The following is a 72,089-nucleotide window of genomic DNA, read 5'->3' as shown; positions in this document are numbered from 1 at the left end:
ACATAGCTCGAACTTCTGATCACTTTGAAGTATCCCGATTCAAGGTACCGTCAGCCGGTCTCATACAGCTGCAATTCCTGTAAGCGGTACTGGTCGAGTTATTGGAAGATTTGACTTTGTAACTGCAACAGCAAATGTGTTTCCAACACGATGGCGTCCCCTGCATTCTGCACGTGGCTTCCGCGAACAGCTCTCAATGAGACATACAGTGGAAGGTGCATAGGACTAGTTGGACCAACTCCTTGGCCAACACGTTTGTCAGAGTTAACTCCTCTCGACTTTCTCTTGTCTAGCCATACGAACGGGCTTGTGCATGAGAGTATTGTGCACTCAGAAGAAAATCTCCTTGCACAAGTTCTCACGGCTGCAGAAATCATTCAATGCACATAAGGTTTTGTCAGCCGTGTGTATGTGAAGGTGTGGTGTGCGTACTGCAAGACCTTCGGTATACCCACCCTCAGATTACTTGACTCGTCACTAACGAAGTAGGCGAGTGTCAGCAATATGTCTCGTGATCTTATCGTGGCGTGTTATTCTTCTGCCGTTAGGTCAGACGATAGAAATGCCACTTGCACGCTTAGAGTAGCACATTGACGGCGAGCAACTTTAAACAGAACTTGATTAATTTTCACACACATTTGTGAAAATAATAACAAGCGTAAACATTACTTAACTTGATTCTGGATGCTATTTACAATTTACAATCTGAAGTTCCTTTGGTCTTGGTACGTTAATCTTATTCTCACATGTCTCTGATACTTGACAAAGTTTCTATACATTTTTCTTCGTGGCTATGTACAGGAATATGATAATCTTATTAGGCGCAGACTGGAACTTGACTATAGACTGGTACAGACAAATGCAGACTAGTACAGACTGGTGCAGACAAATGCAGACTGACTAATCGGAGGTCTGTACACTCGTTATAATACCTTGCGCATTCAGGTATCACTGCGCGATCGTGATCCGCGAGGAGAAAAGGTTGTATGTTAGCAGCAATCTCATTGGCTGTGTTACATACTAAAACGCGGATCGGCGGAAGAAGAATTTGGTCCGTCTCTAAGGCAGCGCCATCTCGTAATGCGGAGATGGATGAGCGCTGCGCTGCACCTGCGTTGTTGTGCTTAGTGGGGCGCGCTCTAGTGGAAAAGTTGTGTATTCACTGACTACGCGGAACTGTGTACACAACAGAAGGCATGCGTCTCAGATACACCTTGTGCAACGAACACGAGGGTCAGCACATGGAGCACCGCCTCTGGAGCTCACGGGTGTCAGTTGTCTCCACTGTCCGCGTACCGTGATTCATGGAATTTAAAAGTGATCCAACCTTGAAACTCACTTTACACCCAAACGGTACATTTCCAGATATGCATTTCTTACCAAAAATTATCTATAAGAGAAACTGTGAAACTCCCTGTGTTCTTTATTAACTGCATCTTGTGGCCCAGCACCACCAGGAGGCCGCGACTAACAGTGGTCATGATGTTTCGTCTCATCAGTGTTTGATGTACAACTCCTGTATAATTACGTAAACTTTTATACTTGCGTATTATGATGTCTGTGAGGAAGGAAAATCTCCTATACAGAAGTCAACATAAATACAGCGAATAGAAATCTTGGGAGAGTCAACCCGCTCTCTTCAAGCATGTGATCTGGAGCTGTGTAGATACGCTTTCCATAACACCTTTCCGTTTGAGCTACACCAAAGGACGTTTCAAACACTTCGACAACCTTACACGGGATTTCTTGCCTAGATGCAAGAAAGCAAACACACAAAGCACATACAGCACATTTCTTAGGGTTACGTATCTCAGTGGAAAAAAATGGAACTCTTATAGAATAGGCGTATCACGTTGAAGTTTATGTCACATACTAAAGTCTATGGTCCCTTGGTGGTATACTAAAAGATACTTGTTGATCTAGAATCACGAAATGTGGCAAGAAGGAAGGTTTCACAGTACAAATAACGAAAAAAATCAGAAAATTGTTAATTTATAATGTATGAGAAAATCAAAGTATTTCCTTTCTCATTCTTTGTACGATTACAAATTTGAAGCATTCTCGAAAGTCTTGGGGTTCCCGGGATCGATATCTTGCCAGTATCAATGTCGACAACAGGCACAAATCGTCGAGGGTCTCTATTCCCGGAATGGATGAACTGTCTGTATACGTAATTACGTTTGTTAATGAAGTTTGTACGGAAACCTCAGAGCGGAAGTCCTACTCGCAACTGGTTTTTTTTATGGAACGGCTATGAGAGTGTAACGTTACGTGCATGTAATCAAGCTAATCGGCCGCCTAGAATTGCTACGACTTAAGATTAATTTGATGTACAGCCGAAGCTATCGGGCCCAGGGCTAAGGGTGGACCGCAACGGACGCTCGAGGCCAGCCGGGGATGAGACAAGGAGTACGTGATCAGAAACTGGGAAATCTCGGTATAGGAAATTTGGGCGACGTGTTCATTGCTTAAGAGAGCCGGATACGCTCCCGGCAGTGGCGTACTTTGAGGCAAGCTGCAAGAAGGTGTCTTACAGCTCTCTGAGAGTCTACAGTAATTTACTCTCAAATATTAAAGCAAATCTCAATACATTTGATATGTCCAAAAAATTAGGTGCATCCAGTGACATAACAATATTTCAGTATCGTTAATATTTCACAGAAGTTAATATTTCACAGTCAATAAACATTTACACAATGACCGTCTCAATTAACAATTTTTAATTGTTATTAAAATTCTTCTGGGTATTATGCCGCGTCATTGCTGAAAACTAGCAACAATAATAAACTAAAACCGACGTTTCGGCCGAATTGCACCGGCCTTCCTCAGGGCACGACTGGTTTTGCATGGGGATATGTGCTTCTGTTTATTACAGACTATCGATGGAGGCTATTCGTGGGTGTCCTTGTCGTCCACTATTGGTAGCCGTCCGCCAATCAGCGTTCGGCTTCTGGTCGGCAAGTTTTCCTCCTGGTGTGCGCGGAAGTGGACTGACAGTTGCTCTACAGCTGTTTGTGCAGATACGCCCGTGTCCCGTGTGGCTTCTGCCCCGCGACCGCTCGCGGCCCGTTAGACTCGGATGGCCGGCAGCCAGGACGCCGGGAGTTTGTAGCCATCTTCTCTGTTGATGTTGTCAGGCTGCTTATTAAATTCGATCGACTCCCGTATTTTCCGTTCTCGCATCCACGATTCTTTCGCCAGTACTCGGACTTCCTGGAACCTGATAGGTGTTGCGCAGTCACGGTGGTGTTCCGCTATGGCCGATTTATCATGCTGCTGTAATCGTACATAGCGTTCGTGTTCTGCTGCTCGTAAGCTGACGGGTCTCCCTGTTTCTCCCTGTTCCGCACTCACACTGTAGTTCGTAAACACCTGCACTTTGCTGAGTACATCCTTGGTGGAACCTATTATTTCGTGCATCCTGTGACTGCTTCGAAGCTGTGAAGCCTCGTCGGCGGAGGACGTTGCCTAGCCGTTCACTGACGCCTTTTACATATGGTAAGTGTACCAGTGGAAGCTTCTCTTCTTTGACTTCCTCTCGTGTTCTGCTCCCTTTGGTTTTAGCTACCTTTCTTATGATGCAGAAGCCACACGGGACACGGGCGTATCTGCACAAACAGCTGTAGAGCAACTGTCAGTCCACTTCCGCGCACACCATGAGGAAAACGTGCCGACCAGAAGCCGAACGCTGATTGGCGGACGGCTACCAATCGTGAACGACAAGGACACCCACGAATAGCCTCTTTCCTTCCATCTTCCCTTACGTCATGACTAGCCAGTTATATTGGAGGGCCAATCAAAAAATTAACAACAGTCACGTCAGACATCCATAGTCTGTAATAAACAGAAGCACCTATCCCCATGCAAAACCAGTTGCGCCCTGAGGAAGGCCGGTGCAATTCGGCCGAAACGTCGGTTTTAGTTTATTATTGTTTGGAAGGTAGGAGACGAGATACTGGCAGAAATAAAGCTGTGAGCACCGGGCGTGAGTCGTGCTTCGGTAGCTCGGATGGTAGAGCACTTGCCCGCGAAAGGCAAAGGTCCCGAGTGCGAGTCTCGGTCGGGCACACAGTTTTAATCTGCCAGGAAGTTTCATATCAGCGCACACTCCGCTGCAGAGTGAAAATCTCATTCTCGAAACATCCCCCAGGCTGTGGCTAAGCCATGTCTCCGCAATATCCTTTCTTTCAGGAGTGCTAGTTCTGCAAGGTTCGCAGGACAGCTTCTGTAAAGTTTGGAAGGTAGGAGACGAGATACTGGCAGAAGTAAAGCTGTGAGGACCGGGCGTGAGTCGTGCTTCGGTAGCTCAGATGGTAGAGCACTTGCCCGCGAAAGGCAAAGGTCCCGAGTTCGAGTCTCTGTCGGGCACACAGTTTTAATCTGCCAGGAAGTTTCAGTGTTGTTCGTTTTTAGCAATGACGCGGCGTAATAACCAGAAGAATTTTAATCACTATGACACCGGCCGCGGAAGCCTACGATTTATATCAATTTTTAATTGATTCATTGGATTATATTGGTAGATGGCGTAACTAATGAGGAGATACTGGACAGAACTGGGGAGCTAAGAAATTTGTGGCACAACATCACTAGAGGAAAGGATCCGTTGGTAGGACACATTCTGAGACACCAAGGGATCACCAGATTAGTACTGGAGGAAAGTCTTGGCGGCGTAAATCGTAGAGCGAGACCAAGATATGAATACAGTAAGCAGATTCAGAAGGATGTACATTGCACTGGTTACTTGGAGAAGAAGAGGCTGGCACAGGACAGAGTAGCATGGAGAGTTGCATGAGACCAGTCTTCGGACTAAGGACCACAACAACAACAACAACAACAATTGATTCATGCGATTCCAGCAAACAATACCCCAGATAATAGCATTGCACTATAGCTATCATCTCTGCAAGTTACACAACTGTATCTACTTTATTTCTTCATTTATCACATTTTTATAGCAAACAAATATTTGTCAGAACATCATTCTCCGACCATTACACAGCAAATGAAAACAGCATGAGTACCACGTATTTTGTCATACTTGTGATTTGGTTAGTGAACAACTTACTATTTTGCCAGTAACTTTGTACCAATTTTAAAGTTGTCAATCACATGTGTTAGTGGACACCACAATTGAAAAGAGAACCAAAAACGCTTCTGCCAAGAAGGCGCAAACAGCTGTTTAAGCAATATTTAACGACAATCGGTTGTTATTTATAGTGAGCACAGTTGCACAAGAATGTTGGATTATTTATTTATGAAGAAAGTATTACTTACATTTATTGTAAATGATCTCGGTGTAACAGAATATTTATGTCATTTCTGTTTAAGTGTTGTTGTGATATGTTAGCTTAATATGCGAAGTGGTCAACTTGAATCAAATCACGTCTGTAGAAACTTAGGACAGTGTATTGTGGTGGGGACGGCCTTCAGCCATTGGAGCAGCAGACAGTAGTGGAAAACTGGAGGACTTTTCGAGTGAAGAGCTCAAGAGAGCTGTTCTGGACACTGTTAGTCGAGTGCTGGAAGAAGGCAGACCTGGTCATGGTGACGTGCGTGATTCAGTCGTATAGATGATTGATTCTGGGCCGTGAATGGTCGCTGCGTTTAACCTTCGAGGGCACGTTATATTTCGGCAGGCGTGAACGAGCACCAGAGTAGGACTCTTAACTTATTCCGCTTGTGTTGAGGAACTGAGGATACAAAGAGTATGAGTAACTATTCTTTGTACCGCGTGTGTCAATTTGTGAATCATCACGTTGAACTCTGAAATGTTTTTAGCCGATGAATTGTTATCACAAGTTGGACTTACTTTTACCGTAGCTTTGATGACTATTTAGTTTGGAGATTTTGCTATCAATTTCTTAATGCTATTAACGTAACTGCATTTCATAAGGTATTTCCTGACTGTATTTTAATTGAACATCGTAGAACCACTTCCCGTTAATGCGAGATGTCCTTCCTTATTCAACATAATTCTCTGTCGTCTACGTCAGTTACAGACACTAGAATAGAAACGTTTCCATTAAATTATTCATTTTTCTTTTTCAAATCTGGTTTCGCAGGACAGAGCGGATCTGGCTGTCGTAAGGGGGCCAGATCGGTTGCTGCTAGTTGCACAAACATACAAACTTTATTTTGCTAAAGAACTTCAACACACATTCCCTTAAAAGAATTCAGAAACAATAAGGCTGAAGGCCAGAACACAAGTTACTAAAATTGCCTTAAGGAATACACATGGCTGAAGGCCATAGTTACAAAATAGAAAAAACTGAGGGCTTAAGATCTGGATTACAAGAACTCCAGTAAGGAAATTGTAAAAGGTTTTAAACAAATGACCTTTCAAATTTTAATTTAAAACGGCTGAAGGCCTTATCTTAAAATATTTCATGCAGAAGTTCAGCTGAAGGCCACATACTGAACATCAAAACAAACTAAATTAATACACAGCTGAAGGCCTCGCACAGTACTTGAGACTAAAAGAAAATCACAATCAAAAACAACAGAACAGTGGCGCTCAGAAGTGTTCCAAGGGTCGGCCTGTGGAGGAAACTCTAAAAGAAGTGTAGGTGAGACAGGCAGCCAAGCGTAATACTAAATAATCGGATGGCAACACGACCTAGGTATGGCTGAAGAACCAACCAACAACCTAATAAATTCCCTTCCACCCGACAAACGGCACGACAACCGAAAATATCAGTGAGGACGAAGATACCAGCAGCACTACGTCTTGACAATTGAAGTCTAAATACAGTCAAGGCACAATAACCACTCGAAAACAAAAATATGAACAACACCGAGGCTGTCGAACTAGACGCCGTGCCGGACAGCTTCAACACGGCAAGGAAAACGCACTGCCGGACAACAACGCCAATGACCAGGGCAGGTAACCGGAACGTTAACGGCCACAGGGCAGAAGACACCGCTGGTGCACTTCACTAATAAATCACTTCAATAGTTAAACACCATACAGGAAGATAGCTGCAAAATTTTGCCGACTCCAGCACACCACACGTTGCTGTTTGCGGGAACGGCCCAGGAAGCAACAACCGACAATGAATGAAGAGATGTTACAGCAGTTGAGGTTTCATAACAGGTTAACTTATTACTCAACTCCAGTATCCATGTTGGGTGGGCGACTAACTTTGCAGCTCTCGCAGCTAGTGCCTCACAAATCCGACAACACGAGTACGACGCCAACAGCCCTGGCCTGACCTTGCGCCATGGAGACTTCCTCGCTGCTCTGTCGCTACTGGCTGACTGCCTACTCCAGAACAAAGACAGCACTCATATCTGCTCAGTGCAAATCGCAGAAGCTACACACAGTTCCTTGTAAACACCCCAAACTCTGACAATCCTAAAACCAATCACTGTGGAACAACAAGGAGAAATCACAAGTCGATACATACAGTGTTTCCATAAGCAGTCGGCGACCAAATGTCGTCCGATGAGACGACCGACCGAACGAGCAACCAAGGTCGTCCCCACTAACGTTATGTGTGTCGGCAACGGTCGGGAGAATCATGGTTGTCCAGAGCTCACTGCAGCTCCATCCTGACTCCCTTGATGTCCGTTCGGAACTCGCAGACACGGCGACCCGGGCACACTGGCTTGGAACCAACCATGCGAAGGGAACACTTGCCCTTGGGCACCCGACATCTGTGCACGAGGAAGGAACTGACCCGTGTCTGGCAAGATGACCAACTGACGAGGCCCAGAAATGGTCAAAAGACCAAATACAGATCGCCCGATGAGACAACCGACCGAACAACAAACCAGCGGTCGTTCCTTCTGCAGTCTCCTTCCGTCGGACAGTGCATGTGTGTCGCCAGCGGTCGGCGAGTACTGGCTGTCAGCAGTTCACTGGCGCTGCTTCCCCACTGAACCCTCCGACACACGTCGACCCGGAAATACTAACGGTCGCTCTAAACATAATACGACCGTGCTCTTATGTACATCTACATCTACATCCATACTCCGCAATCCACCTGACGGTGTTTGGCGGAGGGTACTTGAGTACCTCTATCGGTTCTCCCTTCTGTTGCAGTCTCGTATTGTTCGTGGAAAGAAGGATTGTCGGTATGCCTCTGTGTGAGCTCTAATCTCTCTGATTTTATCCTCATGGTCTCTTCGCAAGATATACGTACGAGGGAGCAATATACTGATTGACTCCTCGGTGAAGGTATGTTCTCGAACCTTCAACAAAAGCCGTACCGAGCTGCTGAGCGTCTCTCCTGCAGGGTCTTCCACTGGAGTTCATCTATCATCTCCGTAACGCTTTCGCGATTACTAAATGATCCTGTAACGAAGCGCGCTGCTCTCCGTTGGATCTTCTCTATCTCAACCCTATCTGGTACGCATCCCACACTGCTGAGCAGTATTCAAGCAGTGGGCGAAGAAGCGTACTGTAACCTACTTCCTTTGTTTTCGGATTGCATTTCCTTAGGATTCTTCCAATGAATCTCAGTCTGGCATCTGCTTTACCGACGATCAACTTTATATGGTCATTACATTTTAAGTCACTCCTAATGCGTACTCCCAGATAATTTATGGAATTAACTGCTTCCAGCTGCTGACCTGCTATTTTGTAGCTAAATGATAAGGGATCTTTCTTTCTATGCATTCGCAGCACATTACACTTGTCTACATTGAGATTCAATTGCCATTCCCTGCACCATGCGTCAATTCGTTGCAGATCCTCCTGCATTTCAGTACAATTTTCCATTGTTACAACCTCTCGATGTACCACAGCATCATCCGCAAAAAGCCTCAGTGAACTTCCGATGTCATCCACAAGGTCATTTATGTATATTGTGAATAGCAACGGTCCTACGACACTCCCATGCGGCACACCTGAAATCACTCTTACTTCGGAAGACTTGTCTCTATGGAGAATGACATGCTGCGTTCTGTTATCTAGGAACTCTTCAATCTAATCACACAATTCGTCTGATAGTCCATATGCTCTTACTTCGTTCATTAAACGACTGTAGAGAACTGTATCGAACGCCTTGCGGAAGTCAAGAAACACGGCATCTATCTGGGAACCCGTGTCTATGGCCCTCTGAGTCTGGTGGACGAATAGCGCGAGGTGGGTTTCACGCGATCGTCTTTTTCGAAACCCATGCTGATTCCTAAAGAGTAGATTTCTAGTCGCCAGAAACTCGAACATAATACGCTTTTCAAAATTCTACAACTGATCGACGTTAGAGATATAGGTCTATAGTTCTCCACATCTGTTGGACGTCCCTTCTTGAAAACGGGGATGACCTGTGCTCTTTTCCAATTTTTTGGAACGCTACGCTCTTAAACATACCTACGGTATACTGCTGCAAGAAGGGGGGAGGGGGGGGGGCAAGTACCTTCGCTTACTCTGTCTAAAATCTAACTGGTATCTCTTCAGGTCCAGCGGCCTTTCCTCTTTTGAGCGTGAGACAGCCGCAAGTGAGACACTCGCTCGGGCCCATCCATGCAGAGCGAGTACTAGCCTACCAGCCATGCGACATCCCTGCACCAGGAAGGAACCGACCTAAGTCACGCAAGAGGACCAATTCAGTTACCATTGCTAGCTCAACAGGTAAAAGAAGCGAGATACATGCTTGAAGCCAACCAGGCAGAGGGAACACATGCCGATAGCCACCCCTACATCAGGCACTGAAGAAGGATCCAAGCTAAGCCTCACAAGATGAACAAAGAAATATTCGATGTTGACAACGAAAAGAGCTACCAGAATTTAACGAAATAACGTGATGTGTTGGGACTAATGCATTAATTGTGCCTGCACCCTATCTAACTCACTGCCGCTACAATGACTGCCTTCCGAAACACCAGTGGTGTCCTTAAGGTCCCTTTTAGTCTTGAATCAAACTCGATGGCTGCATCTGTCTCAGCCATCACCTCCGGCGCAACGTCAACTGGGTGAAGAACCATAGCACGCAAGCGGGCCGCAATGTCTGGGACACTGCCCTGGACACTGCCCTCAATAGGCTGGCGCCTTATCGCGAACTCATAAACAAGGTGGTGCTTCGTCAACAGGCCGAGCCCCGGGATCTGCCTGACCGCCATTTAAATAAGGCACCTGAAACAACCAGCAACCAGAACAATATGGTGCAACACTAACAGAAATAAAATTCAAACTAACAGTAACAGGAATGGCAATGTCAAAAACGCAACCACTCTCTGCTACCAGTTGAAATCTGGTTTCGCAGGACACAGCGGATCAGGTTGTGGAAAGGCTCCCAAATCAGTTTCTGCGAGTTGCACAAACATACAAACTTTATTTTGATAAAACACTTCATCACACATGCCCTTAAAAGAATTCAGAAACAATAAGGCTGAAGGTCAGAACACAAGTTATTAAAATTGCCTTAAGGAATACACCTAGCTGAAGGCTTTAGTTAAAAAACGGAAAAAACTAAGGACTTAACGCCTGGTTAACGAGAACTTCAGTAAGAAAATTTTAAAAGGTTTTAAACAAATGACCTATCAAATTCTAATTTAAGATGGCTGAAGGCCTTATCTTACAATATTTCACATAAGGTCCGGCTGTAGGCCATATAATGAACCATACTCAATGGCTTCGTCAGTCTCAGCCACCACCTCCGGCGCGACGTCTACCAGGTGGAGAACGATAGCACGCAAGCGGGCCACTAAGGTCGGAACACCGTCCTCAATAGGCTGGCGCCTTATCGCGAACTTATGAACAAGGTGGTCCTTCCCGAACAGGCCGATCCCCCGGCACTTCAAATGATTTTTCAAATTTTAATTTAACACTGCTGAAGGCCTTATCTTGAAATATTGCATGTAGAAGTTCGGCTGAAGGCCACATACTGAACATTAAAACAAACTAAATTAATACATGACTGAAGGCCTCGCACAGTACTTGAAACTAAAAGAAAATCGCAGTCCAAAAACAATGGAACAGTGGTGCTCAGAAGTGTTCCAAGGGGCGGCCTGGGGAGGAAACTCTAACAAAAGTCTAGGTGAGACAGGCAGCCAAGCGTAATACTAAATAATCGGATGGCAACACGACCTAGGTATGGCTGAAGAACAAGCCAACAACCTAATCAATTCCCTTCCACCCGACAAACGGCACGACAACTGAAAATATCAGTGGGGACGAAGATACTGGCAACACTACGTCTTCACAATTCGCGTCTAAATACAGTCAAGGCACAGTAACCACTCAAACAAACCACGGCGATGTGTCGCTACCTGGCGGTTGAGAACCGCTTCTGTAGACAATGGCACACTGCTTGGCGCCGTGTTGCTTGGCTTTTGGAAGGTTTTCGGTACGGTTCCGCGCCGTCACTGAATAAAAAACGAACTTTCCGTACATCGGATCAGCTTTGCTGTAGTGTTTAGGACTGCCTGTCAAACAGAACTGAACACGTCGTTCTGTCTCCTTCTTAACCTTAATTAAATGTAACTTTGAATGTACCCAATTGTGAGTCTTATTGGGGGCCGGAGCGGGGGGGGGGGGGGGGAGGGGAGGGGGAGCCGACGGTTTCAGTATATGCGTAAATGATCTGGTGGTAGATAAATTCGGAAGCCCCATAAGGCAGTTCGTGGATGATGCTACTGATTATAGAAGAAATGCAATCCTAGATTGCTGTAGCCACCTGCCGATAATAGGCACTTGCTATGGTGTGTAGCAGCTTGTTGTTGTTTGACGTGGTCTTCAGTTCAAAGACTGATTCTACAGCAAACTATTTCCTTCTGAATCTCTTCACTATATCCCTCTCTTCGTCTCCTTCTTCAATTTTTACTCCCCATGCTTCAGCCCAGTACTAAACTGATGGTCGCAGGTTACCTCGTAATGTGTCCTACGAACCGGTCTCTTGTTCTTGTCAGATAGAGCGACAAATTTCTCCTCCCCAATTATATTCAGTACCTCTTCATTAGTTCCGTGGTCTATCCATCTAATCTTCAGCATTCTTCTGTAGCACCACATTTCTGAAACTTCTATTCTCTTCTTGTCTAATCTGTTTATCATCCATGTTTCACTTCCATACATGGCTACACTCCATACTAATATTTTCAGAAAAGGCTTCCTGACACTTAATTCGGTACTCGATGTTAACAAATTTATCTTCTTCAGAAACGCTTTTTTATCTTTCATATCTACCCATTTCTCTACTATTGTATTCCCTTCCTCTTTTCTTGTCATACATTCCCTAATGCTCCTTCTGAAAGTCTCTACAACCTCTAGTCCTTTCAGTTTATCCCGACCCCATCTCCTTAAATTGCTATCCTTCTGCAGTTTCTTTAGTTTTAATCTACAGCTCATAACCAACAAATTGTGGTCAGAGTTCACATATGCCTCTGGAAATGTTTTACAATTTAAAATCTGGTTCCTAAATCTGTCTTACCATTATATAATGTATCTGAAATCGTCCACTGTGTCCACGCCTTATGTTCTGTGTAAAATTCTACCAGGCGGCTTCTTCTTTCATTCCTTTCCCCCATTCCATATTCACCTGCTACTTTTCCTTCTCTTCCTTTTCCTACTGTCGAATTCCAGTCCCCAATGACTATTAAATTTTCTTGTCCCTTAACTATCTGAATAATTTACTTTATTTCCTTATACATTTCTTCAATTTCTTCCTCATCTGCGGATCTAGTTGTCATAAAAACTTGTATTACTGTGGTAGGCATGGGCTTAGTGCCTATCTTGGATACAATAATGCGTTCACTATACTGTTCATAGTAGCTTATCCGAGTTCCTATTTCTCTATTCATTATTAAACCTACTCCTGCATTACCCCTATTCGATTTTGTATTTATAACCCTGTATTCGCCAGACGAGAAGTCCTGTTCTTCCAGTCACCGAACTTCACTAATTCACACTATGACTAATTTTAACCTATCCAATTCCCTTCTAAATTTTCTGACCTACCTGCCTGATTAATGAATCTGACATTCCACGCTCCGATACGTTGAAAGCCAGTTTTGTTTCTCCTGACAACGACGTCCTCCTGAGTTGTTCCCTCCCGGAGATCCGAATGGGTGACTATTTTACCTCCGAAATGCATTTACCCAAGAGGATGCCCTCGGGAAGAATTACGGCTGTATTTTCCCCTTGCTTTCAGCTGTTCGAAGTACCAGAACAGTAAAGCCGTTTTTTTTTGGTGATACATGGCCAGGTCAGGCAATCATCCAGACTGCTTCTCCTCCAACTACTGAAAGGGCTGCTGCCCCTCTTCAGGAACCAGACGTTTGTCTGACATCTTAGCAGGTACTTCTCCATTATGGCTGCACCTACGGTATGGCTATCTGTATCGCTGAGGCACGCAAGCCTCCCCACCAACGTCAAGGTACAGGATTTTGGGGAAAAAAAAGGATTTGATAATACTGTGGCCATTTCAAGGTAAATTCTGTCATTCGTGTAAAGAGTCCGGATATCCAGCTTAACAGGAGCGTATCGAAAACCCAAAAGCTCACCTTAACGCCAAAATCCTATAAAGTACATGTTGTATTGTAGGTATAATTAATACACAATGCAGTGGCCCGGATATCTCATAACATATGCTCCTACTCATGTATCTACAACTTACAACTTTGTAAGCGATCATAATTTGCTGCACGTAGTTTCTCAGTCGAAAATAAGAACTAACTTTTTGTGTCATGTTAATATTTGTAGGCATTCTTCTTCAGTTGCTACTTCAGTTATACGTATCATGTAGATAAGAAAAATTCCGTCGTGTGCAACTAAATGGTTAGGTTTTTTTTCTAACAAGACGTGTTAATACTAGGGATCATCAGCTGTCTGTAATATAAAGAAAATGTTTATTTATTCCAATTTTCTTAGGATGTTTATAGTGTTTCCTAATAGAACATTTTAGCTATCTAACAATTCACAAATAAAAGGTCGTGAATAATCAATTACTTTCGTTTTTCTTTCTTTTAACGTATCTGTTGGTTCTTCTGTACAAGCTAGATGCACTCACTGTCCAACCTTCCAGTTGATAGTGGGCTGCACTTATAGGTTTCATTACACATAACCTTTCCTGTTGCTCACTGCACATGACCTTGCCCACCTGTGCAGGATTTGAAACGACCCACTATTCTTATTATTTGTTTTTTACTCTTGACTCCGGAGAGTCATGTCGCGTCTACTGACTTTGCTACAACATTGAGCGACAACGACAGTGCGAACTATACAAGTGAACAGTCCAGCAAAGTGTCATTTAATCAATATTGATGATTAATTTTAGTGAAATTGTTACTGATACAAGAATTAATTTAACGATTTTTAATTTTGAAGAAAGTTAAGCTTATTCTAAAATCTGTCCAAATAACAGCAATGGCTATCGTGTCGTGCAGTGGAATACTACAGACCTAACAAATGATGTATAAAGACATAATTTTCCATATAGTACAGGTCACTGACGACGCCTAACGAAACATGTCTGGGTAGACACGAAATAAATATTAAGTTGGAAAAGACGGAATTTTGTGTGTAATGTTTCTTTATAATGGCCAAGCGGTTGAAATTACAGTTAGGCATGAAATACAGAGCTTTTCACAAATGACAATACAGTCTTGACGGAGGAGAAATTAATTCATACAATAAGCTGAATGCTGCTGTTGAAATGTGACCTTACTGACGGGGCTAGTGCCTTTACTCGCTTAGTAGAAGTAGCTCGTTACTGGAAACGAGAGTACCTGACCTTTCGTATGTGATATTATCTCACAATGCCTAAAACCGTAAACAAAACAAAAAAGAACTGCACCCTATTATCTGTGTGTCAGATCTAGTGTGCTGTTATTAACAAAATTATGGCAGTATATGGTACAGTCGGTCTGTGAGTGACTGCTACGGTAAAAGTTGAAATATTACGAAAATATTCTGTGTTATTTCCAGAAGCTATAAGGGAAAGGCGGACTTTCCAAATGTCATACTAACTGAACTAATCGGCGGAACAAAATCAATGTTCCGGTTTTTTCAGCTCCAAGCATTATATTTCGTAAAGGAAAGAGAAAGCTGCGTTGACTGATATCAGTCAGCATCAGCTGCCCTTGGAATAATGAAATACTGTGAATGGATGGAAAACTACCAGAGTTACATTTGCGCAAGCGACTGTTTCATCTGGTCACGAAAAGATGATCTTATCGCTCGCTTTTCGCGTGACTGCACGCATGCTAGGGTCCCAGAAGTCCCTGCTTTTGTCGGCAGCATATACTACCGCTCATTTCAATGCACCTGATAACTGACATCTAATTCCCTGTAGATATCACATAATACCAAGCCTAAGGATGAGTAACCAAAGCAATAGTACAACATTGGATAACATCTCTGAAGTTTTCGTCTGTTTTCATCTACACGCAATATTTTCCGGAAGAGTGTTATTACAGACAAAATAGTTTCCTGAACTGAAATGTCCGTTTACCTGTGTGTCAAATGAATGCTCGTACCATACTGCCCTGTTGTGTTCTGATGTTCATAATGTACTTCAAACAGTGATACGATAAATACATTATATTTCATAAAGTAGAGAGAAAGCTGCGTTGAGTGATATCACTCAGTATCGGCTGCCTGTGGAATAATGAAATACATAATGTCCTTACAACTGACAGTGCGCACATAGTTATTATGGCTTCAAGAGTAGAGGTACAGGTAGACAAATGTGCTGCGATTGTAGCACTCAGTTACCTATGCCGCAAATTGTGAAACGATGTGACGTGTCTATGGGGGGGGGGGGGGGGGTTCAATATACCCTTCACCGCCAGAAGACAACAGGCAGCAATAAGGACCTACCATGGCAAAGCAAACCTAGTAAAATAGCTAAAATTCATTAGAATTGTTAGTAAGCGAAATAGGTTCAAAACAGGCATACGAATTCTGGCAGAACTGATAAAAATGAACAAGAGAAATATTTAGGTTTCAACAATAAAAAGGAAACTAATTGACGCCCGCTTTGAAATACCTGTAGCATTTAAGAAACCCCTTCTGAAGCCTTTAAATAAAAAGAAGGCATTCCAATGGGCTAGGAAACAGAAAGTGGACACATGATGAGTGGAAGAAAGTGTTATTCATAGATGACACAAAATTAGAAATTTTTGGTACCACGAGGACGACGTTTGTTCGTCGGTCTAAAGGAGAAAAGGTGGTCCAGTTGTGCATCCTACTTACAGTCAAATACTGTGGGGATTCTACTATGGTTTCGGCGTGCTTTGCAGGAGATAGATTGCTGGCATTGTGAAAATAGATGTGTGTATGGACAAGAAGCACTACCACCGCATTCTTCAGTTTTATAGGAAACCATATGGATTCCTCTTAATAGGCAAGAGTTCACATTACAAGATAACGACCCAGGACTTCGGCTGGCATTCTGTAAGAAGTACATTGCATCAAATAAAAAAAAAAAACAGAAGATGCTGAAAGTTATAGTGTAGCCACCCTAAAGACCTGGTTGTAATGCTATTGAAGTAGTAGACAGACGTCTCCAGGAAGTTGTTATAATAAGCGAAGAGCATTTCTGGTTGTAACTAAGGATGTGTTGAGTCGTATAGACACAATATCTATAAAAACGTTTTGAAGCATGCCTCGAGTTTGTGAGGCAGTCATTAAATCCAAGGGATGATACTTTGATGAAATTAAAATTTAATTACTTTAATGATCTTGCAATGAAAGTTCTTCTGTTCGTGTTTGCTTTACCAACAGATTTGTTTTAGGAAGGGGTCCGTCTTGAGCAAAGCACAATTTAGCTGAAGTTACGGCATCAATTTTCTTATTATTAAAAAGGGAAAATGCTCTTTACTATCTCTACACACATAAATTTGATTTTCAAACGGTATTTACGAATTTCAAAAACAGACTTAGTTTTGTGATGTTTGAAATTTTCCCGGCGTACCGATTGTTTCATAAAAACACGGGAGAACTGCCGTAAGTCAGTAACATCTTGCCACGTTATTTCGGCACAAAGTCTTTTGGCCATCTTCAGGTAAGTACAATTGTAGAAGTACTGGCGAATACGCGCTGAGCTCTGCAGATATTAAAACGTTATTTGAGCATACTCTCTCTTCTACATATTTTACATTCAACAATGAATTTTATGAACAATCTGACGGTGTCGCCATGGGGGGTCCTTTGTCTCCCCTGGTGGCAAATCTTTTTATGGGAGATATTGAAGAGAGAGCTCTCAACTCTGCCACTTTTAAACCGACAGTGTTTTGGCGTTACGTGGATGACACCTTCATAGTATGGCCTCATGCCGTGGACCGTCTCCAGGAATTTTTACATTATATGAATTCCATACATGAAAATATTAAGTTCACTATGGAAACTGAAAAAGATGGTTGTTTGCCATTTTTAGATGTTCTGGTACGGCGCAAGAATGATGGCACACTTGGTCATTCGGTGTATAGGAAACCGACCTACCGGCCGCGGTGGTCTAGCGGTTCTAGGCGCGCAGTCCGGAACCGCGCGACTGTTACGGTCGCAGGTTCGAATCCTGCCTCGGGCATGGATCTGTGTGATGTCCTTAGGTTAGTTAGCTTTAAGTAGTTCGAAGTTCTAGGGGCCTGATGACCACAGATGTTAAGTCCCATAGTCCTCAGAACCATTTGAACCATTTTTGGAAACCGACCCATACAGATTTGTATCTGCAAGCTACCAGTTGCCACCATCCGGCACAAACAATGGGTGTCCTTAAAACTCAAAGGCTCAATCGTAGGCCGTGAGGAAGTCTCACTCTGCAGCACGGGAATCAGTGTCCAAGTTGTGTATCAATTTCGATAAAGTCAAAAATTTAATCTCTTAAAATAGAGCATAAATGACCGTGGTGCAGCCTTTAGGATAAAAAGTTCCCTACGAGTGGTGACACACCAAATAATGTCCCGAGGCATGAAGCAGGGAGAAGTTAAAACAACCAGAGAATTGAACGACCCTTCGAATTCATGAAATTATAATTTTCTGTAAAAGATTTTCCTAGCTACGTTTCAGTTCACATCATCTTCTTGTATGAGATGAAACGTTATCATAATTCATAATATTAGATTCGGTATTCAATACGGCAGCTTACAACAATACCGCTCATTACAATTCCACTGCTGTCCCACTCCCCGAAATTCTAAAGCAAAAGTAAGTCCATTGTATAAGTAATGTTCCACAGTCCATCCACTGAGTTTTTGTAGCACAATTCAGAGATAATCTGTCTGTCGCAGTCGTAAGGAGTCTTTGAACCACATATCACTATTGCTCGATCACATTGCGATGTGAAACTTGATGTGTGCACGGTAATGTAAGATGTTAGAACTAAGATATTTATGACATCCAACGCGCCCCCCTCCCCTCCACCATGAACCATGGACCTTGCCGTTGGTGGGGAGGCTTGCGTGCCTCAGCGATACAGACGGCCGTACCGTACGTGCAACCACAACGGAGGGGTATCTTTTGAGAGGCCAGATAAACGTGTGATTCCTGAAGAGGGGCAGCAGCCTTTTCAGTTGTTGCAGGAGCAACAGTCTGGATGATTGACTGGTCTGGCTTGGAACTATAACCAAAATGGCCTTGCTGTTCTGGTACTGCGAACGGCTGAAAGCAAGGTGAAACTACAGCCATAATTTTTCCCGAGGGCATGCAGCTTTACTGTATGATTAAATGATGATGGCGTCCTCTTGGGTAAAATATTCCGGAGGTAAAATAGTCCCCCATTCGGATCTCCGGGCGGGGACTACTCAATAGGACATCGTTATCAGGAGAAAGAAAACTGGCGCTCTACGGATCGGAGCGTGGAATGTCAGATCCCTTAATCGTGCAGGCAGGTTAGGAAATTTAAAAATGGAAATGGATATAGTGGGAATTACTGAAGTTCTGTGGCAGGAGGAACAAGACTTTTGGTCAGGACAATACAGGGTTATGAATGCTAAATCAAATAGGGGTAATGCAGGAGTAGGTTTAATAATCAATAAAAAAAATAGGAGTACGGGTAAGCTATTACAAACAGCGCTAGTGAACGCATTATTGTGGCCAACATAGACACGAAGCCCACGCCTACTACAGTAGTACAAGTATATATGCCAACTAGTTCTGCAGATGATGAAGAAACTGATGAAATGTATGATGAGATAACAGAAATTACTCAGGTAGTGAAGGGAGACGAAAATTCAATAGTCATGGGTGACTGGAATTCGAGAGTAAGAAGTGGGAGAGAAGGAAACATAGTAGGTGGATATGGATTGGGGCTAAGAAATGAAAGAGGAAGCCATCTGGTAGAATTTTGCGCTGAGCATAAATTAATCATAGCTAACACTTGGTTCAGGAATCATGAAAGTAGTTTGTATACATGGAAGAACCCTGGAGATACTAGAAGATATCAGATAGATTATATAATGGTAAGACAGAGATTTAGGAACCAGGTTTTAAATTGTAAGACATTTCCAGGGGCAGATGTCGACTCTGACCTCAATCTATTGGTTATGAACTGTAGATTAAAACTGAAGAAACTAAAAAAGGTGGGAATCTAAGGAGATGGGACCTGGATAAACTGAAAGAACCAGAGGTTGTACAGGGTTTCAGGGGGAGCATTATGGAACAATTGACAGGAATGGGGGAAAGAAATACAGTAGAAGAAGAATGGGTAGCTTTGAGGGATGAATTAGTGAAGGCAGCAGAGAATCGATCAGGTAAAAAGACAAGAGCTAGTAGAAACCCTTGGTTAACAGAAGAAATATTGAATTTAATTGATGAAAGGAGAAAATATAAAAATGCAGTAAATGAAGCAGGCAAAAAGGAATACAAACGTCTCAAAAATGAGATCGACAGGAAGTGCAAACTGGCTAAGCAGGGTTGGCTAGAGGATAAAGGTAAGGATGTAGAGGCTTATATTACTAGGGGTAAGATAGATGCTGCCTACAGGAAAACTAAAGCGACCTTTGGAGAAAAGAGAACCACTTGTATGAATATCAAGAGCTCAGATTGAAACACAGTACTAAGCAAGGAAGGGAAAGCAGAAAGGTGGAAGGAGTATATAGAGGGTCTATACAAGGGCGATGTACTTGAAGACAATATTATGGAAAGGGAAGAGGATGTAGATGAAGATGAAATGGGCGATATGATACTGCGTGAAGAGTGTGATAGAGCACTGAAAGACCTGAGTCGAAACAAGGCCCCCGGAGTAAACACTATTCCATTAGAACTACTGATAGCCTTGGGAGAGCCAGTCCTGGCAAAACTCTACCATCTGGTGAGCAAGATGTATGTGACAGGCGTAATGCCCTCAGACTTCAAGAAGAATATGATAATTCTAATCCCAAAGAAAGCAGGTGGTGACAGATGTGAAAATTACCGAACTATTAGTTTAATAAGTCACAGTTGCAAAATACTAACACAAATTCCTTACAGACGAATGGAAAAACTGGTAGAAGCCGTCCTCGCGGAAGATCAGTTTGGATTCCGTAGAAATGTTGGAACACGAGACGCAATACTGACCATACGGCTTATCTTAGAAGAAAGACTAAGGATAGGCAGACCTACGTTTCTAGAATCTGTAGACTTAGAGAAAGCTTTTGACAATGTTGATTGGAATATTCTCTTTCAAATTCTGAAGGTCGCAGGGGTAAAATACAGGGAGCGTAAGGCTATTTACAATTTGTACAGAAACCATATGGCAGTTATAATAGTCGACGGACATGAAAGGGAAGCAGTGGTTGGGAAGGGAGTGAGACAGGGTTGTAGCCTACCCCCGATGTTATTCAATCTGTATATTGAGCAAGCAGTAAAGGATACAAAAGAAAAGTTCGGAGTAGGTGTTAAGATCCATGGAGAAGAAATAAAAACTTTGAGGTTCGCCGACGACATTGTAATTCTGTCAGAGACAGTTAAGGACTTGGAAGAGCAGTTGAACGGAATGGACAGTGTCTTGAAAGGAGGATATAAGATGAACATCAACAAAAGCAAAACGAGGATAATGGAATGTAGTCGAATTAAGTCGGGTGATGCTGAGGGAATTGGATTAGGAAATGAGACACTTAAAGTAGTAAAGGAGTTTTGCTATTTGGGGAGAAAAATAACTGATGATGGTCGAAGTAGAGAGGATATAAAATGTAGACTGGCAATGGCAAGGAAAGGATTTCTGAAGAAGAAAAATCTGTTAACATCGAGTATAGATTTAAATGTCAGGAAGTCATTTCTGAAAGTATTTGTATGGAGTTTAGCCATGTATGGAAGTGAATCGTGGACGATGAATATTTTAGACAAGAAGAGAAAAGAAGCTTTCGAAATGTGGTGCTACAGAAGAATGCTGAAGACTAGATAGGTAGATCAGATAACTAATGAGGAGGTATTGAATAGAATTGGGGAGGAGTTTGTGGCACAACTTTACTAGAAGAAGGGATCTGTTGGTAGGACATGTTCTGAGACATCGAGGGATCACCAATTTAGTATTGGAGGGCAGCGTGGAGGTTAAAAATCGAAGAGGGAGACCAAGAGATGAATACACTAAGCAGATTCAGAAGGATGTAGGCTGCAGTAGATACTGGGAGATGAAGAAGCTTGCACAGGATACAGTAGCATGGAGAGCTGCTCAAACCAGTCTCAGGACTGAAGACCACAACAACAACAACAACAATGAGATCCAATGTCTTTTGTTTTGATTGATGAATTTGTTCTCAAGCATATCCACAAATGCACTATCACAGAAGCGCATGCTGTGTTGGAAGGTGAATAAATGATATTACCGTTAGAATAGCCTGATGCATTTCCTGCTATTCTGTATGGTAGGGATGCTGATGAATCCGAGGGTAAAGAAGTGGACCTTCTTTGGTCAGAGATATTGGGAATACAGTTTTGTAACTTTGTGTTATCGTGTAATCACTTCATGGAAATCATCAGGTGATCGACACGGCTGCTAAAACTAACTAATGATGAATTAGCGCTCGTGTCAGTTTTCTATGTCTGCACAGATTACAAAGCTTAGTCCACAGAGATTCACAGCAGACTGTCAAAACATGAACATTCCTTGTCCATGTATTCTTCCCGTCCAAATGTAGATGTCGGGTCAGTCATTTCATGACTTTGAAACTCAAGTAATATGGGCAGAAGTACTGGATGGCTGCCGATAAATTCCAAATATGTGCTAAATGCTTCCCCATGTCCTGATAAAGATGAAACTTGTGATGGTGGTGAATGTCTTAGTGGTTTTGTAATTAAGAAACTTGTACGTCCATATCGAAATAAAGGAAGAACTTCTTCACATCACTATCTCTAGCGCGATATCTGAAAAGAAACCGGACCAGCTCGCTTCTTACAGTGAACAAAATTAGAAGCGAAGTGTATGTGTGTATGGAGAAAGCTCGCGAGAACCTATGCAGAACTGCAGCTTTCGAAAACGGCGATATGATCCTCACAGCCTGTAAAGGAATCCGAGGAATGGTTGTAATGATTTTCTGTTCCTTGCATCCAGATTTACACACTGAAACTGACACGCACTCGAAGTTTGACGGCGACAAGTTTCGGTGAAACTACATTTGAAGATATTGAATAGATGGATCGCAAGTACTCAATGAAAAATGGTGGAAGAATGTGGCCTGTTCATATTTTTGTAATACTCTATACCTTGTTTGGGTAATGTACAGAGACGAAACAAATAACAAAATGAGATTTCTTTTTTTAACTCACAGTGAAACTGGCCAAAGATTATACAGAAACAAGACTAGTCTACAAGAAATGTTTTGTTACAGCTCCACATGTCTGCGCAGGTTACAAAGCTTAGTCCAAAAACAACGATTATCTGTAGCAATCTAAAAGGAACATGTAACTTACCATTAGACAGACTGGAGAGACTACATTTAACTTTAGATAATCTGTATTAAAATACAGACCTCTGTTGCTCCGAAGATTATGGTAACATTTTCTCCACGAATTATTCTCCGGTGCCAACCTCTTCATCTCGGCGTAGCACTCGCAACCAACGTCCTCAATTATTTGCTAGATGTATTCCAGTATCTGTATTCCCCTATAGTTTTTACCCTGTATAGCTCCCTCTAGTGCCACGTAAGTCATTCCCTGCTGTCTTAACAGATGTCCTATCACATGTACCTTCTCCCTGTCAGTTTTTTCAACATAATCATTGCCTTTCCAATTCTGCGCAGAACCTCCATATTCTTTACCTTATCACTTCAACATAACTTTCAACATTCGTCTGTAGCACCAAATCTCAAATGGTTCGATTCTCGTCTGTTCCGGTTTTCCCACAGCCCATGTTTCACTACCGTACAATGCTGTCTGTACTCCAAACGTACATTCTTGGAAATTTGTTCCTCGCGTTAAGGCCTATGTTTGATACTAGTAGACTTCTCTTGGCCAGGAATGCCCTTTTTACCAGTGCTTTTCTGCTTTTGATGTCTTCCTTAACTTCCTTCATCTGCTTCGTGACCATGAATCCTGATGTTAAGTTTCTAGCTGTTCTCATTTCTACTACTTCTCAGTACTTCCGTCTTTCTTCGATTTACTCTCAATCCATATTCTCCACTCGGTAGTCAATTCATTCCATTCAGCAGACCGTGTAAGTCTTCTTCACTTTCACTCATAGCAATGTCATCAGCGAATCGTATCATTGATATCCTTTCACCTTGAATTTTAATTCCAATCCTGAAATTTTCTTTTATTTCCATTATTGCTTCTTCGATGTACAGATAGAACAGTAGGGGTGAAAGACTACATCCCTATTGTACACCTTTTTTAGTCCGAGCACTTCGTTCTTGGTCGTCCACTCTTATTATTCCCTTTTGGGTCTTGTCCATATTGTATATTACCCGTCTCTCCCTGTAGATTAGCCCTATTTTTCTCAGATTTTCGAACATCTTGCATCATTTTATAATGTCGAACGATTTTTCCAGGTCGACAAATCATATGAATGTGTCTGGATTTTTCTTTAGTCTTGCTTCCATTATCAACCACGTCATAACTGCCTCTCCGATACCTTCACCTTTCCTAAAACCAATCTGAGCGTCATCTAGCACATCCTCAATTTTCTTTTCCATTCTTCTGTATAGTATTCCTCTAATCAATTTGGATGCAAGAGCTCTTAAGCTGATTGTGCGATAATTCTCGCACTTGTCAGCTCTAGCAGTTTCTGGAATTGTGTAGATGCTATTTTTCCGAAAGTCAGACGGTATGTGTCACCAGTCTCATACAGTCTACACACCAACGTGAATAGCCGTTGTATTGCTACTTTCCCCAACGATTTTAGAAATTCGGATGGAATGTTATCAACCCCTCTGCCTTATTTGAGCTTAATTCCTCCAAAGCTCTATTATATTCTGATTCTAATATTGTATTCCCAATCTCTTCTAAATCGACTCCTGTTTCTTCTTCTATCACCTCAGACAAATCTTTCCCTCATAGAGGCCTTCAGTGTAGTCCTTCCACCAATCTGCTCTCTTCTCTGCATTTAGCAGTGAAATTCCCGATGCGCTTTTAATGTTACGACCCTTAGTTTTAATTCCACAGAAGGGTATTTTGATTTCCGTATATGCTGAGTCAGTCCTTCCGACAATCATTTGTTTTTAGATTTCTTCACATTTTTAATGCAGCATTTCGTCTTAGCTTTCCTGCATTTCCTATTTATTTCATTCCTCAGCGACTTGTATTTCTATATTCCTGAATATCTCTAAACATAATTGTACTTCCTTTTTTCATCGATAAGCTGAAGTATTTCCTCTGTTAGCCATGGTTTCTTGGCAGTTACTTTCTTTGCACCTATGTTTCTCTGTTCAACTTCTGTGATTGCACGTTTTAGGGACGTCCATACCCCTTCAAGTGTACTGCCTACTGAGCTATTCCTTATTCCTGTATCTATAACCTTAGAGAACTTCAAGCGTATCTTATCATTTTTAGTATCCCACATCTTTGCGTATAGATCCTTCCTGACTAATCTCTTAAACTTCAGTCTACTCTTCATCACTGCTAAACTGTGATCTGAGTCTGTATCTGCTTCTGGGTACACCTTACAATCCAGTACCTGATTTAGGAATATCTATCTGACCATGATGTAATCTGGCTGAAATCTTCCCGTATCACCCGGCCTTTTCCAAGTATACCTTCTACTCTTGTGATTCTTGAACAGAGTATTTGCTATTACTAGCTGAGATTTATTGCAGAACTCAATCTTCGTCCTATCTCATTCGCCCACATTCTCCTGTAGCCTTGTCCGCAGCTCGTGGTCGTGCGGTAGCGTTCTCGCTTCCCACGCCCGGGTTCCCGGGTTCGATTCCCCGCGGGGTCAGGGATTTTCTCTGCCTCGTGATGATTGGGTGTTGTGTGCTGTCCTTAGGTTAGTTAGGTTTAAGTAGTTCTGAGTTCTAGGGGACTGATGACCATAGATGTTAAGTCCCATAGTGCTCAGAGCCATTTCAACCATTTGAATCTCCTGTAACCTCTTCTTTTACTCCTTCATCCACAACCGCATTCCAGTCCCCCCATGACTATTAGATTTTCGTATCCCTTTCCGCACTGTATTGGTATACTTTTTCACCTTCAGCTTGCGATGTCGGCATGAATACCTGAACGATCGTTGTCGGTGTTGGTTTGGTGTCGATCCTGAAAAAAACAACCCTGTCACTGAACTGTTCACAGTAACACACTCTCTGCACTATTTTCCTATTCATAACGAATCTTACACCCGTTATACCACTTTCTGCTGCCGTTGATATTATTCTGTACTCATCTGACCAGAAAGCCTTGTTTTATTTCCATTTTACTTCACTGATCCCTGCTATATTTAGGTTGAGACTTTGTATTTCTCTTTTCAGATTTTCTAGTTTCGCTGCCAAGTTCAAGCTTCTGACATTCAACGTTGTCCCTTCGTTAGTTATTCCATCTTTTTCTCATCCTCAACTCCCTTTGACAGTCTCCTCCCGAATATCCGAATGGGGAAATGTTCCGGAATCCTTTGCCAATGGAGAGATCATCGTAACACTTTTTAAAATACAGACCACATTTCCTGTGGATGGACGTTGTCTGTCTTTAATCTAGTGGTTTCCATTGTCTTTTGCATATTCATGCCGTTGATCATTGCTGATTCTTCTGCATTTAGGTGCGTTTCATATCTCAAGGACAAAAGGGTGCCCTTCACCTCTGTCCGCTCTTCTGCCCTCTTTGACAAGGCCGTTGTCGGAATGAGGGTGACTTCTTATGCCGGAAGCTTTCGGCCACCATTGCTGATTATTAATAAGAATTTAAGCGGCAACGGGTTTCGAACCCGGAGTGAGGACGTTTTGTTCACTAATCGACGACGCTATGTCTAGACAACAGGTGGTAGCGTTGTGACTGTTACATGTTGATTGCTACTTCTAGAAAGCATCATTTTGTTTCTAAAACTTTTTGACTTGGCTGTAGTTCTATAAAAAGACAGGATTTTGTTGTGATATTACGAACACTGCGTTTTTAAGTTAATCTGAATAAAAAAAATACGAAAATATCCTTTGTTTAAAGTTAAAACAAAAAACAGATCATTGCAGCCACTATTTTCTATAGAAATACTCATCCCCTAAAATAAAAAATACTCACACCGAGCTGTAAACTTTTCGCCTATAGATAGAACATTTTTGTCCCGACGGCGGTTCTAGGGCGTTCGCAAGATATGGTGGTTCTAGCGTTAAGGCATTTGATTGTTGCGTCACCACTTAAACAGCCAGATATTAACTGCATGATTTAATTAAAAGAGGCTCAAAGAGAGTATTTTTTTTACAGAATAAAAACAAGTCTGAAATTTAATATTCCAATTATTACTGACAAAACGATACATCTAATGCAACTTTCTGTCATCCGAATTGTGTTGATGGCAGAACAAGGTGAAGAAACAATATATTGTCGCATATTTTTCAGAGAGAACAATTATGAGGACAAAGACTGTTATAAAATCAATGATTTAAAGATATGGGTTTCTTCAAAACTTTGTTTTTACATAGTGCAAGAGCCCCCACTCATACTGAACCTTCAGAAATATCTGAGTTTAGCCCGTGAGTCTGTAGATGTTGGTATAAGGAACGTACAGTATAACTGGCCACACTTTCCCACCCGAGTTTTGCGATAATTAAGCCAGTACGTTCTTGAACTGACTTTGTTAGCGGCGACGTAGGAATTTTTCCTACCTGTTATGTCGAGATGTTCTCGCAGTTTTACGTCCCCCTGCAGAGTCTTAGCAGCGCCGTCGGATTCTGAAAGTGCAATGCTACTGTCGATGTGTTACATAATGAAGCGGATGAAGCTTTGTGCAAATAACGTTTACACGGGCTGCCATTGTGGTGCGTTTATCTAAGAAACACCGTAAAATGAACCTGTTCACACTGATTATAAGCTATCTAGTAACGGTACGAGAGCATGGTCTACCGCTTGACTAGATCGAAAGCCATCCTGCCGACTAGGGCGCAGAATCTGTAGCTTGAGCATACAATCGTTGTGGTTCGTATAAGATCGTATTTTTTCCGTTGTTTATTAATGTCAACGTTTCCTGACACTGTAAAATTACTGAAAGATAATATTTATGACATGTAGATTCCTCCTAACGTCTGAGTGGCAAAAGGCAACTTTTGTTAGAAGCCGTGCGGGATTAGCCGAGCGGTCAAAGGCGCTGCAGTCATGGACTGTGCGGCTGATCCCACGTAGGTTCGAGTCCTCCCTCGGGCATGGGTGTGTGTGTTCGTCAAAAATGGCTCTGAGCACTATGGGACTCAACATCTCAGGTCATCAGTCCACTAGACTTAGAACTACTTAAACCTGAGGACATCACACACATCCATGCCCGAGGCAGGGTTCGAACCTGCGGCCGTAGCAGCAGAGCGGTTCCGGACTGGAGCGCCTAGAACCACGCGGCCGGCTATGTGTTTGTCCTTAGGATAATTTAGGTTAAGTAGTGTGTAAGCTTAGGGACTGATGACCTCAGTAGTTAAGTCCCATAAGATTTCGCACACGTTTGAACATTTTATTGTTAGAAAATATTTATTCATAACAATTACTCGATTTCTGCATCGGCATCTCATCCCACTGTCTCTGAAAGCGCCAGATGGCCAACCGTTTCTGCCAGCCAGTATGGGCACCTATCGCTCTCTCCTTACTCCGTACGTATTGCACCGCTCAACATTCACCTCACATACATGAAGTAATAAAATTGGAAATAATGTAAACTGCTCTCTTATCAGCAAATAAGGGGTTCCTTGACACTTACTGGCAGGTTATAAATGTGTACTAGACCGAAACATGAACTCGGGACCTTTGCCTTTTGTGGCCAAGTGCTCTACAGACATTGTTTTTTTAAATCACATTTTCTTCTATACTGTTCGGTGTATATGTTTGGAGTGAACATCCCATGACAGCCGATGAAGTTCAGTGTTGAAGCGTTCACTCAGTTTTCTTTATTTTTTTTATTACAGAGGGCAACTAACCCTCTGACCAAACACGCTGAGCTACCGTGCCGGCAATGAGGCAATGTACTGAGCTAACCAGGCACGATTCATGATACTTCCTCACAGCTTTGCTTCCACCAGTACCTTGTCTCCATCATTCCTAACTTCACGGAAGTTCTTCTGCAAGACCAGTGAGCAGAACACTTGCCTGCAAGTGGTAAGGTCCCGAGTTCGAGTCTCGGTCTGGCACACATATTTAATCTGGCAGGAAATTTCAGAAAAGCGCACATTCCGCTGCAGAGTGAAAATTTCGTTCTGGAAGGGGTACCTTACAATATGTACAAGCAAAGTAAATAGTTTTTAACTGTCCAAAAGCAGAAGCGACATAATCTCGCAAAAATTTTAACTGAAATTGTAATAGTAACTCTTACATGGCAGTCTACAGGCAGGAATATCATTTCACATAGTTCACATCGAGTGCTCTGTGGATTTTTAACGAGGCACAAGAGTTCACGTGTGTGTCTTCATCAAAACATATGTCACCACTGACCGAGATCGACAGTCTGGGAACAAAAAATTTTTGTAATCATGGACTAGAGTACTACGAACAAATTTTACACTAGATACAGTCGCTAGCATTTCGTTATTTACATTCGCGCTACCATGGTGACTCTGTGCGGGATGGGAGGAATTTCGTAATTACCGTACCCTGGTAGTTGCTCTGTTTCAAGCTGAGAGAAGGTGTTACCGACATTTTTTCTTGTCCTCCATTCGTAATTTGTTAAAGTTCTTGTAGTGGTTGGTTAGTCCTTATTCATTCCCTTATTCACTCGTAGGCGTCGCTGTTAAACGTGATGTGGTCGATTGGTAACCCTGGACCACACTGACATATTTCAGTGACTTTCCTGTCGAATCTGTGCAGATGAACTGCATATGGGATATTCTTCATGAAGTAATGTGCCGTGCCCTGAAGGGTTTATACGGCATTCGTGAATTCACGGGAATAGTTGATGGACTATTCGGTGCGTTTCATTGTTGTTCCAGTCGTCCAGCAATCTACCCGCTTTCCAATTCAAAGGTTGAGACTTAGTTATTGTCCTTCGGTCTAATATTTATTGAACTTTTGTCCAATCTCCTTTCCATAAACAGCAGAACGCTGCACGAAATTCGAGAAAGACCAGTGAAGCATCGGTTGGCATGTTAAAGGCCTGTAAGTCTGAGGGACACATCGCTCTGTGCACATATTCATATTTTCCTGTTACATGCGCACTGAAGTCTCTCCTTTCAGGAGCATACTGCGAAACTTCTGATGGACGTGAAAATGGCATTGTTGCAGGTCCTCAACGTATGCAATAGTGTTGCTTTCTTTACGTGCGACTGTCTGTGTTGTGCGATGTTACCCTTTTCGCCCAGTTGGACTCCAAGGTACCGTGTGACTGTTTCTCTGGTGATGAACATTTCTTTTTTTTTAATTTAACCATAGGATTTCCACGTAATGGAAGTTGACCTTTCAGGAGTATGTAGTACATTCATGTTCAGATAAAATAGAACGCCTTGAACGGCTAGAGATAGGACGTTCAAATTCGGAGGACATGTACAGTCGTGGACAAAACGAGCGAGACACCTCGCCTTTTCGTTATGCTGATCCGCACAGCTTTAAAGTCTGCTACACAGCATAACAGGCAAGGCGACGAAGTGCTACCAACATACTATGCACAGGCGTGAAACTGAAAAACTATCTTAACTTTGTCAGACTGTTAGCAATCATGTGTAACACTATATTAATGCTGATCAGTGTGTTAAACACAACACGTAAATGTGAGATATAAATGAAAGAAGAAACGCTAATTAGTGTGAACTGTACTAATAAAAATGAATTTCAGCTTATCGAGATAACATAACTGTTTTAGTAAGACAAAGTACCCCAGATGGTTACGAATTAGCAAAATATTATGCGCATTCGGCCGCAAAACGGTCTGTGTCAACGTTCAGACCAGTCATACTGGATTACCGTTGCTGACCTACCATGAAAGTTTGCAAATTTAGCAATGCGTGAAGATTCATAACGAAATTCAGTTAAAATCATTCATTGCCACAGTTAAGTCAATTCATTTATTGACAGAAGAGGAAAAAGTAGGCACTAACAAGTATGAAATTCTACAAGATTTTCATATTTACATCCACAGGGCGCCGGTATATAATAAAGGTATCAATAAAACGTATTTGGGAGTGGGGGGGGGGGGGGGGGGGGCACGAGAATTTCTTACAATTGCTTTACTAATAGTCTATCTGCCTCCATCGAGATTAGAACCGAAAACAAACCAGACCTCCCTTGCAGTAGCAAACACCTTTCACTACACTAGCAGACAACCCAGGCAAACAGACCTCTATTATTACCCCACTCATGAATAAGCCGGCAATTTCTCTCTGAAAATTGGAAAATGATCTGCAGTTCCTGTTGCATAGAGCTTTCTGGAGTCAAAAACATGAATTTTCTACCTTTATGTCACCGCTTATGTGACAATCATTCGGGATGTTTGTCGAAATAACAAAATACTGTTATTAGCTAATAAATTTAGTAGGATAATTCTGCACCAGCCCAGGAAATAAACGGCTACATATCTCCAAACGTATTCTACAATGTTTCGAATTCTCCATTAGACTCGCCACAGCCAGAAAACTTTTATTAGCCGAAGTGTTTCTTAAGGTAGCTAGCAATGGGAATGCTCGCACTTCTAAAACGCGGTGGCATTAATACTGGGATCTGAATTACCAGGTGTATAGGCAAATGGATTTTATTTGCATTCCTGTAAACGTGATTTGGATCAAAAGAGTAGCTACGATTAATATGCTGATGTATCGACTGCAACTAGGACCTATCGAATAAAGTGTAGAGGGAATTATTTATGTGGCCCTCATCTTCAGTAACTGTTGCAGCTATTTTCGTTGTTAGGATTTCGTCACCTAAATCGGTAAAAATGGAACCCTACTAGTCTCACTTTCTTGACCGTCATGTGTCTACCCAAGCCTTAAAGCCCATTTACCTCGAGTACAGGTAGACGTAATAAGCGGAAATGTATTGCACTTCCTGCGGTGTACGGTCCCTTGGTGGTGTAATGATTCAAATGGCTCTGAGCACTATGGGACTTAACACCTGAGGTCATCAGTCCCCTAGAACTTAGGACTACTTAAACCTAACTAACCTAAGGCCATCACACACATCCATGCCCGAGGCAAGATTCGAACCTGCGACCGTAGCGGTCGCGCGGTTCCAGACTGAAGCGCCTAGAACCGCTCGGCCACTCCGGCCGGCCCTTGGTGGTGTAAGAAATTCATTTTTATCAGTACAGTTCATACTAATTAGCGTTTCTTCTTTCATTTATATCTCATATTTACGTGTTGTTTAACACACTAACCAGCATTAATATAGTCTTACACGTGACTGAAAACTGTCTGACAAAGTTCGGATAGTTTTTCAATTTCACACCTGTGCATAGTATGTTGGTAGCACTTCGTCGCCTTGCGTTGTATGCTGTGTAGCAGACTTTAAAGCTGTGCGGATCAGCATAACGAAAAGGCGAGGGGTCTCGCTCGTTTTGTCCACGGCTGTACATCAGCGATTCCTGCAGAAATGACTACCATTGCAGTCACCTCGCTTCAGCATGTGTCCTGTTGCCTAGCAGGCACAGGGTCTGCCAAGGGCTCTGATAACTTGTTCCATGTGTGATAGCATCGACGCGTATACGGCGTATATCCTGTGGTGTATCCATCCGTGCTGCGTTCAGCTGGTCCCAAAGTCCACCTGTGGTGGTTGGCACAGCGCTGCACCCGTCGTTTCGCCATACTCCAGATATTTTAGATTACCCACAAGTCAAAGGTAGGCGGAGAAATTGACGACGCCCATGTAACCCCTGATAGTGTACGATGTGTTCCACTGCCCATATTTTAGATTACCCACAAGTCAAAGGTAGGCGGAGAAATGGACGACGCCCATGTAACCCCTGATAGTCTACGATGTGTTCCACTGCCCATATTTTAGATTACCCACAAGTCAAAGGTAGGCGGAGAAATGGACGACGCCCATGTAACCCCTGATAGTCTACGATGTGTTCCACTGCCCATCTGCTGCGCCAGAGCCAAGGAGGATGCAGATCTGTCCTGCAATGCAGTTCGGACGAGGTGTCGACCTTCTCCAGAGGTAGTCGGGTGGTGTGACCTGACCCATCTCGTCGTGTTCTACGGCCTTCCGTGAACCATTCTCCACACACCTGTGGCACTGTCGAAACACTTCGTCCTACGCAAGCAGCAATTTTCCGGATGCATGCACCACGTTCTCACATACCAATAATCCGCCGTCTTTCGAACTCAGTCATTTGACGGTATAGTTCGCGCATACGTCTACGAGTCATCCTGCATGTCTGCTCAAGTCACACTCATCCATTGCCTTCCGGTAGGTGGTGTTGCGACACGATATCGATGGTGACCTTCGACCCTCGAGCTGACATGATTCAAATGTTAATCATTTCCTTAGAATATACGAATGTACATGGCCTACGAATATGAACGTCCTACCTCTAGTAGTTCAAGGTGCCCTGTTTTCTTTTCCTGAACATGAGTGCAGTTGTCTGCGAGGTTATGGTCAGTTGTTGTCTACGCTACTTTTCTGTATCCGGGAGAGGACCTCATTCACCATTTCCTCCTGCTCATCTCCTGAGTTCCCCGACACCACAGCCCAGAATTCGACCCCTTTTGGTAGACTTTAGTAGTTCTCTTTTGTCACTTTTTGTATGCTGCCTGATTATTCCGCAACTCGCCCCCTACAGTAATCGATGAGCTGTAGCATAGATACTGGTGTAGCAGTAGTTCAAGCATTTTGGCGAACAGTGCAGGCCATGACGACATATCAAATGGTTTCTTGATGTCTATGAATACTGCAATTGTACATTTTTAATCACATATATGTTGGTTCAATGGCTTTGTTAAACGCATCTTCAGTAAATCCCCTTCCGTAAACCCAAATCGGCACTGGTTAAGCACATAAAGCTCCGAGTACGAGGGTAGCTTGTCAGGTCTCTCCACAACTTTCGCAAAAGCGTCGCTGAAACAAATTCTTCTATGGCTTTTGGGGCTAGCCAGATCTCTATTCTCAGAAGTCGTTATTGTTACAGCATTTGCTAGTTTCTAGGTGGCAGCTACCATTGTCGGTGAAGGGGAATGGAAAAATTCGTACTTCCAGCTGTTTGAGAAATTTGCCTTACGTACAGCGTGAGCCAGGAGGTAACGCACATGCTTTGAGGGGTGGTAGTACCAGTGATTCTGAACTAAGAACCTAAGGGGAACGGGACAAATACAGATGACAGCATGTGAATCATTGTGATCTAATGTTTTGTTTGACTGTGTACGTTCCCTCACAAAAGTTTTTCAAAATGTCCACCGACAGCTGCCATGCATATGGCAGCTCTTGTAGACAAATGTTGTGTTGCTGACTTTAGGTCATTCGCTTGATGCGTTTCTTGAGCACACGCATGTAAAGGAACGATCGAAAAGTCCCTCCTTTGTGTCCACTCTGCGGTTGTAGACTTATCTCTAAAGCCAGTCCCACGAACAGTGATCTAATGGAGTAAGATCGGGTGTTTGTTCGTAATCACCAATATTATAACCCCCCAAAGGCTCTACCTTTCCTTGTGACTCACCCTGTATTATACGGTCATGGAGATTTTCCGTTTTTCTGCTTCTTTATGGCTACGGTTACCTCCTCTACAGCTAACGGTGTAGTTAATCAAAGTACTGTTGCGCTAGTTGTGTAGCGCATATCTAACATGTCTGTAGAGTTCGTTGACGTTTAGAACAGGGGTCTCAGACATTTTAGCCTGGAGCCGCAGAGACACTTCTACTAAGTCCCAAAGGGCGAGATAGAGCTACAGTCTAGATTTTCTTGAGATTTGATACCCTAGTACAGCTCGGGACTCCTCGTTAGAACTCAGAAATTTTCGTGACGCTTACCACTGCTGTCAGTTTTCACGAGCTGACCCTGCGTGGCACTGCTGTAGTCACTATTTAGTGAATTGTTTTTTATTTGACCTTCAGCTGTGACCTTCATTTTATTTCATATACATTGTCATAAGTAAACACCGCCGGTGAAGGTCACTGTAACGCGCGTTCACGATACCTTGTTAGAGGACGAACATTAATTACAGGAGTTCTAAATGGCGTGGAGGGGGATGAGGGGGTCCCTGAGCGTATTTAATGTCAACATGATCACCAATCTTTATGGCCTCTCTGAAAGGAACTGAATACCTTACATGTTTGTATGCCCAGGAACAGTGATAACTTCAGCCTCTTAATTCAGCCAGGAAGGAAAACCGGGAAGGGGTTCACCGGCGGTGATTTTACACACTTCATTCACTGATAGAGCACAAATTTATTTCACACTTTCAATCATATATTAGCCAATTAAGCTTTTACTTATTTTTAATTAATTAGAAGGCCAAACAACAAGAGTCTCGTTTAAAATTCAATTCCAATTTAAGTAACTTCCAGAAAATTTAAAGCTATTTTAAGCCAAGATGACTTAATATTCTTTAAGGCAAGACTTGCCCTATACCTATGACTCAGAATGTAATAAGAGTAAAGCTGTAAAAAGGGCAGACGTAAATCTAAACAACATTACCGAAACAAATCAGACTGGCCTTACTTACCGAAGGGTGAGAATAGAACACGATCTAAATTTGTCTGACTAAAAAAACCTAAAATTACGCTTATGCGATACCTAGGCAAGACAATTTTATGCCAAGAAATACACATAAACTGAAGATTTAATACATTTTCCAAGAACAGAAGAATAACTAAGTTACCACAGATTAAGGGGTCCCAACATATATCAAAATTCGCTTAAGGTAAAGTCCGAAAGTTAACGGATCCAAATTCAGAATTATTCCACGTATAAACTTAACGTGAGAAGGTACATCATAGTGTGGTTGCGGTTGGAGGAAACAGTGCGAAAGACAGACAGCGGCGAGAGTTGCCAAATGCATGCACACCAAATGTGTAAACAGTTGGCTAAGCAAGCCGACGGGGACACGATCCTAGGTACCATGTACCATAAATGGAGTAAAAGAAATTATTAACGACAGTTTCCTGTAGCACAAATAATTTTAATTAGACAGAATTCCATCACACAGCCGTGCGTCAAACAGGTAACTCCTATGGTAGAATTAATTGTCTTAGTGGTTAGCACACGGCACTCGCAGTCGGGAGGACGACGGTTCAGTCCCGCGTCCGGCCATCCTGATTTAGGTTTTCCGTGATTTCCCTAAATCGCTCCAGGCAAATGCCGGGATGGTTCCTCCGAAAGGGCACGGCCGACTTCCTCACCCCTTCTTTTCTAATCCGATGAGACCGATGACCTCTATGTTTGGTCTCTTCCTCCAAACAACCCAATTAATTGTCTGAACTCTTACCAAAAACCATGACAACTTAACACAGTTTCGGTAAGTCAACCAAAAGATTTAAGAAATCAGCTACAAATATTTTTCAAATATAATGTCGCCAATAAGGTAGTAATATGAGAAAAAAATTTCCTTTGTAGGAAACGATTAAAACAGCCACGAGGATACTCGCATGACATTCAAAGCTCTTCAGTACATAGATTACTCGATAACGATTCGGAGAGAACAGATGTGTCCTGGAATAGACTAAAATTTATCTGAGGTACTTACATAAAACAAACGCACTATATATTTTCTTAGACAGCATAGATCTTTAGGATTAGATTCAAGGAAACCAGAACAACAAAGGCAAATTTTAAATAGGCCAATAAAATAGCAAAACAGGCACATATTCTGACAAGAACAATTGATCGCCCGTGGCAACTGGTAGAACTAAATATTTCACTACGCCTCCAATTGAAAATTACATTGCCATGCACTTACTTTAAATATCAGAAGAATTAAGAGGAGGCGGAAAAGAACAGGTGACGCATATACTAATGCACAATGCCAACCTTCAAAATAAGCTTTATTCTGGAGCACGGTGCTTTACACTGGTTAAAGTTTCACAAGCGCCACGGTTACCCAAGGTTAACTCATAAAACAAATTGTGATGAAGTACCAGCCAATGAATCAGTCTAAAATGCCTACCAGATCTTGCAACCACATGGCCCTTCGGATACCATGGAGACACGGGCATCCATACCAACAAACAGAAGGAAGACAGACCAAAATAGTGAAAACTGTCCTCAGGCTCGGCGCTCTTCTGATAGATCACAGCACAAGCCACACCGTTACTCGATAAATTACCCTGGGTAACGTGACCCTGATATTGGGCGTCCGCCAACGTCTAACACCACGGCGAAGACGAGCCACCGGAAAGCTCGTTACAGCTTCGTTCCTCATCGCATACTGCCCACCACGCCCGCAGCCACCACACCAGAGCGCGCTGCGCTCAAACAGAAACATGTTGGTCAAAGATCGTCACAACAGTGACATCGATAGGCTGCGAGAAAGCCGCCGTGTTTCAGATTTCACTCGCGGTTTTCTCTGTCGCACAGGTCGAAATCACTGCGTGTCTGTCAGTGAGTCAGTCGTGACGTTCTGTAATGCGTACAAAGCCGATGTTGTTGTGTTCAACATGAATTTGTATCGTAACTTTTACAATGTGCCTATTAAGCAGCGCGCTCACAAGCCGCAACACATGTTCGAGCAGCAGATAATCGTTTCGGGAAGGCAACTAATCTGAAGTTAGGACGTAGTCGTACAGTTCCAAACGAAGGTACAAATGATGGTGTCTTTCATCTGAAAAGTAAATGTTCAACGACATTTAATATATATATATATATATATATATATATATATATATATATATATATATATATACCAATAAAAGTTTAGCTTTTTAGGGATTCGTTGAAAAGGTTAATATTACTTTCGTGGGGTCTTGTTTGATTGTTCGCCTCTGTCTGTTGACCGTCCCAATACTACTCAGGACTGGCATGTTTAAAACACTGTTTTCAATCACATGTTAAAGCAGTGTTTAATAGAATATGGTGTTATTAAGGTGTTTTATCAGTATTTAAAATAAATTCATTTTTACGTATTTTACCCTACTATAGGGTGAACGTCACTTGAAGAGGTGGGGGGCACCACATCTCACCAGATCTCACCGAGGGGGGAGGGTAGGGGGTCCAGATTTTAGAGAAAAACCCTCACGTAATCAATGGACGTCCCGTTACTTCCGCGCGTCATTATCATCGCAGCAAGTGGTCAGAAAGTAGGGTAAGCTGCATATTCTGTCAGCACTGTTATATATCTTGCCACTGCAACATTCCTCCCCAAGCGGCGGAAATATTGATTACCTCTTCGTTACCTGCGGTGACAGCTGGCATGACTCAAGAAAAAATGGACAGACCATAGTTCATAATCACAACAATTTTCGTTTCAGGACTAGACGGTGTTTGGAATATCTATGGTACATGGAGCGTGGGTGACTCCACTCCGCAGTTTCTGTAGGCACTTATGGCCAAGAGTCCAGGTCATTTCATTGTCGCTGTCATAGCCGATGTGTGTTCTGCGCTTTACGTATTGTTACCACAACTTCGGACAATGCTAAATGTATAGTAGTGAAGTCTTCCGGAAAGCAGAGAAGAGAAGTGCAGTAGTACAGCATAATCTTCTGGACAGCTGCAACACCTACAATCTAAATATCTAAATATAGTGGCACTAGTGTGTTTTGTGAATACTATTCCTTACTGAAGATACTGTGTGTTTAACAGCGAGGACTCAATTTAATTAAAATTAGGATTTTGAACATGGGTGCGCTTCAGCGACTGTGCGTGCAAGAGCTTCAATGGATTGGCAATAACAGCCAACCAAGTACAGGTTTATTAAACCTTGACCATGGGTTCGACAATACCTCCTTCAGGAGGTATTGTGCATAGAATCACATTGTCTATGTCTATTGTGGGAGTCGTTGACTATCTGGTAAATGTACGAGGTATCCACTTGATCACAATTTAAAATACTTGAGAGCTACTATTTTTAAATCATGTATTTTAAATTGTGATTATGTGGACGAAACATACATGTACCAGACAGAGTCAACGACTCCCACATTGAACATTGATAATGTGATTCTACGTACAATATCTGCTGGAGAAATCATGGTCACGGTTTAATAAACCTGTACTTTCTCGGCTGTTATTCCCAATGCATTGAAATTCTTAATTAAAATTGTCTTAAATATAAATCCAGTGCAGTTCTTTAAACCCTTGATCTTAATAGTATCGATTGGCACCATTATGATTTACAGTTACATTCCTTTTGTGTGGATTTGTGTAAAAATGGAAAAAGAGAAAAATGGAAAAAGAGCGGAAGTGAGATAGTGAGTGCAGGAGGTTTAATAGAGTAATTAGGACACCAATATTCCGTGATTGAGTCACGTAATAAGGCAATGTTTATAATTTGCAGTGAAACAATGTCAGTTCTCAAAGAATGCGATATAGAACGTCTTTATGAGACTAAACATTCTCGGAGCTATACCAAATTTAACGGAAACCAACGGTTAGAAATATATGCAGCTTTGAAACTATGTTTCAGATCTCAGCAACTGTTGATTAAGGAAGTAAACGCTGAACAAGAAGCAGCAGCTCGTGAAAGATTAACACGTGGCTCACTCATCAGCAAAACATGGAAAATCATTTACTGACGGCGAACTATTGAAAGACTGCAGATGAAGAAATGTGTCCAGAAAAGGCTAATTTCGAGGAGTAAAGAATGTTGCTGGAAATATATTAACACAATTGTCTCTTCGCTTACAGTGGTTCTCATTGGCACTGGATGAGTCGACATATGTTACAAATACTGCACAGACGTAAATTTTGTGTTCGAGGGATAAAGATAATTTAGGACGTGTATGAAAAGCTTCTAGACGTTCCTGACGTCCACTGCAACACCACGGGAAAGAAATGTTTAAAGGAGTAGAAAATGCTTTTCAGAGCAACAACCATCAGTGGAAACTGTAAGGCGTGGTGTCACAAGTGCTGGAGCCAAAAACGTGTGTGGAGTAAATAAAGGCGTCGTTGCTCTCGTGTCAAAGGCCGGAGAAAATAACAGTGGCTCAAAAGAATACCCGTACATTGTACAATACATCAACAGTCTTTATACGCAAAATATTTGGATATGTCAAAGTTTTAAAGCCAACCATGTGACCTGCTAATTACAAAACATCACATGCTTTCCACCATTCTCAATTCTGCGGGTTTACTGAAGAGACTGAAGAAAATACAATATTATACAGCAGGACGCTGGGTCAGCTGTTGAAAAGTTCTGACGCGATTTTTCGAGCCACGAACAACAACAAACTTTTTTGAAGGTTAATACTCACCGTCTGGCTGAGTTTCAAAACAGTGAATGATTATGGAAGTAATCATTTTCTACAGATTTAACCAAACATATGAACGACCTTAATTTAAAATTACAAGGAGAAAATCAGCTAGCTACTACCTGATTTGTACATACATATTAAATCCTTTCAACTAAAAATTGTTTCGTTTCAGTCTCAGTTGAACAAACTATGTTTCATGAATTTTAATGCATTCGGAACACTCAGGCAGCAATCAGAGACTCAGTTTCCGATAGACATTGCAAACTGAAACTTTGAGTGCTTTAAAAATAAATTTTGAATCTAGTTTTTCAGATTCTGATACAATTTCAAGTAAGATCAAGATTTTTCAAAATCCTTTTAACACCTACATAGAAAGTCTTGCCCCAGAAATTAAAATGTAAATGGTTTATTTGCATTGTAGCGATTTTTGGAAAGACAAATATTTAAATTTATTATTGCTGGGAGTCTTCCACTCACACGGTTGGATAAGTTGCATAAGTTTGTTGATGCCTTTTTTTCTACACTTTCGGCACTACTTTTCTCTTTGAAAAAACATTCTTCAAAATGAAACACACAAAAAATATCTGCAGTCCTGAACTGGATGATGAGCATTTGAAGTCGCAGCTGATCATTTCCGCTAGTAAACTTCATCCACAACTGCAAACAACTGTAAGTTGTAACGTCTTGTAATAAACAAAGACAATATATTATGTAATAATTAAAATATTAGATGTGTCATATTGTGTCATTATGTAAAATTATGTATTATTTTCTTTATTTTTTATTTTTGAGAACGTCTGTGTCGGCGAGTAATAAGACCGACACAGAAGATAAATGTTGTACAAAGATCACCAAATGAATTTGTATATAAGGCATGATGTAAAGCAATGTCTCTGTTCTTCTTAATCTGAAAGCTGCGAGATAAAGATCTCCTGTTGTTGTCGTAGAGAGCGCGAAGGTAGCATTCTTTTGTCGAGATTGTGAATTGGACGCCATTGCGCGTGAATGTACACAGGTCTGTAATTATTAAGATATTTAAATGTTTAAATAGAGTTGTTTAAATGAAAACTTGTATTACTTAAATGTTAAAGTGTGTCTGCCTATTATCCCATCCTGTTAAGATATTTTTCAGCCATATAAAAATATTATCTGTGGAGCTGAGCTGTGTGGAGAAAGAAGAGCCGCTGCCGCGGCGTATTTAAACGACTTACAATATAGTCGAGTATACCGCAAGGAAGCGGTAAAATAATAGTAAAAAATAATATTATTTCTTTTAGCTCCCAGGCTGGCAGTGAAGATCAGCAGATTTTATGATGTGTTGCAGGTTGACGCGGCTGCTGATAGGATATAATTTTCAGTGCAAATAATTTTATGTACCTAAAGAATCTGATAGGAACCTTGCTGTGCTCCGTTCTGATCTGGCTAAATTTTATAGTGAATACGTAATTTTCTTTAATGAGAGTCTCATGTTCTTGGGCTAGCCGTGGTATGAAATAGCATTTTAGTAAGAAATAAAATCCACTGCAAACTTGTATTTGAGAACGATCGTACGAACTGTAACATCAGAGATCATAGGACATTAATTTCAACTTTGAATAATTATGAAGTAGGAAAGATATATTGATACTTAGCATGAGTTGCAGTTACTAAAAAATCGTTCTTTAAATTGTAGGTCAGATTCAGAACAATAATACTTCCATCATTTTATTTTGCTAAAAAAGGTAACGATGATAAAGCAATTAAAAGCACAGCATTGTTAAAAGAATTTCACGTCACTCTTTCCATATATGCGTTGTTACGCCAATAATAATTAAAAATAATTACATAAACCATTAAGAGCAAAAACAATTTTTATAAAAGCAACAATTAACGAAAGAAAGGTCAACAACAGCTATAATAGTTTTTTTTTTAAGAGAGAAGAAGTGAAACTGGCGCCCAACGTGGGGCCCGAATTTGCAGTGGCCACAATTATAAAATTTTATGTATTTTCTTTCAGTGTCTATTGTTATGTAGGTGTATATGTATATGTATTTAGTGTTAAATGTATGTATATCATGATCTATGCTATGTATTAATGAAGGTTCAAACACTCTTTCATGACAAAACGTACTACTGCAAGCGAGTTTGAGAAGACGATCCTGATTGTACTGAGAAGCTCTAACGACTACGTAATCCGGGGGCAGCCGGACCCCGAGATAATAGAAACTAAAGGTAAGACTACAGTGTAGTTGTCCTGTTTGTAGAAGTTGAGCTCCAGTGAAGTAATCTCATATCGCTAGTGGTGTGCATATTGTACGTAGTTTGATGTTAGTATTTGTGACAGGACAAAGTTGATGTAGATAGTAATTTTTAGTGTGCAGTGTAGTGTATATAAAGTGATGTATTTTGTGTGCAAGGGGAAAAACTGTTAGATTTTGTGTTTTAGTAAGCAATTTAGGAATATGGTTAAGTTGCGTAGTCAACGTCCAAGCAATATGGATACTGAAGAACAACAATTAGCTAGTGAAGGAAATGTGGAACCGGGTGCCTCAAGTAGTACTAGTACTCTCTTTGAAGATATAACTGGCGAAAATGTGGGGGCAGGGCCACAGGAAGTAGTGCCACCGCCCACTAGTCATCAAGTCGATGTTGATAAAGAAATTGTACCACCACCAGAAAAGCAGGAACCAGAGAGTGGTAGTCTGCCTGGTGGGTATTCAATTCAGGCTATATTAGAGCGTGTGCTAGATTACCAGGCAAAATTTGCGCAACAGCAAGTTGAGCGAGATCGCCAGCAAGCTGAGCGAGATCGTAGGCTAGCAGAAAATTTACTTGCCCAGCAAGCTGAGCGAGATCGCCAGTTAACAGAAAGTTTCCTTGCCCAACAAGCTGAACGAGATCGCCAGCAAGCTGAGCGAGATCGACAATTAACAGAAAATTTACTTGCCCAGCAGGCTGAGCGAGCTCGTCAGCAAGAGGAAAAGTTACTTGAACTGCTAGCTGAGCGAGACCAGCAACTTGTGCAATCGATAGAAAGTATGAAAAAAGAGATAGCAGATATGAAAAGGAATTATGAGTCAATACCTAAGGCCGTGCAGGAGCTGACTGAACAGGTCACCCACCTGCAAGTAGCAAACACTAACATGGTAGATGAAATAGGTGTCTTAGCCAACAGAGTAGAAAAGCTAGAAATAGATTCCACACAGCTTGTAGAGCAGAAGTGGAATGAACAGGCAAATAAAATTGAAACAGAATTTAACTCATGGCTAGAAGTGAAGGAGACTGAGATCGACACGAATATTAATTCTAAAGTAGAAGCAGCAATAGCAAATAGAGATTCAGAATCGTTCAGTACCGCCGTAAATAGTCAGGTACGGAACGAAGTGCAAACCATTAAACAAATACTCAGTGAGGATATTCCGCAGTGGCAAGTGAATGTTAACAAACGGATATCCGAACTGGAGAAAGGTTTAGCACAAAGCAGGAAACATGTGGAACAGGAACCTCTGTCGCCAACAGCCCATGGTTTTGGCAACGCACAAACTTATATGCGATACAACAATGGGGAATCTGTAGTCGATAATGCGAAGAGCTGTAGCTCCGGTTCGGAGCACACAGCATATGTCCCAGCAGCAAACCCATGTAGTTCAAAAATGTTAGTGGAAGAAAGTTTAATTAAAAATAGACAATTTCAAACATTTACTACTGAAAGGAAATCAGTACACCCAGTAGTATTTATAAAAAGCTTTAAAAATATCTTACCCAGTGTATGGAACGAAACACAGAAAATACAATACGTAATGTCGTACATTCAAGGTGACGCAGCACTGTGGGCTACAGAAGTAGCAGACAGCTGCAAGACATACGAACAGTTTGAAAGGGCATTTTTATCGAAATATTGGTCGCCTTGTATACAAGAGCGACTAAGAAAAGAGGTATATAATCCCGAACCGTACTCACCCCGTCTTGGGAATTTGAGGCGGTACTTTGAAAAATATATAAACAAAACACGCTACTGGGACGAGCCTATATCACCGAGAGACATAATAAGACTACTCAAATCCCACTTACCAATTCAGATCAAGGAGAAGTTAATACATGTACCAGAAAGCGACATGGAAAACTTCCTGTCGGTCCTAGATTCCATAGATTTGATACAGGAAGATGTAAAATCGGCGTGCGACCATTTGCGGAATAATGGGTCAGGATGTAATCACGACAGAAACAGTAGTGCACAGAACCACAACCATAGAAATGGTGGGGGTGGTAGCAAGCGACAAGAACAATCGCAAAATGGTAGTAACGGTAGAGGCCAAAACGGGTATGGACAACCAAATTATAACAAAAAGCGTCGATTTGACGACAGATACGAATCCGGAATGTCAGGGACCAACCGCGGGAAAAATGCGCGAAGTCAGTGGCAGAGTAATTATAATGATAGTAATCGAAATTGGCAACAGAATCAGTGTAGAAGCCCAGAGCGACAGGCTAGTGACCGGTATGACAACAATAGACCACCACCGCAAAACGCGCCTATTGCGCAGCCGTGGCGGCCTACAAATCAGAACGTACATATAGTGGAGGTCGCGGACAATAGCCGTCCAAGTACCTCCCAAGTAACTAATCCAACAAACTAGAATCGGCCTTGATATGCTCTCCATCGACGGCCGAGGGATGGAGTGAGAGCAACTCGAGTAATAACAGTAATAGACCTGGGATACGCATGCTGCGATACAACGAAGGTGTCAGTATGGATAAAGATCTGCTGAACGAACCGCACGAATGTAAGAAGGATAATAACGAAAATGTGCAAGCTATTATTGAAGCTAGAATCAATGATGTGGCAGTAAACATAATTATCGACACAGGTGCCTCAGTAAGTGTGATGAGTATGGAGCTATTTAAAGCATTGGGAAAGGGACATAGTATTCCGACCTTCCCGGTTAATAATTGTAAGGTGTCTGGAGCCATTAGTGCACAGAGCCAATCAGTTAAGTACCAGGTGCAGGTGGAGATTTATAAGGAGGGCGAAGCCATAGTGAGCTCGTTCCTCGTGGTTAAAGGATTGAAGGTGGCCTGCATTCTGGGAGTAGATTTTCTCCGTGAGAGGGACGCATTGATCGACCTCTCCGTGGGGAAACTAAGCATAATTAATAGGGGTAGAAGGATTGAATTATCTATGATGAAATCGAAGGAGGTACTTGTGCCGTGCTGTAATCGAATCGATATCAAAGATAGGAACCCTTGGGTACTACACATCGATGATTTTTCACATGCAACAGACCTCTATTACCCGAACTTAGAGGATCAAAATTTCGAAACAAATGTTGAGGCATTTCAGACTAAAGTGCACGAATCGGAAGGTTTAAATGATACGCAAAAGCAACAGTTGACGCAGCTGCTATCAGAATATACTATGGTATTTACCGACCGCCCAGGAATAGTCAAAGGGTACCACTATCACATAGAGGTGATACCCCATAATACATACTGTCGCGCAACCTACTCCATCCCTTGGTCGAGGAGGGAATTCGTAGCTAAAGAGATTCAGAAGACGTGAAGTTATTTATTCAGTGACACATAATATATAAAGAGTAATAGGTGTAAAAAGATTTTAATTGTGTTTTAGAATATAAGTGTGTTAGTATTTAGAAAGAAATTTGTGTGTAATGAAGTTGGGAGGAAGTGGAATCAGAAAGTGAGCAATAGCTTACACAGGACAGATTTTGTTTACAGACAATTAGTCATTAAGATATTATGTGCTTATTAAAAAATGAACAATTTTCTTGTTGTATAAAGGATTAATTTCTTGAACCATTTTCTATGTGTAGTGTGTAAGTGCAATTAATGATGCAATCTTATAGAGTAAGGGAATTGCTGTAATTGTATTAGGATAAGAAACCCTGAGAGAGAGAGTTTTTACTAGCCAGACATTGACTTTGCAATATGCAACAATGATGTAATGTGATGTTGGCTGCCAGTAGTGATTTGAGAACGACACTGGAGCAGAACCTAATTAAAAACGAGCCCGTTCCGTGGAAACTCCGTTCTGTATGTAGCAATGCTTCAATTGAAGCCTGTGTACTTGGTACACGACCTTGAATATTCATTACGCGATACGCGAGTTAAGTCAGACAATGCAGAACCTACACTGTAGTCATATAGGAAAAATCATTAAAAAAAATGTTATTGCTGAACGAAGTATTTATTGAACAATATGCCCGAGTCAAGCTGTAATGCACACGGTAAAATCTGTTTGATAGATGGGTGATAATCAGGCAAGCTACACTAAGAAAAAAAAAAATATGTATAAAAAAAAAAAAAAAAAAATTCACACACCGTTAAAAAAAAAAAAAAAATTTACAAAAGGGCCAAATACGCCTAGCAACAATATGAAGAGTATGTTGTGATAAAGTGAAAACAAATAAATGCTATGTAAATCAGAGTGACTATGCAAAGAACAGTTAAAAGGTGTTAAAAAATAAACTGTGTGCATAAACACTTAAGGACAGGACGGAATATTGTGTGTAGTAGGGACAGAAAATGACTGTTGTATCTGCACCAATATATACGTCGATAAATCTAGTGTTGAGTGATAGACTGTCCTAGTGCAGCGCTCAACGAACAATAGACAGTGTATAAAAACAGTAGTTATTGATCCGTTCGGAGACGATTTACACAAACATCGCTCAACGGAGACATGTACTATGAGTGTAACGAACCATTTTCGCGTGTTGAAAGACGCTCTGGCAGTGCATCAACCGTGGAAGTGAGTGAAAACGTGTAGTACAATGTGCGTGTGACGAACTCTGAATACCAGTGTCACGATGTCACAAAAAACCTGTTATCACGCCAAAACATCCTGTGCATATCAGTGAAGCGACGGCTTACTGAACAATAAACGCTTTCAACAAATTGCCTCTTCTTCCACAGCTAGTAATCTGTGTCCTTAAAGACAGTACACCGTTGTGGAATGTTTGTTTCATGCGCCACGACGGGGAGCCATGCGGAGAAGCAGAGACGAGTGCCGTGCCGCCATCCAGCCGGTTGCGGTAAACCACTGCCACTCGCCGACAACAGCGAATGGTTCAGCGCGGTTCGCGACTGCTTGGGCGCCACGCTAGCACGACCTCACTGTTATTGAGAGCCGGTCGTCGAACCCAGCGGCCGTCGGTACGCGGCGTTCCAGACGACGCTACTCAACAATTGCTTCGCGCCGCCAGCTCCATACCACATTGTTGTCATTCAAATGAACTATTAACTATATGTATAATGTGCTAACATGAATGGTGTTTAATGGACACGCAATGACGTGATAAACATTTTTTTTGTTGTTATCCAACACGAACTCACAATATTCATGGATTTAGTGATGTATCGATCTAATATGTTTGCGTCATGTTAATGAAAAATACTCGCACGAATGCTAGATATTTTAAACCAACTGTCGCGAGTAAGTGCAAAGACGGTTCATTATACTATTGTAAAAATGTGTAATAAGTGACTTTCATAACGATCCAGAATACAAGTAGTATATTGATAACAAAGAGACTAAAAGTGTAGCATGCTATCACAAATAGCCTTTGTTATATGTGGACATTGAATAGAGTCTAAACTTTTCGTGAGATGACCATGGCTCCGGCGCAGTTTTCCCAGGTTTTCTGATCGCACGTAGCCCGAATGGGGGAGCCAAATAAATGTAATGACCCTGGGACTAGGTTGACGGTCACCTCGCAAAGTGTAAGAACAGTATACGAAGTGTAATTAAACCTACAGTGTAAAAGAAATGAGTAGTGTAAAGTGAATGTTCCAACCAAAGTAATAAACCATAAACAAGACAGACGTTAGTGGCAGCATATTGCCGAACATTTTCATCGTTAGTCAAATGCTGCCAGGGGGCAGTGTAACGTCTTGTAATAAACAAAGACAATATATTATGTAATAATTAAAATATTAGATGTGTCATATTGTGTCATTATGTAAAATTATGTATTATTTTCTTTATTTTTTATTTTTGAGAACGTCTGTGTCGGCGAGTAATAAGACCGACACAGAAGATAAATGTTGTACAGAGATCACCAACTGAATTTGTATATAAGGCATGATGTAATGCAATGTCTTTGTCTTCTTAGTCTAGAAGCTGCGAGATAAAGATCTCCTGTTATTGTCGTAGAGAGCGTGAAGGTAGCATTCTTTTGTCGAGATTGTGAATTGGACGCCATTGCGCGTGAATGTACACAGGTCTGTAATTATTAAGATATTTAAATGTTTAAATAGAGTTGTGTAAATGAAAACTTGTATTACTTAAATGTTAAAGTGTGCCTGCCTATTATCCCATCCTGTTAAGATATTTTTCAGCCATATAAAAATATTATCTGTGGAGCTGAGCTGTGTGGAGAAAGAAGAGCCGCTGCCGCGGCGTATTTAAACGACTTACAATATAGTCGAGTATACCGCAAGGAAGCGGTAAAATAATAGTAAAAAATAATATTATTTCTTTTAGCTCCCAGGCTGGCAGTGAAGATCAGCAGATTTTATGATGTGTTGCAGGTTGACGCGGGCTGCTGATAGGATATAATTTTCAGTGCAAATAATTTTATGTACCTAAAGAATCTGATAGGAAACTTGCTGTGCTCCGTTCTGATCTGGCTAAATTTTATAGTGAATACGTAATTTTCTTTAATGAGAGTCTCATGTTCTTGGGCTAGCCGTGGTATGAAATAGCATTTTAGTAAGAAATAAAATCCACTGCAAACTTGTATTTGAGAACGATCGTACGAACTGTAACATCAGAGATCATAGGACATTAATTTCAACTTTGAATAATTACGAAGTAGGAAAGATATATTGATACTTAGCATGAGTTGCAGTTACTAAAAAATCGTTCTTTAAATTGTAGGTCAGATTCAGAACAATAATACTTCCATCATTTTATTTTGCTAAAAAAGGTAACGATGATAAAGCAATTAAAAGCACAGCATTGTTAAAAGAATTTCACGTCACTCTTCCCATATATTTTTATAAAAGCAACAATTAACGAAAGGGCAGTCGGCAACAGATATAATAGTTTTTTTTTAAGAGTAAGACGTGAAAAAGTGAGAGGTTACAGCCAGCCAATGATTAAGGCGCGAGGCGCATTGCGATCAGTACAGCTCACTGAATTCAGTATTTTGGAGCTTCTATTTTACAGAGTGGTTGTTTATAGGAGAACACGTGACGGAGCGTTGATTTATAGTGGCCAATGATACCTATCCAGGCCAGAAAAAGGTTTTTGAAATGGTTATTTAACAATAAAAACAGTCTATGTGAAACATCGTTGGTTAAAGGAGTCGGTTTATTACATTTTCTTCTATCCATTGTGCGAATCACTCGTTACGGATGATGCTCGATATATTAGGTTCGACTGTAATAAAAATAAATTACGGTAGGCTTGATGCCATGCATGTCTGACCCATTACCACTGACTAGATTGATGGTGTTCGCGAACCAGTGTTGCAGACCCCTGCTGTAGAATGCAGGAGGATTGTAACGTCACAAGGTTTGTGACACTGCAGGGGGGCTTAATTAAAATAAAATGAATGAAAATAATTTTAATTTTTTTGCTTTAGTAGCTGTATGTCCGATTACGAAGTCTCGTAAACGGTTGGCCCTGACTAGTATTATTACGCTATCTGACTGCATAGAACAACAACAAAGAATGAAATGGAAATTTTCATTAACACAATTAATTAATTAAGTCCCCAGCAACTATAAAACCTACGAAACCAAAGCACAAGTGTATCTGTTCTGTGTGTGGAAGTATGACTCAACGTAAGCATCTGGCACGGTTCTTCTTCAACAACACAAGAAATTTTAAATATCATTTATACTGAATTAATTAAAGGAAATAGAAATACCATAATTACTCAAGAAAACCAGAATTACACTCTAATCCAAGAACACAAGCCAGATGCTTTGTTGACTGAACCTGTAATGAAGCATTATTTACGACATTAAATAATGAAAAATAAATCAATTTTCGTTACCTTCATATATTGACCAAAATCACTCTAATCATTACAATATATCTCCACACCGACTCGCTATTACCACATCTCAACAAGAACTTTTCAGTATCACATCTCAGCAAGCACTCTCTACTAGCACATCTCAACAAACACTCTCTGCTACGAGTTTCTTAACAAGCACTGACTACCACGAGCTCTCCCCAAGCACTGCCCACTACGACATCTCAATAATCACTGCCAGTGGAGGCGGCGGAACAATACTCTCTAGCGCGATCTCTGGCGCTGTGGCTCAGTGTAGCCACCTTTCATATGCCCTTCCTCCACGGGCTAGAATTTGATGGTATTTTTGCCAGCATTGGTGGTGAAAATACCAACAAATTCGTCAAAAAACTACAGACAAAAATAAAAGATAATATTAATGCGTAAATATCATATAACTAGATAAAATTTTGGCTTTGCACTGACCTTTCAATAACCTAATACAGTAAGCAATACAAATTCTTTCATACATGTGACTTTACATAACAGTTTACACAAGTATTATGTGGTTAAACAGTTCAATCAATAGCGTCAGCAATGACGAATATGTGCAGGTAAGAGTCTCATAACTTTTCGCAAACAGTAATACACAAAAAATCAGTTTATACAAATATTCACATAAACGCTTTCCATAGCCCAAGAAACAAGTAGTTGGCAGTTCCAGCAGTAGCACCCAGCAATGGTCAACAGGTGCAAAAACCAACAAGTGACATTTTTTCAGTAGAAACAGTCCATCAGTGGCACCCAGTAATGTTGAATAGGTGCAGACACCAACAAGTAACACCATTTCAGTATAAGCAGTTCCATTAGTGGCACCAGCAATGTTGAGCAGGTGCCGACACCAACAAGTAACACCATTTCAGTATAAGCAGTTCCATCAGTGGCACCAGCAATGTTGAACAGGTGCAGATATCAACAGGTGACATCTTTTCAGTAGAAGCAGTCCATCAGTGGCACCCAGTAATGTTGAATAGGTGCAGACACCAACAAGTAACACCATTTCAGTATAAGCAGTTCCATCAGTGGCACCAGCAATGTTGAACGGGTGCAGATATCAACAGGTGACATCTTTTCAGTAGAAGCAGTCCATCAGTGGCACCCAGCAATGTTGAGCAGGTGCAGACACCAACAAGTAACACCATTTCAGTATAAGCAGTTCCATTAGTGGCACCAGCAATGTTGAACAGGTGCAGATATCAACAAGTAACACCATTTCGGTAGAAGCAGTCCATCAGTGGCACCCAGTAATGTTGACCAGGTGCTGACCGCAGTCCATAAAATTCACTATCACTAATCACACTGTTCATCAGCAGAAATTAAACATGTCCTAGTGGCACCAATCATGTAGAAAAAGTGCAAATAACAGTCCAAAATATTCCCTATCACTAATCACACAGTTCAGGCATGAACAATAGTTTGAATACACATACAATGCTTTTACACTAAACATACAAATCATAATAAACACACAAATGATATCAGATAATTGTCATATTAAATATTACAAATACACAAATATCAGTAAACCTATAATTTTTATGGGTGTCAGTGCAAGCCACAACAACAAGTAAAATAATATTTAGGAGATAGGTTGGTACCAATTTGGGATAGGGAAAGGAAAACACACAAAAAACACTCACTCATCTTTCATCCACATTAGTGCTACTGTGTAATTGAATGGTGTTAACTGTGTAAATGCAATTCTGTCAAAATTTTATGTTCATCATGTGTATCAAGTAGTAGTGGCAGCGATGTATAACAGTCAATAATAGTTAGTCAACGTCATAGTCATCATGTCAAGACCAATGTTTGCCAAGCTAGATCAAATTGTACGGTTGCTGAACAACTGTCAGTGAGCCAAGATATGCAATTACTTCCTCTCTCCAAAAAAAAAAAAAAAAAAAAGTATATACTGCTTAGTGATTTAACAAAGTGTGTGTGTAGACAATCTTCCTGCTACTTTATGTTCTAGTCTGCCATCTTTATCCTCCTTGTTCCATATAGACCAACGAAAAAAAGAAAATATGCTCCTCACTTACTTCACCTCTTATCCACCAAAACTCCAATAATCATCAGCATCACATAATCTCAATACTTCAATAACACCTCTTCAATACGTCGATCATCAATATCATTTACCTTACCTCTTGTCCACGAAAACTCCAATAATCATCAACTTCACATAATCTCAATACCTCAATCATACCTCTTCAATACGTCGATATATATAAACCTCATTGCCAATATCATTTCACTTCCATAACAACTCTTTCCTCTAGTCAGTCTCCTCGAACAAGTGCAGACAAAATCCTAATGCAAAGCTCAATTCATCATCTCATACAATCTGAAGACACAATGTCAACACACAACCTCTCGTGTAATCCATCTGATCCAAATCTGCTACTCATTATAAATTATAAGATACATTTTGTTTACCTTGTCCATCATTAAATAAAAGAAATGCGTACATGACCTCTAACAGACTTAGTTCGAATAACTCTCAGTAATTAATTACGATTACGGAGTGTGAATGATCATAATATTTCACAGTGTGTACACCACTTCAAGAATCATGGCAGAAGCAAACATGTGGAGTATTTCTTGTGTCAAGTGTCACTTCCTATTTCAATTGCTCACGAAGAATGCAGTGTAATAACTGTCAATGGTCTAAACCTAGTGTTGGTATGTCACGTCGTTAGCTTCCTTCCTATTAGCATAAATTTATACAGCTTCCTAAAAACCTCCAGCTCATGTGACTTCTATGCAGTTTCTTGTACCAATGTCGTTCGTAGAATTATAGCAGTTCATTTCCTTATCTTAAAAATATAAGGCACTGAGCGTAAGCAAAACATGCAATAGCGCGTAAATATACCAGTAGAGAACAGAATGTCAACAAGTGGATGCAGCACAATCCCTACAACGAGGCTCTGCCAAGCGAACAATCTATAATTAATACCATAGTGTGACCTAAACTCTATGTTTGTACACGGTATATCAGCATTTCTATATACCAACTTATAGTTATGACAACAAAACAGAAGTGTGTAAATATGCAATCCATACGCACAGCAGCAAACATATATCTTACGTAATAAACAAGTCATTAGCATCATTCAGCATAAGCAAATAAATGTTCATATGTAATCTTAATAAGTAAACATGAAGGCGCAAGCAGATAAATCACAAAGTGTAACCTACATACCTAACTACAGTCAGCACAATTAATCAGGTGACATAATTTAAATAAATAAGCACAGCAGGCACATAATAGAAAAATATGACATCAGTGAAAAAGCACTGCAGCCAAGCGATGCATAATATATACAAATAACAAGCCTGTTCATTAATGAATCATTGTCAAAATCAGTAAATGTACACAAGCACGTCGCTTCACAAGTAAATTCATAGAACATGAAATTTAGCACAAAGTCTGAATCACGTAATCGCGAGCAGCAAATTACGTCTAAAGTACGTACCTAAGTGGAAATATGTTACCTGAAAAATAAACTCAATTAATCGTTACCTTTTTGGTGTTTTACTTCTTTTTTTCGAAATTACATTCTTCCTGAAATTTTCTCCATAGCAAGTCCTCTTAACGTCGGACACACACAGAATTTACCTGAAGGTCTTAAATACTTTATACAACCGTATCCTGAAAAATACTGAACGTTAATAACATAATTCATCAAGTCACTATAGCTTTATACAGAATTTAGTCGGAGAAATTAGACTGTGTATTTGTTTACGGCTGTCAGTGCATTCGCACTGAGTGCTCGATCAGCTGTAGGCGCGTGACGTAGGAAGTAATTGTTTGCGGTCAACGACTGCTTTGTGCGGCGCGCAGACTGACTGTTGCTTTGAGTATGTACCGCCGCCAAAACACAGCGCGGTATCCTTGTATTCTCTGCATGTTTACATGTAGCTGTTAGTTTCTCTGAAGTATGTCATTCCACAAAAATTTTAACGTTTGATATATGATGTATTCCTTTAGAGCGTCGTGATTTAAGAGTTTCTACTTCAACAGTGATATCATGAATGATTTTGCGAACCCTATATGGACCGTTATAAAGCAGAAAAAATTTGCGACACAATCCCTTTCCTTTGTGAGACAAACGGTGGGACTTAATTAATACCCTCTGACCAACTGACAAGATTTTTAAACGACCAGGACGCTTAGCTGATTTCTCTCTTCTAGCAGCCGCAGACGCAATATTTCGTAGAGCCAGGTTGACAACTTCAGAATGCCGCAGTTTCCGTGAAGGCGGAAAAGGAACGATTTCAGAAATGCGATTTATTGGTACTTTATTTTTTAATATCAATAGAGGCGGTAAAGAAGTTGAATCATTAGGAAGTTCATTCAGAATGTTTTGAAAAATATGAAGATACTGATCCCAAGTTCTGTGATTCTGATGACAATAAAGACGGCACAATTTATTGATTTCCTTCATCCATCTCTCTGAAGCATTAGATTGAGGGTGAAAAAGTGAAATAAAAATTGGCTTAATCTTACGACGCCGTAGAGTACGAAGCCAAATTTTAGAGCGAAACTGTGATCCATTATCTGATATAACCTTATCAACATGACCCACTTCTTTAAGAAAATGTTTGATGAAAGCATTAAATACTGAACGAGCTGTTGTTTTGCGTAAAGGTGTAAAACACACATATTTTGATGTCAATTCCACTGCTACGAAAATGTACGCAAAACCATTAGTAGAACGAACCACTGGACCGAACAAATCGACTGCAGCCATGTCCTTTAATTTCGCTGGAATGATAGGAAACGACGGTGCTCTGTGAGAAACAGTTGGCGGCTTAGCTTTTTGACATAATTTGCATTTGGCAAGAACAGATCGAATTCGTTTTTCCATATTACTGAAGTAGCAATTTTCTCGTAATTTATGAAAGCATTTTGGGACCAAAATGTGCATAACTGAAATGTGTAAACGAGGTGTGGCCAAATCATCCAATCCAACAAAGCGTTCAAGAAAATTACAGACACCAAGGAAACTACGAACATCACGCCTTGTGGTAGGAACAGCATAATTACGAACAGCGTCCAGCTTTTCTGGATCGGGAAGAATACCTTCTGTAGAAACAATGTGACCGAGAAATTTCACCTGTGAACGACCAAATTCAGACCTTTCCAAGTTCACTGCAATGACAACTCCTGCAAAAATACGCAATAATGTATCCAAAATTTTGTTGCGCTCACTCCAAGAATGTTCAGCAATAACAATATCGCCAACATATGAAGCAATATTGTCACGAAGATAAACAGGTAAAACTTCATTTAAGCTACGAATGAATGCTGCTGAAGATATAGTAAGTCGAAATGGTCAACATATGAAGTGATATTGTCACGAAGATAAACAGGTAAAATTTCGTCTAAACTACGAATGAATGCTGCTGAAGGTACAGTAAGTCCAAATAGTAATTTCCGAAGTCACTTTTGGGTAAAACAGTCAAATCCGGTTATTCTTTACCTACTGTCTAGGTAGATGGATAGTAGAAGAATTATTTTTATAGATACAAAGAATAGTGAAAGAGTAGGCAGCGGTGCAGAAAACTAAAAGGGAAAAAGCACCACTACAGCTCGGGGCCCTGTGAGCGCTACGGCACATATTCACTTAGTGTAGTGAATCCCCTGAGGACATTAATAGCTGCACATAAATTTCAGCTTGTGACTTAGTGGCAAATTTGGCGGAAGTGCGTACATAAATTGATCTAACCATGCACATGGATGTATGTCATTCCTAGAATTGCAAAAGATCTTAAATTTCCGAACAGTCAAGAAGTGTTTACAGTCAAAGCTTCCGCCTCGCGGCGACAAAGACTTACCGCGTCTGTCCCAGTCACAATGACGATTATTGTCAAGTTCGCGCGCCTGGCGCTCTCTTGTTGCATCCCGTAAATGAAATAAATTACTTTCTTCCAACCCCTCTGCTATCTGTGATTCTAAATTTCTTCTACTGTCCTTTCCTTCGATTTCGCCTTCAATTTGTTTGACTTGCTTTTGTAATGCCTCAACTTCCCTTTTAACGCGTTCATTAAATTTTCCCTGATTTTCAACATGCTTACTTATGTTCTGGTACTCTTCGGTTTCTGCACATGGCAATGGAGTTGTATCATCCGAATCTGTGTCCCCATTTAAACTAAGACTTGTCAGTTTATCTGAAATCTCAACTCTTTCCGATGAGTCACCTAATTGTTCTTTCTGATTATTTACGTCTTCCGTAAGTGTCGCGACTCGGGTTTCAGTATTGACACATTTGGTAGTTAACTGTTTATATTGTTGTGTTCTGTCATTTAATCTGTCATTTGATACGGACTCCTCGATTATCTCAAGTATTTCTTCCTTATCGTGTGCACATTGTAAATTTAACTCTGAAAATTTCTGTACTATCACGCGATCTTTTTCTTCCTGTTCCCTACCCTGTTCCTCTTGTCTGATTTCTGTTGAAATCAAGCTATTATTGTGAGCCTTCAAAATTGGTTGTACTTCTTCTCTAATTTCTTTATTTGATTCGTCTTTCATGTATTTGAAACATGTCCCTGTTCGTGAGCCTAACTGTGTTTCCATTGTTCCCATATCAGTTTCTAATCCAGATAGTAAATGTGATCCCACTGCTTTCATCTCGGTTTTAATTGTTCCTATTTGTGAGCATAACCGTGTTGTCATTGCTTTCATCTCTGTTTTAATTGTTCCTATTTGTGAGCCTAACCCTCTTATCACTGCTCTTAATTCAGATCCTCGTGAGTCTAACCGTGTTTTTAATTCAGATCCCAAATTTAATATAGCACTCGTCAACTGCTGCATATCTTCTGTCGTTAATCTCGTATTCTGTGAATTTTCTGATTGAGAAAATTTTTGAAATGGTTCTGGACTATTTTCCCGACTTATTACATTGTTTTCAACTCCATTATTCATCATACTGTTGTCCTGTGTTGGCGAGTTCGCCATGTCAACAATTTCGTCATTCTGACTATCCATCATTTTTGCCTTTTTCATTGATCGCGTAATCATTTACAAAAAAATACAAAACTCGTCACTATATGAAAATTACACACAATGACACTTTATCTCCAACAATACCATTCACACGAAATGTTTCCTTCAAACACGATTAATCGAACAATTGAAATAATTGCACTAATTGTCAAACCCGTAGACAAGACAACAGAAATGAAATTTTGCAAAAAAAATACCATTAGAAGAATGACAATTACCAAATCTACACTTGCAGTATAGACTACAATTACTAAACTACAAATTACTACAACAATCCTACTGTCTACTATTTCTACAATCAGAATAATTCCAAGGGACGATCCGAAGCAGCGGTCGCCACGTGCATGGGGGCTTAATTAAAATAAAATGCAAATAATTTTTTTTTTTATTTAGTAGCTGTCTGTTCGATTACGTAGTCTCGTAAACGGTTGGCCCTGACTAGTATTATTACGCTATCTGACTGCATAGAACAACAACAAAGAATGAAATGGAAATTTTCATTAACACAATTAATTAATTAAGTCCCCAGCAACTATAAAACCTACGAAACCAAAGCACAAGTGTATCTGTTCTGTGTGTGGAAGTATGACCCAACTTACGCATCTGGCACGGTTCTTCTTCAACAACACAAGAAATTTTAAATATCATTTATACTGAATTGAAAGGAAATAGAAATACCATAATTACTCAAGAAAACCAGAATTACACTCTAATCCAAGAACACAAGCCAGATGCTTTGTTGACTGAACCTGTAATGAAGCATTATTTACGACATTAAATAATGAAAAATAAATCAATTTTCGTTACCTTCATATATTGACCAAAATCACTCTAATCATTACAATATATCTCCACACCGACTCGCTATTACCACATCTCAACAAGAACTTTTCAGTATCACATCTCAGCAAGCACTCTCTACTAGCACATCTCAACAAACACTCTCTGCTACGAGTTTCTTAACAAGCACTGACTACCACGAGCTCTCCCCAAGCACTGCCCACTACGACATCTCAATAATCACTGCCAGTGGAGGCGGCGGAACAATACTCTCTAGCGCGATCTCTGGCGCTGTGGCTCAGTGTAGCCACCTTTCAACACGCAGGACGTCCCTGAAGTTGATAAAAATGGCTCTGAGCACTATGGGACTCAACATCTGAGGTCATCAGTCCCCTAGAACTTAGAACTACTTAAACCTAAGTAACCTAAGGCCAACACACACATCCATGCCCGAGGCAGGATTCGAACCTGCGACCGCAGCGGTCGCGCGGTCCCAGACTGAAGCGCCTAGAACCGCTCGGCCACACCGGCCGGCCCTGAAGTTGATAAATACGCTAAGATATCGTTCACTGTTCGGTTACACAACTTGCAACAAATGACGGAAATAAGTAACAACTATATAAAGTATCTAGAGTTAACGGTCGTAAAGCGAAACGACCGTATAAAACTAACTGTAGGAAAACCGGATGTCAGGATTTCATTGGAAGAATCTTAATAAAATGTAATACATCGATGAAAAGTGACTTATCAACCGTTTGTCGACTTACAGGTGACTATTGGTCATCAGTTTGGGACCCCAACGAGCTTGGGTTAACAGGAGAGATAGAGAAAATCCAACGAAGAGTGATATGTTTCATAAAGAGATCGCTTATTCGGTACGTGAGCGTTGCGCAATTGCTCAACAAAGTGGACGAGACACTTCAAGTATATCTGGACAGGCGGCCGTTGTGACCGTGCGGTTCTAGGCGCCTCAGACCGGAACCGCACTGCTGCTACGGTCGCAGGGTCGAATCCTTCCTCGGGAATGGATGTGTGTGATGTCCTTAGGTTAGTTAAGTTTAATTAGTTCTAAGTTCTAGGGGACTGATGACGTCAGATGTTAAGTCCCATAGTGCTTAGAGCCATTTGAACCATTTGTATCTGGACAATATTATTCGAAAGTGAAGCGCTGGGTTTTTGCGTTTGAGAGTCGGTTGGGATAAAACACTCCTTTCCTCTTAGTCCATGTTTTAATCACACAGATGTTAATTTTCGGAATCTTCCAGTGTCTTAAGAGTGACCCAGCGACGAACTTGACCCAACCCTACCACCTCGGCGTCGGTACCAGCAACGGCGCACACCTTGGGATTGCTGATGGTGGAAGACAAACAGGAAGCCGAAAAGCTCTTGTTCTGAAACAGAGATCTGAATGACTGAAGTGATGTGTTGAACGCTGTCAACTTCCTTCTACCCCATCTGACAAGACCATTCACTGACAGTACTGGAAACAGACTGGTAAGCCAAAACATTATGACCACTGCGCACCACGACGTCAGATGCCTCCCTGGTGGCGTTTTGCGAATGTGACGCAGTAGCAAAAGTGTGTAAGCGGAGCAGACACGGACCACGGACGGGGGATCGCCCTAGCGAGATACGGGCTGTAGATGGTGAAATCCATTGAGAAAAGCGACTTCGACAAAGGGCAGATTACACTGGTCAACACTCATTTTCTTGCCAAGGATATTTGAGTGGCTTTAGGATGGGTTAGTGGTGCTGAGGACGAATATAGCAACCATTTATGCAGTTTGGCTCTAGTTTTTGAGATAATGCATGATTTATTCAAAAAATTAGAAAAAATTGCAAATACTGAACTCGAGCGCTACAAACTACAATGAAAAAAGAAAATAATCTTTATAAATAGCTTCTATGAAAACCTGATAGGCATTTGTCCACGTATAAAACATAATTGAAAAGTTTCTCTATAAGTATATCATTTTCCGTCCATGACGAACCGCTTCCTGCACGCTTTCCTTTTATAGGTCTCTTCAGAACAGTCACGTTGCAGATTCCAGCAATAATCTGCCATCATATGCCTGTCCCATCTTCCTTTATATCTTTCCTCTATTCCTTTCATATCTTGATGGAACCGCTCTCCCTGTTCCTCACTGAAATCACCTAGATTACGAGGAAATCGATCCAAGTGGCTGTGAAGGAAGTGCAATTTTATGCTCATGTTAGCTCCTAAGTTTTGAAAGTTAGTGAGCATGTTTTTGACCAGTTCCTCGTAATTGGGAGCTTTATGATTGCCCAAAAATCATTTTACAACAGCGACAAAACTGTTCCAGGCCGATGCTTCAGTGACAGTCATGACACTTGTAAAATTGGTATCGTTGATGAGCCTGCGAATTTGAGGACCATCAAATATTCCTGCCTTAAGTTATTCCCTACTGAGTCCAGGGAACGTATTGCAGATGTATGTGAAGCAATTACCATTTCTGTCTAAAGCTTTGGTGAATTGCTTCATTAGTCCTAACTTAATATGTAATGGTGGAAGAACAATCTTGTCCCTACTAACCAGAGGTTCATTAATGATGTTTGCTTCACCAACAGCCATATGTTCCCTTGGAGGCCATGTTTTCTGCTTCCAATGTTCGTGCTTTGCCCTACTATCCCACATGCAGATTAAACATGGGTGCTTTGTGTATCCACTTTGTTGTCCAAGCAAGAAGTTCACCATTTTCAAATCAACACAAATCAACCACTGGTGCTGCATATACTGAATTTTCTGCAGAACCATCTTGACGTTAGCATATGCTTCACAAAGCTTTGTTGAGTGGGCAATGGGAATAGATGCGTAACGATTGCCATTGTAACCTCCCCACAAAAATTTTTAAAAAAAGACTATATTTATTAGTAATGGAGCCACAGCTAAGTGTGAACTTCCCACAAGAATATTAATGGCAAAGACAATTAAATGAAAGGTCGCTATCTGACTCAAGTACAAGTTCCCATTAAATAATAAACGCTAATCCCATGATAATGAAACTGTAATGATAACCTAAACTCAATTCAACCGAAAAGTCGGTGTTTGCCCTGTGCGAAACGAGAATAAATTTCTTACCTTAGTGAAACTGCATGTCAAAATTCTGCTCTTATTGTTCTCTGCCGCTTGCATGAAAAGCATTGGAAGTACCTTTTAAAAATCTTTGTTAAAAGGAAATGGAAGGAAATTTGAATGATTGTCTCTAAAATTGGTTTTAAATCAAAATTATTATTGGGGGCGATTTTTGAAAGTTAAATTACAATGAGTGTTCGTTACATTATCTGATGAGCGCAAAGCTGCATGATTATTTATTTAAATAAATTATACCTCGTCCTGAATCTCGACCATTGCGATGCCGACGCCTGCCGACTGCTCTCCGCTACTGCTAGCAACCGACTCCAAGCACTACTGAGGACTGACTACTGCAGACTGACTGACTGCTCGCTACTGCGAGTCGAGCGCAACTGCTCTGGTCAGAGATTCTACAATGTCTCAGCATCGCTGCCGCACAACATACGTGTTTCATAACCCTCCACTGGGGGGGCAAAAATTTGGCAGCGATGGTGAGTCATTTGGACTTGCCATCGTAACAAATTTTTCCTTTAATTAACAAAATGTTTAGATGTATCACATGAATTAAATGTTGTGCGCATGCACCGATTACAAAACATTACAGACAAGACAAAATATAAGTACAAAACAAATCAGGAAAGATGTATATACAAATTATTTGACAGATAACAAAGTGTACACACACTAAAAAATTCTTTAGCAGTTTCATAACAGGCAAAAAAAAAAAAAAATCATGTTGACAAGTGTCATGAGTGCACATGCACTGCAGTGGAGAACATATCAGTAAAAGACGAAATGTATATACAAGAGTAACAAATGACATAAATCATAAAAGGTATACAGAATGAACACAAATCATATCGAAAATTGAGAAGAGTGCACAGGCACTGTAGTTCAGTTGAAAACATATTCACATAAGTGCACATGCACTGAAAACTTTTGAACATTTTTATAACAAATAAACGCAAGAGTAGAAAAAATCATCAAATCACAAAAAGTATATACAATATAGATGACAAGAGTGCACACATACTGCACTTCAAAACAAATCGAAAATGTCTTAAGTATTTTGACAACAAATGGCAAAAATCATGTCGACAAGTGACACAAGTGTACTCGCACTAGAGTTCAACAAATCGAGAAAAAAATGTATAGGCCATGAACATAAATGATGTTAGTAAAAAATGATTTTCACTATTAGGATAGGAAAGGAAGGATTGCATCATGGTTGTAGCACTTTAGTTTGCACATAGCTGCACTGAAAGTCCATATCTTTCCACAGAATCACAACTAAGTGATACAATCTGCAGTTCCGTTCCCAGAAGTATTTATCAGCTTATCAAGACAGTGAAACGTCGTAGTAGTATTCCATACTATCATTTGGCAGTGTACCAGGTACACCAAACAGTGGGACCAGAATAACGTCTTCATCGGTTACGGTGGTGGACAGCATGTCGTGTCAACACCACGCTCTTAAGAGGCGGCACACAGTGCTCCATAACAAAGTCTTGATTAGTGATTACATAAGTAGTTTCTTCGCCTACAGTGGTGGACAGCATGTCGTGTCAACACCACGCTTTTAAGAGGCGGCACACCAACGTAGAATTAGTGCAAAAACCAAATATAGTGCTCCATGATAATGAGGATGGACAAGACAAATGGATGTTACAATAATTTCAGGTAGTTAGGTCAGAAGGTGAAGGACATTAACTAACACACAAGTCTTGATTAGTGATTACATAAGTAGTTTGCGGTATCCATACTCTAGTCATTGAACATTTCTGTACCATGAATGTAGTATTACAGAAAAATGTTCATTAATTAATTTAAAGACAAGAGTGGTAATCAATCGCCATCAAGTATTGAGTATTACAAAACATTTTTCCTCATTCAAATGACATATTTACAAGTAACTATTAACATTCAGTGGCCTAGCAACTTTCGATTAGTACAAAATATTTATCATCATTCAGTATTAATATGGGAAGTCATCATTGAGAACACTAACAAAACGTTAAGTTACATTAATTATTGGCACTCAGTGGCCAGCAAGTATTGAATAGTATAAAACATTATTCATCATTCAGTATTCTTCATATCATTAAGAAATCATTATTAAAAATCAGTTAATTACAGTCATAGCCTTAATAAGCATGGGCATTATAAGTTACATTAATTATGGGCACTCAGTGGCCAGCAAGTATTGAATAGTACAAAACATTAGTAGCATTAATAAGCATGGGCATTATAAGTTACATTAATTATGGGCACTCAGTGGCCAGCAAGTATTGAATAGTATAAAACATTATTCATCATTCAGTATTCTTCATATCATTAAGAAATCATTATTAAAAATCAGTTAATTACAGTCATAGCCTTAATAATCATGGGCATAATAAGTAATTACATTAATTATGGGCACTCAGTGGCCAGGAAGTATTGAATAGTACAAAACATTAGTAGCATTAATAAGCATGGGCATTATAAGTTACATTAATTATGGGCACTCAGTGGCCAGCAAGTATTGAATAGTATAAAACATTATTCATCATTCAGTATTCTTCATATCATTAAGAAATCATTATTAAAAATCAGTTAATTACAGTCATAGCCTTAATAATCATGGGCATAATAAGTAATTACATTAATTATGGGCACTCAGTGGCCAGCAAGTATTGAATAGTATAAAACATTAGTAGCATTAATAAGCATGGGCATAATAAGTACTCTCATTACAATAGATAGTGGCAATTATGTTTTGGTATCATTAAGAAGTCATTATTCAAGTGACATACTATTCAGAGCTGATCAGTGTTATTCAGAATTATCATAAACTAGTGACATTATCTGGGACTGTTAATACATTTTGTTTTTTCTGCTAGCAATGCATTGCTTTGTGTAATTATAAGGGAAAGCAGGAAGAAATAAGAGAAAAAATTGCTTCTAGGTTGTTCCTATAAATGAAAAGATTGTGTAACGTCATTCGTCATGAGTCAGCTGTAGCAAGGTTATCACATTTATAAATGATAGACACAAGTGGGTAAGAAAAATGCAAGTACTAGAACAGGTATAATAAGTAACAAGTTTAGTAACTATCATAAAAAGCTTCTCCTGAAAGAAAAATACAAAATGGATTATTGAACTGAAAGAAGAAACGCAGACTATGCTGAAAAGTAGTGAACTTCGAATTAACAGGTAGTGAAATGTGTATAAAAAATGTGTTCCATAGCTGTCCTTTCCAAAACCTTCAGTCATCCTACTACGCAATATAACACCTGCTGTCAAAGTAAACTGCAACAAATACTTAAATAACTACATAGCATAAATACATAACTTCAACATTATCCTCATCTGTAAAGAAAAACTTCATTATTCGTATCATCATAACTCCATCATTATCATCACCTGTAAACAGAAACTTCATTATTCATAGTACCATATTCTTCATCATTGTTCATTATCAGCATTCATTATCATCTGCAAAAATCATTTCATTATTCATCACACAACTATTCCTAATCCCTAGCATATTTCATCACTTAAAACTAAAATGTGTAGTTCTGTCTGACAGCTTGCATCAATCGCTTTGTATTCTGAAACAAAAAATTAGTTAAGACTGCTATTCTGCGATGTGTATAATATATTCTGGTTAATGCTTGTTAATTCTGATCCATTTACTCGTCCTCATTAGCTTATTGCATCTTCTTTCGTTTATTCCATAGGTGAAATTCCCACTTCTGTTTAATTCATTTCCTGTACGCATCATTTATTTCTGAAATTGATGAACAAAGATTAATGTCTTGCATTTAAATCATATACCCATTAAATAGTGACTGGTTAATGGTGACTCAATTAAGCATACAACATAACATGACAGAAAACGTAATATCTCAAAGCACAGACAGTGTTTAAAGGCAAAAAGTGTACAGAGAATATCGTAATGCAGCAGCAAAAAAGGAAAATGTAAAACAGTCACGATGTTGAGATATCACAAGGCAAAATGTCAAAGTCAAATGGTGTGTGTTATACCTTAACTAGTTCACAGTGCATACAAACAAGACATAAAAACAATCGTACATACATAAGAAAGACAAAATGTGACATTCGTTGTGTTCAGCTTATATGTAGTGTAGTTAATAGATGCGATAATTAAAGACTTCAATGGAGAGAGAATTTGATAAAATTAATGCGTCATTATAGAGAATTGCATAATTATTCATAAAATGCGTAAGTTCATCTGAAAAAATGCACGGTCTAGTGTGTAACGACAAGAAGAGCGACCTGCTAACCTTACCTTGCCGGGCACTTGCCAAGAAAAAATACGATAATCATCAATAGGTAGTCACATAAATGTAATTGCATAAGTGGTCACAAAATGTGTAAGTTCATCTGAAAAAATGTGCACGGTCTGATGTGTAACGACAAGAAAAGCGACCTGCTAACCTTACCTTGCCGGGCACTTGCCAAGAAAAAATACGATAATCATCAGTAATTAGTAATGTCAATATAATTGCATAAGTGGTCATAAAATGTGTAAGTTCATCTGAAAAAATGTGCACGGTCTGATGTGTAACGACAAGAAAAGCGACCTGCTAACCTTACCTTGCCGGGCACTTGCCAAGAAAAAATACGATAATCATCAGTAATTAGTCATGTGAATATAATTGCATAAGTGGTCATAAAATGTGTAAACGGCCTCATAGCATGTTACATCGTAAAGTGGTTTCATTCGATAAAGGGTTTAATGTTTGACACATGATGGTTGCCTTTCGATTTTCTGGTTCTCAGAGTTTCGACGTGTACAACATTGGGGTGAGGAATGCTGCGAATCCGATATGGACCTGCGTATAGAAGTTCAAATTTACTGCACTTACCTTTTAATTTGCTGGATAAATAGTGTGTACGTACTAATATCTTCTGTCCAACGTGAAAATCTCGGTGTCTACAAACCTGTTTTTGCTGTCTTCTCCGGCGCTCTGCGGCACGTTTGATGTTGTTCAGCGCAATGTCAATTATTTCGTGGTGTCGTAATCGACGAGATGTAGGAAATGTTACTAATTCTTTGATTTTGTTTGGTGGTTCAACGTTTTTCAGTATAACAGACGGAGGTAGCATAGTGGATTCATTTGGAATGGAATTAATTACATCTTGAAATGAGTGTACGTGTGTGTCCCAATTAACATGTCTTTTGTGGCAGTATATTCTACACAGTTTACCAATTTCTTTCATTAGTCGTTCACAAGGGTTCGAAGAGGCGTGGTACTTGGATATATAAATCGGAGAAATGTTTCTAGCTCGTAACATGCGTGTCCATATGACAGAACGAAATTGTGATCCATTGTCAGAAATTACTTTCATCACATGCCCTACATGAAATAAGAAATGCTTTACAAATGCTTTCGAAACAGTTTTAGCAGTAGCTTTGCGTAACGGAGTGAAGGTAACAAATTTTGAAGTGAGTTCAACAGCGACAAAGATGTAGCAAAAACCTCTATTAGTTCTCGGAATTGGACCAAAAATGTCTACTGCGGCCATATGTCTTAATTTAACAGGTACAATGGGATATAATGGAGGAATGTGTGAAGTGGTGTCAGACTTAGCTTTCTGGCAAATTTTACATGACGCTAAAACTCGTCGTATACGTTTTTCCATGCTGGCAAAATAACAGTTCTGTCCCAGTATCAGAAAACATTTTCTTGCTCCATAATGTGCGTAGCTTAAATGAGTGTACCAGATTAATTTGTTAACCAGTTCGTCAGGAATGCATAATAACCAATTGTTACTGTCTGGATGAGAGCGGCGAAACAGAATGTCATTGCGTACAGTGTAGTGGTTTCTAATCGTAACATTATTCTTATCTTGCCAAAGGTGTTTAATTTCTTTCCACACATTGTCTTTGCTTTGCTCTCGTGCTATGTCCTGTAATGACGATGAAATAAAATTTTCAAATGCAACTTGTTGAATGTACATGACGCTGAAATTTGCTTTGCAGAAGTTGGTTGCTACGTCTTGCTGATTGTTGCTGAGAGAACGAGAAAGTGCGTCTGCTATAACATTTTGTGTACCGGGAATGTGAACAATCGTAAAATTAAATTCTTGTAAATACAGTTTCCATCTGCTTAATCTGTCGTGAGTAAATTTAGCTGAAAGTAAAAATTGTATAGCTCTGTGATCTGTGTAAACGGTGGTATGTCTGCCATAAAGAAAGTGCCGAAATCTCGTAAAAGCCCATACAACACATAATGTTTCTAGTTCAGTAACGGAATAATTTCGTTCAGCAGGTGACAAAATGCGGCTTGCAAATGCGATGTTTTTAATTACTATTGAGCCATGTTCTTCAATTTCCTGAAAAATGTGTACGCCTAAAGCTGTGTTGGAACTGTCGGTGGCAATAGAAAAATTTCTAGTAAGGTCTGGGTGCGATAAAAGTGGAGCATTCAACAAAGCATGTTTCAGGTTCACGAATTCAGAGTGTGCTTGCTTATCCCATGACCAAATAGTGTTTTTACCTGTTAATTGGCATAATCTAGGCGTGTCTAAAGCAGAGTGATGAATAAATTTACGAAAAAAGTTAATTAAGCCCAAAAAACTGCGTAATTGTTTCTTTGTTGTAGGAACAGTAATGTCACGTAGAGCTTGAAGTTTTTCTGGATCAGGCGCAATGCCTTCTGCTGAAATTACGTGTCCAAGAAATTTTATAGAAGTTTTACCAAAATGCGATTTACTGAGGTTAACTGTAAGTCCTTGTGCATGGAAAGTTTGCAATAGTCGTTCTAAAATCAGATTATGTTCAGACCAGTTAGCTTCTGCAATAAGAATGTCGTCTACGTACGTCGTAATTCTGTCTTTAAGTTCTGTCGGAAGTATTGTGTTCAAACCGCGAATAAAAGCAGCAGAAGAAATAGTTAGGCCGAACGGTAATTTACAAAATTGATAACAGTCACCAAAACAGAGAAAAGCTGTATACTTTCTGCAATTCGGATGAAGTTGTATTTGCCAAAATCCCGATTTCAAATCTAATGTGGAATAAATAGCTGTACCGTGAAATTTCTGTAGTAGTTCTTCTAATGTCTGTGGTCGATCTGTTTCATTAATAATAATGTCATTAATGTGACGTGAATCAAGTACGAGGCGAAGTGAGCCATCTTTTTTCTTAACAATATGCAGCGGGTTTATGTACGGGCTAACTGCTGGTTCAATAATTCCTTGATCGAGCATATCCTGCAATTCTTTTTTAACTTGTTCTCTGTGGATATATGGAATGGGATAATGCTTTGCTTTAAATGTGTCGTGCTGTTTGACTTGAAATTCGTACATAAAGCCGGACATAGTACCAGGAATGTTGTCGAAAACTGGAGCTTGTTGTAAAAGAATTTTATGTAATTGCGTTCGTTCGTCGTCTGTATTTGCACTGCTTTGTTTAACTTTATCAGAAATCATTTGCATTACATCGTAGTCAGTTTCGTCTGGAGTGTTATAGTTATGTACGTACGTGTCGGTGAACAATGCGGAATTACAGTTTATGTTACGTGTTGCGGAAATGACCTCTGTGCAGTTAATTGTTTGTTCTTCTGCAGATAGTGAATGTTGAAATTCTAAAGCTAATTGCACATTTCATCTTTTAACATTAAATAAGAATTTTGGAAATCAACCACTGCGTCGTGTTGTACGAGAAAATTAGTACCTAAAATTACGTCTGTTGTCAATAAAGGAACAATCCAAAAATTTGAGTGAAAAATATGACCTCCAATACAAAATGATAAATGCGTCTGTAATTTTACATCCACTCCTTTACTCGATACTGCTCCTTTCACTTTCGTTTTGCCTAAAGGAAATGTAGGATAAATATTCTCTTTGTTACACACGTTGAAAGTTTCCTCATTAATGACTGACATAGGTGAGCCAGAATCAATTACTGCTGAAAATTTCGATGAACCTATTTTAATTTCGATGACAGGATGTGAAATAATTTTCTGAACAACTGGTCTTTCCTGCAAAAGTGTGTCTCTGATGTCGTCAAAAGTAATTACATTTTCATGAACAACATTCTGCGTGTTAAAAGTAGTGCTTGTATTATTGGAAGATGCGTCCTGTACAGTATCTAGTCAGATTCTATCTGACGTGTTACTATTATCATCACGAGGATGTTGTGGCATTTCTACAATTTGAACTGTCCTATTACTTCTTCCAGACGTATTACGCTCTGGATGATACCTACTGTCGGGTTCATTCATGAGAATAGGTTCTTGTGGATAATTTTGCTGTTGGTATGACCGACTGTTGTTAGATGTACGCTGAAAGCTATCGTCATTATTTTTACGTCTATCGTAATAGTCATTCCTATACGGTGCATTGCTATTGGAATTGAAAAACTGTCTTCTCTGTACGTAGTTATTCCTTTGCTGCCGTGCGTTACCATTTGTTGTATCAGGGACTATACGTGCACGCGGCGAAACATTAAAGCCTGGTTGACCTTGTGCATTCCATTGTTGGTTAGGTATGTTAACCGGTTGACTTTCATGCTGTTGTGGTGGAAAACGTCTATTGTTACCAAAATGTGATTCTTGTTGCTCAGAATTTTGACGATATTGATAATTAGAATTTTGTCTGTTATTAAAGCTTTGGTGGTTTTCATTCCTAAAACGTCTGTTACTTTTCCTATTAAAATTACGTGTCTGATCATAATTGCTATACGTCTGTTGGCCTTGGTTGTTATATGAAAAATTTTTGTTTACGAAAGAATAATCTGATTGCTGCACTTCTAAAAGCTGCAGCAGATCCCTGAATGCCGAAATATTTTCTTTTTGTTGACCTGTTAGAAGTGACACTCTTAATGATCGTGGTAATTTAGAGATACATAATTGAATAAGTGCAGATTCACTATAAGGTTCACTCAGGTACTGGTTTTGTTGCACCATGTGCTCAAAAAATTGCGTCACACTCGGAAAATTGGAGTTCTCATAATTTGGCAAACTAATTAGTTGATCTTTAATTCCGCGCTGTGTCGTCTTCGACCAATACGCTGACAGAAAAGCATTCTGAAATTCCTCTACCGAGTAACATTGTCTCGCGATCGGCCTCATACGAGTTGCCGGTTCGCCTTCCAAAAAACTGCAAATAAATTCAAGTTTATGCGTAACGGGCCAAGTCGGTGGAAAAGCAAAGCTAAACTGTTGTATCCAATCTAGCGGATGAATCTGTGTTCTGTCGTTTTTAAACACTTTAAACTTTCTCACTGACAGAAAATGTTTGTAATCGAAATTGTCGTCTCTGTGTGATGAAACAGGTTCATGGTTGTAAGAGAATCTGTTGAACTGTGATTGTTCGGAATCTAAGTCCCGTACTCTCTGTAGATTACCCAAATTATACGCGTTGCGCGAGTCTGGCAAATGTTCGAAAAGTGGTGTCTGCTGTGCTGTGTTATTAACTGAAGTGTTTTTCATCTCTGTTACTTCTTGCTGTAAACTTGACAGTTTTCGACGCAATGTGTTATTAGACGAATCAATCTCATTAATTGTCTGCTGTAAATTTTGAAATTCCGGTGTTTGATTAAATGCAACCGGTGAAGTATCTTCTGATTTATTGTCATTAGTAGTTTCGATGACGTCAATACGACTGGCCAATTCATCACATTTTTCAGTCAGTATTTTTACCTGATCATCGGTTTTAGTGTCATTGGCATTAATCTGGTTTTGCAATTTACTTGTAGTTTCGTTCAGTTTTTTAACATCAGCTTTCACGACATCGGAATCCTGTGTTAGTTCTAATTGTTCGAGTCTATCGGTCACTGTTTGAAAATCTGTTATGTATGTGTCTGTTTTCGATTTCAGATCAGAAATTTCGTCACGTAATTCTGTGTTTGACTGTTCGATGGTATTAATTTTGTCCGAAACTGTGGCAATATTATTGTCTACATACGTTTTTGCCTTCGCAAACATTTTACGTTTGTCTTCTTGTCTCTGTGCAGTGATTGTTTCCATTACCTGGCGTTTTACTTTATTTTGATCATCAATAAATTTACGAAAACGCGTATTACTGTTTTCTATGTGAAGACTAAGACGTTCGTTAATTTGTGTGTTCTGTTGTTCGAATTTTGCGTCAATCTTTTCATCCATTGTGCGCGAAAGTTCTACCGTCATTGCTTTAAACTCGTCGCGTAATTGTGTAGCTTTTTCAGAGCATTGTTTAGCGACTGTACTGATTTCCGCTCTAAGTGTTTCTGTTGCAGCTGTTTGCAATTCCCTTAATTCCTGAGCAACAGACTTAATTTCTTCGCTACTTTTTCGTGAACAAGCCTCAATTTCCTCGCGTAACTGTTCCTTAGTGTCATGACATTGTGCGGCAACGGCCCTAATTTGTTCACTTAACTGTCTGCAATTGTTATCTAATTTTTCATTCTGTTGTTTAGCCTGTTCACTAAGTTGTTTGAGATTTACATCATTGTTGTCTTGTTTTTCAATAATTTGGTTAATTCGTTGCAGCAATAGTGCCATAATTTGATCTGAGCCAAAATTAACATTTCTATTCTCTGTGCTGATTAATGGTGGATCTGGAATCGTTTCGCTTTCTGTAACCATTTGGTTATTTTGCGATTTACAAGAAGGTTTGTCAGTCAGATGTACACTGTTAGACATTATTTCGGAATTAAATAAGTCCGGCGTACTTTCCGTACACTGATCATTTTCATTAGACAAATTTGTCTGTTCGTCACGTGAATTTAGTAAACCGGTTGTGTTAGGCTGGGCAGCGCTCATTACAATAGAGCGTCCCGCGTCATTGATTGTCGTCAAATCAACAGAAGACATAACCGAGTTCGTTTGTTCATCATTAAGGTAAAAGTCGTCATTCGCGATTGGAACGCACTGACTGTTAGTGAACACAGCATTGTCATCATTACACTGCGTGTCACTAGTACTATTGGTCACGTTGTTTAAGCCGGTAACTTCATTCACAATACCTCGCGATACACTATTCACAGTCTTTCGCGGCATTTTCACAATAGTCACAATTAATCACAAAACAAATAAGCACAATGCAAAATCAACACACAAATACAACAGAGCAACGAATTGCCGTTGACCTGTAGAAAGAAAGTCACAAGATTAGTAAAAGCGTTACGCCAAATTAAAATTATATTTAAGCAAATAAGAGCAGATATCTGACTGTTTTTCAAAAGATTCTCTACGAAATACGATCCTGGACCGGGTGTCGCCAAGTGTAACCTCCCCACAACACATTCCAAAAAATATAACTATATTTATTAGTAATGGAGCCACAGCTAAGTGTGAACTCCCACAGAAATATTAATGGCAAAGACAATTAAATGAAAGGTCGCTATCTGACTCAAGTACAAGTTCCCATTAAATAATAAACGCTAATCCCATGATAATGAAACTGTAATGATAACCTAAACTCAATTCAACCGAAAAGTCGGTGTTTGCCCTGTGCGAAACGA

The sequence above is a fragment of the Schistocerca nitens genome, chromosome 7, assembly GCF_023898315.1.
Source record: "Schistocerca nitens isolate TAMUIC-IGC-003100 chromosome 7, iqSchNite1.1, whole genome shotgun sequence".
Lineage (NCBI taxonomy): Eukaryota > Metazoa > Arthropoda > Insecta > Orthoptera > Acrididae > Schistocerca > Schistocerca nitens.
This window is presented reverse-complemented; position numbering follows the sequence as displayed.